This window comes from Carettochelys insculpta, chromosome 15, assembly GCF_033958435.1.
Source record: "Carettochelys insculpta isolate YL-2023 chromosome 15, ASM3395843v1, whole genome shotgun sequence".
Lineage (NCBI taxonomy): Eukaryota > Metazoa > Chordata > Testudines > Carettochelyidae > Carettochelys > Carettochelys insculpta.
This window is the reverse complement of record NC_134151.1, coordinates 38,437,419-38,508,117: the sequence shown is the minus strand read 5'-3', so window position 1 is coordinate 38,508,117 and position 70,699 is coordinate 38,437,419. Positions and strand designations below refer to the sequence as shown.

The 70,699-nt window shown below is 52.8% G+C and overlaps 1 protein-coding gene across 1 annotated transcript; it reads right to left on the bottom strand.

Moving 5' to 3' along the window:
• Nucleotides 1-33,568: 33,568 nt before the first annotated feature.
• Nucleotides 33,569-38,945, bottom strand: SPINK1 (serine peptidase inhibitor Kazal type 1). The gene is made up of 4 exons (XM_075009366.1): nt 38,867-38,945; nt 37,613-37,653; nt 36,895-37,004; nt 33,569-33,650 (listed from the first exon to the last, which is right to left on the bottom strand). The coding sequence occupies exons 1-4, from the start codon at nt 38,919-38,921 to the stop codon at nt 33,605-33,607; spliced, it is 252 nt and encodes an 83-aa protein (XP_074865467.1). The 5' UTR covers nt 38,922-38,945; the 3' UTR covers nt 33,569-33,604.
• Between the last annotated feature and the right edge of the window lie 31,754 nt (nt 38,946-70,699).

Sequence of the window (70,699 nt, the reverse complement as noted above, 5' to 3'; positions counted from 1 at the left end):
GATGTTGCGGGACGCGGATCGTCTACACGTCCCTACTTCGATGTTGAACGTCGAAGTAGGGCGCTATTCCCATCCGCTCATGGGGTTAGCGACTTCGACGTCTCGCCGCCTAACGTCGATTTCAACTTCGAAATAGCGCCCAACACGTGTAGACGTGACGGGCGCTATTTCGAAGTTACTGCCGCTACTTCGAAGTAGCGTGCACGTGTAGACGCAGCCCTAGAGTTTCTGCTCAGCACATGAGCTCCAAGCCAATACAGGTTTTCATTGCCTCTAATGATGATTAGACGGCAGCTGCTGTTGGTGTCACGCCTCAAACTTCCACAACACAACTAGGCTGCGTCTACACGTGCACGCTACTTCGAAGTAGCGGCACCAACTTCGAAATAGCGCCCGTCACGTCTACACACGTCGGGCGCTATTTCGAAGTTAACTTCGACGTTAGGCGGCGAGACGTCGAAGTTGCTAACCTCATGAGGAGATAGGAATAGCGCCCTACTTCGACTTTCAACGTCAAAGTAGGGACCGTGTAGACGATCCGTGTCCCGCAACGTCGAAATTGCTGGGTCCTCCATGGCGGCCATCAGCTGGGGGGTTGAGAGATGCTCTCTCTCCAGCCCCTGCGGGGCTCTATGGTCACCGTGGGCAGCAGCCCTTAGCCCAGGGCTTCTGGCTGCTTCTGCGGCAGCTGGGGATCTATGCTGCAGACACAGGGTCTGCAACCAGTTGTCAGCTCTGTGGATCTTGCGTTGTTTAGTGCAACTGTGTCTGGGAGGGGCCCTTTAAGGGAGCGGCTTGCTGTTGAGTCCGCCCCGTGACCCTGTCTGCAGCTGTGCCTGGCATCCCTATTTCGATGTGTGCTACTTTGACGTGTAGACGTTCCCTCGCTGCGCCTATTTCGATGTTGGGCTGAGCAACGTCGAAGTTGAACATCGACGTTGCCGGCCCTGGAGGACGTGTAGACGTTATTCATCGAAATAGACTATTTCGATGTTGGCTGCACGTGTAGACGTAGCCCTAGTATGTTAAACAACCTTTCAGGTTGAATTTCTGCCAATGTTGCAATGCCGAAAAGCTGGGAGCTTCAACTCATTAGTGGTAATTGACGAGCCATTTGAAGAGAAATCCTGATGGGTATGGAACACAGCCACTGAACAGCAGTAAGTGAGAAAACCAGACAAAATAAAACAAAGACACCAAAAGGAGTAGCAGGGTGCAGGTTGATCTGTTACCAGCATTTCTACACGCCCTTGTCAGGCACCCTTCTGTCTGTTTCTGCAGCGAGCACACCCTGCACGGGCAGCCAGTGTGAAACGAGGGGTCTCTTACTGATGAGACTTGCAGCTGGTAGATGAATTCAGGGCAAGTACCAGGTACAGCTCTGGGGAACGCCCTGAGGGAAGCTGCAGCTGCTCAAAGCATATTCCTCTGCCGGAGGCTGTTGACTTCACGCTGGATTGTACGCTGCACATAGGGATATTTGTCACCACCTGCACCAAGGATGGGAGTGTGGCTATCCTGCTCTCTCCACGTGCGGGGAGAAAGGAAAGGACCACATGAAAGCAGTTCCCCCATTCCGGCTAACATCAAGACAAGATGAAACTTTGGAGTCAGCAATGAGGGAAGCCACTTGCAGAGCCAAGAACAGCAGGGGATCGCTGACACTCTTAAGACTAACACCAGTGCTAACGATACCAGAGCTGGCCTGGCTTCTGATTTACAAGTACAAAGTCTTAGAAACAGACTGCAGTGCCAGCAAGAAGTCCTGTGACACCTTATAGATTAGCAGATATTTTGGAGCAGAAGCTTTTGTGGGCAAAGATGCACTTCATCACGAAGCAGGTCTCTGCCCACGAACTCTTCTGCTCCAAAATATCTGTTAGTCTATAAGATGCCACAAGATCTCATGTTGTTTCTGAAGATACAGACTCCCACAGCTACCTCTCTGATACTTGTCAGACTGCAGTGAGAAATTGCTGAGCTGGATTCATATGCAAACCTGACACCCTGAATGTAGGGCTAAGCAGAAACTTGGAGCAGTGTTCACCTTACAATAGGTAATTCCCCGCCCAGGATCTCCCGCCTTCTTATCTGTGTTGGGGGTGAGTCATGTGCACTCAGTTTCTCTTAGCAGTGGTGTCACACTTACATCTCTAGCCCTGTTTTGCTTCTGCATCCGAGGAAGTGAGTTGTATCTTATGCCGTGACACCCAAGTAAACTTGTTAGTGCCTGAACTGAACACAAAACTAGGGGGAGAGGTAGACACATTGGAGGGGACAGAGAGAATCCAGAGTGATAAATTGGAGGATTGGGCCAAAAGAAATCTGACGCAGTTCAACAAGGAGAAATGTAGACTCCTGCACTTGGGATGGAAGAACCCCAAGCATTGTTACAGGCTGGGGACCGACTGGCTCAGCAGCAGTATGATGGAAAGGGACCTAGTGGCTGTGGTGGGTGAAAGGCTGGATATGAGTAAACAGTGTGCCCTTGTAGCTAAGGAGGTCAATGGCACACTAGGGTGCATTGGGAGGAGCATTTCGAGCAGATCTAGAGAAGTGTTTGTTCTCCTCTATTCGGCACTGGTGAGGCCACATCTGGAATACTGTGTCCAGTTTTGGGCCCCCCAGTATAAAAATGATCTGGATTTGCTGGAGCAGGTTCAGTGGTGGGCAACAAAAAAGATCAAGGGGCTGGAGCACAAGACCTACGAGGATAGTTTGAGGGATTTGGGTTTTTTCAGTTTACAGAAGAGGAGACTGAGGGGTGATTTAATAGGAGCCTTCAACTTCCTGAAGGGGAGCTCTGAAGAGGAGGGTGAGAAACTCTTCTCAGTGGTGTCAGACGGCAGAACAAGGAGCAATGGTCTGAAGTTACAGAGGGGGAGATGTAGGTTCGATATTAGCAAAAACTACTTCTCCAGGAGGTTGGTGAAGCACTGGAATGTGTTGCCTACAGAGGTGGTGGAACCTCCAACCCTAGAGGTTTTTAAGTCCCGGCTTGACAAGGTCCTGGCTGGGATGACTTAGTGGGGGTTGATGCTGCTTGAAGCAGGGGGCTGGACTAGATGACCTCCTCAGATCCCTTCCAGCCCTATGATTCTTCGATTCTAAGCAGTGGGGAAACCCTCTGTATATGACAGTGCCACCGGACTTCTTGGTTTTGCTGAAACAGACTAACGTGGCTGCCGCTCTGAGAGCTAAGAATGTAACTTGGGGGTCCGGGAGCAGCCCAGGGCCATTCCCAGACCTGAACCCAGACTGACAGGGGTCGGAGTCGGAGACATCTGCACAGAGCCAGAGCTCTTTTGCCATAGCTTTCAATAACCCCAGCCAGAAATGGGTGACTGGCTGGCTGGCAATAATCAGCCAGGCTGTGGGGACAGGCAAAGAATTTCCTGGAGCAGTGTGGAGATGGCCAGGGGTGGGGTGGAAATTCCAGCCCCTCCCAGGCCTGCTTTCCAGGCTGGGCTGTGAATCTGCAGCTCCTGTAACACAGGAAAGTCTTTTCTCTTCCTAAGAGTACAGCCCCTCCTCCATGATATTCCAAGGCCTGAAAGGGTCACTGGGATCATGAGCTTCTGTACAGGTCCACAATGGTTCCCACAGCAGAACTGGTAGAAAACAAACCAAAGCAGCAGGAATGTGGCACTTTAAAGACTAACAAAATGATTGTTGGGTGATGAGCTTTCGTGGGACAGACCCACTCCTTCAGATCAATTTCATTTCCAATACAGCCTGACATTTATAAGTACAGAGGACCAAAAAGAAGAAAAACTCGCAAGAAAAACTGACAAATCAAAGAGGATTGAAGGAAGGGGATGAGAGACGGAAGGATGTTAATTGTCCTGTCTGAGATGATTACAAGCATCAGAAAAAGGGAAGCAGTCCTATCCCCACATAAATCATTTTCTTAGTCTTTAAAGTGCTCCATTTCTGCTGCTTTGTTTTGTTGGAGTACAGACTAACACGGCCACCTCTCTGTTACTGTTAGAAAACAGTTCACTCTTGATTTAAAAATGGTCAATGATGGGAAATCAGCCATCGCCCTGGGCTGGTTGTTCCTGTGCTGAATTACCCTCAGGCTGCGTCTACACGTGCATGCTACTTCGAAGTAGCGGCAGTAACTTCGAAATAGCGCCCGTCACGTCTACACCTGTTGGGCGCTATTTCGAAGTTGAAATCGACGTTAGGCGGCGAGACGTCGAAGTCGCTAACCCCATGAGCGGATGGGAATAGCGCCCTACTTCGACGTTCAACATCGAAGTAGGGACGTGTAGACGATCCGCGTCCCGCAACATCGAAATAGCGGGGTCCTCCATGGCGGCCATCAGCTGGGGGGTTGAGAGATACTCTCTCTCCAGCCCTTGTGGGGCTCTGTGGTCACCGTGGGCAGCAGCCCTTAGCCCAGGGCTTCTGGCTGCTGCTGCTGCAGCTGGGGGTCCGTGCTGCATATACAGGGTCTGCAACTAGTTGTTGGCTCTGTGTATCTTGCACTGTTTAATGAAAGTGTGTCTGGGAGGGGCCCTTTAAGGGAGCGACTTGCTGTTGAGTCCGCCCCGTTACCCTGTCTGCAGCTGTGCCTGGCTCCCTTATTTCGATGTGTGCTACTTTGCCGTGTAGACGTTCCCTCGCTGTGCCTATTTCGATGTTGGGCTGAGCAACGTCGAAGTTGAACATCGACGTTGCCAGCCCTGGAGGACGTGTAGACGTTATTCATCGAAATAGCCTATTTCGATGTCGCAACATCGAAATAAGCTATTTCGAAATTGGGTGCACGTGTAGACGTAGCCTCAGTGTTCAAAACTTACACCGTATTTCTGGTCTGAATTTGTCTAGCTGCAACTGAGAGTCAGTGGACATGATAGGCCTTTCTTAACGAGACTGAAGAGCCTGTTACTAAATATTTGTTTCCCTTGTTAGTTGTGGCTACACATTCATTTAATCACATTAAATCACAGATCAGGCGCTTGAACATAACATAAGAACATAAGAACGGCCATACTGGGTCAGACCAAAGGTCCATCTAGCCCAGCATCCTGTCTGCTGACCTTAGCCAATGCCTGGTGCCCCAGAGGAGGTGAACCAAACACAATGATCAAGCGATTTGTCTCCCGCCATCCATCTCCCGCCTTCGACAAAAGGCTCGGCACCATACCTTACCCCTTGCTAATAGCCATCTATGGACCTAACCTCCTAATATTTATTGAGCTCTTTTTTAAACTCTCTTAGGTTACGTCTACACATGAAGCCTACTTCGAAGTAGCTTATTTCGATGTAGCGACATCGAAATAGTCGAATAACATCTACACTTCCTCCAGGGCTGGCAATGTCGATGTTCAACTTCGACATTGGGCAGCACCACATCGAAATAGGCGCAGCAAGGGAACGTCTACACGCCCAAGTAGCACACATCGAAATAGGGATGCCAGGCACAGCTGCAGACAGGGTCACAGGGCGGACTAGCGCTTCCGGGGCAACAGCTAGCCGCTCCCTTAAAGGGCCCCTCCCAGACACACTCAGCCTGCACAGCACGCGGTCTGCAGAGCCATAGGCACGCAGACCTCGGGCGACGCAGTCATGGACCCCCAGCAGCAGCAGCAGCAGCAGCAGCCAGAGGTCCACCCAGCCCTCCCGGCAGGAGCAGGGCTCGCCCTGATCCATGCCATGCGGGAGGCAGCTGAGCACCTCCTTGCTACACCGGAGGAGGAGCTGCACCCAGGGCAGCAGGGCTCAACCCCCAACCCTGCAGCACCCCGCACCGCCCCCACCTCCTCACATGCCGGCGGCTGTGGAGCTACCCCACCAGCACCAACTGGTGGGAGCGGCTGGTGCTTGGGGAGTGGGACGACGACCGCTGGCTCAGGAACTTCAGGATGAGCCAGCAGACATTTATGGAGCTGTGCCAGTGGCTCACCCCCGCACTCAGGCACCAGGACACCGCCATGCGGCATGCCCTCCCTGTGGAGAAACGGGTCGGCATCGCTGTCTGGAAGCTGGCCACTCCCGACAGCTACCGATCCGTGGGACAGCAGTTTGGCGTCGGCAAGGCCACCGTCGGGGCTGTCCTTATGGAGGTAAGAAGACCCACGGGGGTGGGGAGGGCAGGGGGTCCCTGGCAGGGCAGGGCAGGGCAGGGCAGGGCTGGGCCACGCACACCCTGCTCACCCCTCATTGGTGCTCTCCCATGTGCTTTCCCTGCAGGTCGTGCGCGCCATCAACGCCATGCTCCTCCACAGGCTCGTGAGGCTGGGGGACCCAGATGCCACCATCACGGGCTTTGCCACGCTGGGCTTCCCCAATTGCTTCGGGCCTCTGGATGGGACTCACATCCCCATCCGCGCCCCGCAACACAGTGGAGGACGGTACATCAACCGCAAGGGCTACCACTCAGTGGTCCTCCAGGCCTTGGTGGACAGCTGGGGCCGTTTCCAGGACATTTATGTGGGCTGGCCTGGCAGCACCCACGATGCCCGGGTTTTCCGGAACTCGGGCCTGTGCCGCCGGCTGGAGGAGGGGACCTACATCCCCCAGCGGGAGATCCCTGTGGGGGACACCACCATGCCCCTCTGTGTCATCGCAGATGCAGCGTACCCCCTCCGGCCCTGGCTCATGCACCCGTACACGGGCCATCTCTCCGCCAGCCAGGAGCACTTCAACCAGAGCCTGAACCACGCGCGCCAGGTGGTGGAGCGCTCATTTGGCCGCCTCAAAGGGTGCTGGAGATGTCTCCTGACCCGCCTGGATGCGGGCCCCAACAACATCCCCCAGATTGTGGGTGCCTGCTGCGCCCTGCACAATCTGGTGGAGAGCAAGGGGGAGGCCTTTTTTCAGGGCTGGGCTGTGGAAGCCGGCAGGGGTGATGTGCAGCCACCCGCTGCCCCCAGTCGCCAGGTGGACCCCGAAGGGACCCGTGTCCGGGAGGCCCTGCGGGCCCACTTCAAGGAGGCCGCGGGGTGAACTCTGCCAGGCCCCCCACTCCCCCCCACTTCCTCCACAACACTCCCTGCCCCTACGCCCACACCACGGAGCTCCCAACAGCACACCCCCCCCACTTCTCCTGTACAAATGACAGCACACACTTGTGGCTAAAATTAAACTGGTTTTTCTTTTAGAACTGTTTTTTTGTAACTATAATTAAAACAAGAACAAACTATATACAAGACGTCTTTAACAAAAGTGATCTGTACAAATGAAACAGTAATAATAAAAAAGTTTGCATATAATAATATGGGTCTGTTGTTCAATAAAAAGAAAACCAGGGATGATAAGGAAGGGGAGAACTATTTACATGGGGGGGACGGGGCAAAGGGGGGCACAAATATAAATGAAACTGTCCATCATAGTCCTTTTGTGGAAATTAACTATATACGGGGGGGGGGCACGTCCTGGGCCCCACGCCCCTATAGTCCGGCACTGGGGGTGGGCGGCGGGAGCCCCGCCTCGGCCGCAGCCCTGTCCGGGGCTGGCTGGGGGCCGGGCGGACCGGCAGATACGTCCGGCGAGTCTCAGCTGGCCCCAGGTGTCCCTCGGCGGTCCGGCCCTCGGTGGCGGGTGGCGGGGCGACGGCAGACGGCGCGGCGATGAACGGAGCAGCGGGTGGCGCGGCGGGTGGAGCGGGCAGGGCGGGCACTGCGGCGGCCGGTGCAGCACGGGGGGCCAGGTAGTCCACGAGGCGGTTGAATGTCTCTATGTAGGCCCCCCATGCCTCTTGGCGCCAGGCCAGCGCCCGCTCCTGGAGGTGGAGGCGGTATTGCTCCACCCACAGATGCTGCTCCGCGACCTCCAGCTGCCGACGATGGATGGCCAGCAGCTGGGGGTCCGTCGCTGCCGTGTGGTGGTGCTGGGTCCGCCGTCTTGCCCGCCGTGGGGCCGGTCGGTCCTCCGCCGAGGGGCTGGCCTGGAGCGATGGCCCCAGAGGGGATTCCAGGACCACTGAAGCCTCGCCGGCGCTCTCCGGTCCTTCCGATGGTGCAGCTGCGGAACACAGGAGGGGGGGAAGAAGAGTGGAGACAGGCATTAGTGTGGGCCCCGAGCTGTGGCCCTTGTCCCCCCACCCCTGTGCTGCAGGTTCCCCATCCCCGTCCCCGGGAGATGCTGCTGTGATGGGGTTCACAGGTCCCCCTGCACTGCACCCCGTCCCCTGGCAGGAGTAACTCTCACTTCACTCAGCAGGGTCTGACAAGGAGAGGTTTCTTAGGCCACAGATGCCCAGTTTCTCCCAGGAGTGACAGTACAGCAGTCAGAGACAGTCCTTCCAACCCGTCCTGGGGAGAAGACCCCAAGGGGTGCCCCTCTGGGGTGTAGCTTTCCCCCTCCTCAGGCTGGCTGCCTTCCGGCTCTCCCTTCTTCTAGCCTCTACCTGCGGCCCCCGCCCCGATTCAAAGCCAGCTCGGCTCCTCCCCCCTCTTTGTTCAGGGCAGGGGTGTCACCTGCCAGTTGTAGCCCCAGGATCATCCTTTGCCCCTGGGATATATTCAGGTTGCTGCTCATATCTAGCCTGAGTCTCGCATTTGCACTCCCCCCACTCCATCACATGCTGCTGCGGCTGCTGCTGCTGCGGGGTGTCCCATCCCCTCCTCCCGGGGGACCCTAGAGGTTCCGCTCCCCCCTGCCCCGGGGATGGGGCATGGCACTGTCGTGCTGGGTGTGGGGGGAAGGGGCTGATGCCCTCCTGTGAGGGACATTGTACTGCTGTCCTTGGGGCCATGGCCATCTGGGCATGTGGAGGGCCCTGGCCACATATCTATTACCCCCGCCCCTCAACCCCAGGGGTGTACACCAGAGGGGGGTACATACCTGTAGGTCCACTACCACGGTCCGGGGACACCCGGGGGGTGGACACCTGGCTGCTGCTCCGGGAGGGGAGGACGATGTGCAGCCCCGTCTCAGCGGAGGAGGAGTCCCCCTCCTCCTCCTCCTTCTCCTGCTGCTGCGATGGCCTGGGGGTGGGCTCCAGGGGGGGCCCCCGGGGTGTGGGGCTTACCTCCGGGGTGGACTCCGGCTCCGGGGCCTGCTGGGGCTCCTCAGCCGAGGTGTCAAGAGTGGCTGGAGGGGAGGAGGTGTGCAAGGGGCCCAGGATGTCCCTGAGCTCCCTGTAAAAGGGGCAAGTGATGGGGGCGGCCCCAGATCAGCCGGCCGCATCCCGGGCCCGGGCGTAACCCTGCCGCAGCTCTTTCACTTTACTCCGGACATGGTCCAGAGTGCGGGCAGGGTGACCCCGGGCGGCCAGGCCCTCGGCCAGCTGAGCGAACGCATCCGCGTTCCGCCTCTCGCTCCCCATTACCTGGAGCACCTCCTCCTCGCTCCAGAGCCCCAGCAGGTCCCGCAGCTCGGCCTCCGTCCAGGAGGGGCCCCGCTGCCGCTTCCCAGCCTGGCTGCCCGCCTGGCTGGCCTGGCTGCCCTGGGTCCCCTTGGGGGGAGTCCCCTGGGAGCGCTGGGGGGGCTGCCGTGCGGCCATGAGGTTGGTTGGGGGTTGTTGGGGCTGCTCAAGAGCGTGCAGGCTGGCCGCGTGTCTGGGCTGCCGCCTGCACGCTCTCTCAGCTTCCTGCACAGAAAGGGAGGGGGAGGGGACCTTTAAGGGGCCACTCCATGCGGCCACCATTGAGCTGAGGGGCTGGAGAGAGCGTCTCTCAACCCCTCAGCTGATGGCCGCCATGGAGGACCCCGCAATTTTGATGTTGCGGGACGCGCAACGACTACACGGTCCCTACTTCAACGTTGAACGTCGGAGTAGGGCGCTATTCCCATCCCCTCATGGGGTTAGCGGCTTCGATGTCTCGCCGCCTAACGTCGATGTTAACTTCGAAATAGCGCCCGACACGTGTAGCTGTGACGGGCGCTATTTCGAAGTTGGCGCCGCTACTTTGAAGTAGCGTGCACGTGTAGACACGGCTTTAGAGTCCTGGCCTTCACAGCCTCCTCTGGCAAGGAGTTCCACAGGTTGACTGTGCGCTGCGTGAAGAAAAACTTTCTTTTATTAGTTTTGAACCTGCTACCCATTAATCTCATTTGGTGTCCTCTAGTTCTTGTATTATGGGAACAAGTAAATAACTTTTCTGTATTCACTTTCCCCACACCATTCATGATTTTATATACCTCTATCATATCGCCCCTCAATCGCCTCTTTTCTAGACTGAGAAGTCCCAGTCTCTCTAGCCTCTCCTCATACGGGACCTGTTCCAAACCCTTAATCATTTTAGTTGCCCTTTTCTGAAGCTTTTCTAATGCCAATATATCTTTTTTGAGGTGAGGAGACCACATCTGCACACAGTACTCAAGATGTGGGCGTACCAGAGTTTTATATAGGGGAAGTACGATATTCTTTGTCTTATTTTCTATCCCTTTTCTAATTATTCCTAACATCCTATTTGCTTTCCTGAGTGCCCCTGCACACTGCGTGGATGTTTTCAGAGAACTATCCACCATAATTCCAAGATCGCTTTCCTGATCTGTTGTAGCTAAATTTGCCCCCATCGTATTGTATGTATAATCTGCACTCAGCTCATCCAGCGATTCAGGGACCGCCCTGTAGCCAGAGCCAGTCCTCTGTATTATTTACCAGTCTCCCATTTTTGTGTCACTGGCACACTTTTTCAGCGATGGTTTTGTGTTTCCTTCCAAGTCACTGAGAGGAATCTTGAATAACGCAGAGCCATGAATCAAACCCTGCAGGGCCCCACCTGGACCCAGGATGACTCCCCAGTTACAGTTGCATTTTGTGATAAAATCAGAATCAAAGTAGGAAAGTTGGCAAGAAAGATTAAACAGCTGCCGGCAGAAGAGAGCACCAGCAATGAGCCTCTAACATCTTATCTTTATTACCTCCCCAGGCTGCATTAAGGCACAAACAACGCTTGCTCTGACAGCCAAAAGTGCTGTGGAATAATTCATGCCTGTGTGCTATTCCATCAAGTATGTATTTCTGTTGGTCTCATTTATATTTATGGGAGGAAGCCCAAAGGAGGGTCTTTTTGTGCACAATGAACCTGAGCAGGCCTTGCATGCACTCATTGGGTGCCACCCCCCACCCCCACAAGCCAGCAGTTTGGGGCTGTGACTCATTTTACCCAGGGTGAAGGTGAGACGAGAGCAGAGTGGGGTGAAAACTCGGAGACTGAGTGCCAGGCCCGTATGTGGAGCATGGGGCCACGTGCTTCTCTCAGGCAAATGTTCCCACTCACATTTTTCAACAGGCATGTAGGTTTTCAGACTCTGGTAGAGCTTCTTGCTGTAAAACAAGTTGGAGATGCGCCTGCTTCTCTCTATGATGCATCACCCTCTGGGGCTCACCTCTCCTTCCCCTTAGGGAAACATGAAGGCTGATTGCTTCATTTGGCAGGGATGTGATTAGCGTGATAGGTAAAACTGACACCATTACTCAGCGTTATCTGTCTCTGTGAGGCCAGGAATAAGCCATATTTAAAAGCCCCCCTGTAATGCTGAGGGTTGGATACTCTGACCAGGGTGGGAGAACATCTACAGTTGAATCACCCAGCAGCTCAGCCTTAGAATCATAGAATCCTAGAACACTAGGACTAGAAGGGACCTCAAAAGGCCATTGAGTCCAGCCCCCTGCCCCAATGGCAGGACCAAGTACTGTCTAGACCATCCCTGATGGACATCTGTCTAACCTGTTCTTAAATATCTCCAGAGATGGAAATTCCACAACCTCCCTTGGCAATTTATTCCACTGTTTGACCACCCTGACAGTTAGGAACTTTTTCCTCATGTCCAACCTAAACCTCCCTTGCTGCAGTTTAAGTCCGTTGCCTCTTGTTCTATTAAAGCCTTGCTTCTGTAGGAGGAAGACGGACACTAGGCGAGTGGCATTTGCAAAGAGGAACTTTCATTGTAAAAGGTCCAAGGGGCTGCGAGGCTAATAAACCAGACATCCAACTTCAAGGTGTGATGGGGTTCAGGGGTCCCCCTGCACTGCACCCTGTCCGCTGGCAGGAGTGACTCTCACTCAGCAGGTACAACAGTAGGTTTATTAGGCAACAGATGCCCAGTTTCTCACAGAAGTGACAGCACAGCAGTCACAGACAATCCTTCCAACCTGTCCTGGGGAGAGGAGCCCGAGGGGGGCCCCTCTGGGGTGTAGCTTCCCCCTCCTCAGGCTGGCTGCCTTCCAGCTCCCTCTTCCCCTAGCCTCTAACTGCCGCCCCCGATTCAAAAACCCAGCTCGGCTCCTCCCTCCTCTTTGTTCAGGGCAGAGGTGTTACCTGCCAGTTGTAGCCCCAGGGTCATCCTTAGCCACTGGGAGCTGCTCTGCTTGTCTCTTACAACCAGCCTGACTCACACATGCCCTCCCCCCACCCCATCACACAAGGTCATCCGGGGGCAGCTCAGGGATTCTGCATCTCAAAATAAAACCTCTCGGGGAGCTTAGGCGTCCCAAGTCCAGAAGGGTAGAGAATAAACAGTACCACAGGCCTACTAGGAAACAACTTCCAGTGTTTTTGGGAAAGCTGGCAATTAGCTGAAAAAAATTACCTGGAAATTAAATTAGCACAATTTTTACCAACTAGAGATGACTGTTACAACACTCTGACCTCATTTGCACACACTGCTTAGACACACAGGCAGATCATGTGGACATTGCGGCTGGAATGTCATTTTTAGTCCCCTTGAGGTTTTTAACTTTGTGTAACAGAGAGATGGCCGTGCTCGTCTGTATTCTAACAAAACAAAGCAGCAGTCCAGGAGCACTTTAAAGACTAACAAAATGATTTATTAGGTGATGAGCTTTCATGGGACAGACCCACGTCCTCAGATCCATAGCATTTCCAGTACCAACTGACAGTTATATAGCACAGAGGGCCAAAAATGAAATAAAAACTGACAAATCAGATACCTGGAACTGAAGTGGGGTGAGGGGGAGAGATACTTATTGTCTTGCCTGAGATCATAACAAATACCAGAGTAAGGGAAGCAGTCCTTGTAATGCTTCAAGATCGCTACCAAGCATGCCTAAAGCTTCATTAATCACCAGGAGAATTTAAAAAAAAAAAACAGATTGACAGGGCCAGATGAATACCAAGAAACCAACTACGTTAAGATAGGCCCAAGAAGGTCAATAGCAGAACACCACTTGTCATCTAATAAACCCCATCTTCAGAGGAATCCTTATTCCTAATTTTTTTTTTAGGATTAAGGGTTCTTTTGAAGAAGGCATTTATTTTCAAAAGAGCCCAGTCTACATTGCTTTTTTTTCTTTCGAAAAGAATTTCTTCTGAAAAGAGATTATACAAATGAAGAGTGAGATATGTAAGTCAGTGCCTCATTTCCATTTCTGAGTTTCCTCATTTGCATTCCTCTTTCGAAGGAGGAATGCATGTGTAGACACAGCTAAATTGTTGCATTTTGTTACACACCCACAACGATCTTCATTCATATGTGTACGCACCTGCAGGTACAATTATACAGATACGTTATATGTAACATTTCTGCTGGAACGAGTCGGCAGCAACAGGGCCGGGTTCAACATCTAGGGGTTCCTTTTCATCCATCTCACATAGAACCGGTTCGAGCCCCCACCCCTGGGCGCCTCAGAAAGGCAATGCTTCCCCTCTTGCAAGCACAGAGTCTAAGTGTAGAAAAGAAACTTTTAATGTAAGAGGCAGAAAAGTCATATGGCAAAAGCTTGGGAAAATACCACACCCAGAGTCCATAACCAACCCTCAAGTAACTGTCCCAGCTCAGATGGATTGAGCGCTGTCCTTGGCCTCTCAGGCTCACCAGTCCAACACTGTAAAGATCTAATCCACACACTCAAACTTTCTCTGAATCCCGCTTCAAATGTCCCACTTACAGCTCTGTGCAGTCCGTGCAGTCCCTGACACACCACCCTGATGCACTCCCTCATTGAACCTGAGGCAATGCCACCTCTGTGCTGGTCCGGCATTCCACTTGCCCCTGCCAGGTGCACCACTGGCTGCCCACCAGTCACCCCTGCCAGCTACCTGCTCCTGCCAGCCACTCTGCTGGCCACCCACTGCTTCTCCTACCAGCCACCCGCCAGTCACTCCTACCAGCCGCCTGCCGGTCATGCCTGCCAGCCTCACACTGCTTCTCCCTCTGGCTGCCCACCACACCTGCCAGCCACTTCTCTCACCAGCCACCTGTCTGCTGTCTTGTGGGTTTTTCTGTAGGCAAAACCCTGTGATTCCAGCTCTCCGTGGCTTCGACTCTCAGTGACTTGAGCTCATAGTCACATTCAGCTCTAGGCCTAGCCCCAGCATCCACCAAGATGGATGCTTACAGAATAACTATAGACCCATCTTCAGATATACCTTTGAACAGTGGGGGCGAGGGGAAGGGGAAAGTGTGAAACCAGTCTTATAGCTATATAGCCAAAAGGCTTCCAGCCAGCTGGGTCAACCACTATCCCTCCCCCCACTTTCACCTCACAATGCTCAGGTGTGGGAAACCCTGCGCAATTCATATCTTACACAGCAGCGATGACTGCCCTGTGCCCCCCCACAACTACTTCAAGTATTGGTGAGACTCCACAATTCTTACACTGGCTGATAGCATAAATTGTGGCTTTACAGCAACATGTTGTTTACAACAGACAAACGCTCATCGCTTCACCTGCTACCCATCAAGCTTTGTTTACAAGGCATGACATACACACACCTTTGCATTTTCATGCAAATGATCTCTAGAGGACACATTCCCCAACTCCTTCAACAGAATTGAGCTTCTGCTGGCACATTCCTTACATATATAATGATATATATACTTATATATATGTAATACTTTTTCCTTAGACACACAGATATACATACTACATATGCGTGCCGCGCGCACGCGCACACACACACACACACACACACACACACACAAATGCAACTTCTTTTAAATAGTTTGAGGCAAGCTAATGATTGTTATTAGACTGCCAAGCGCTGCATAAATAGCCTCTGAAACCACAAGACTCATTTAATTAGGGATTAATTTGGAACAGATTGATTTAGGAAAACAGTTAAAAATCTGAAAATTTCCCACGCATCATTATGAAAATCAATGTCAAGGAAACTTGTGTGTTCATTTCATTATGGACATGTCTAAAGAGAAGCTAAAGGCCAGCTCTCGCTCTCCTTTTCCCAACCTGGGGATCTGGAGAAGTCGTTTATTAATAAGCTACTTCAAAGCGTTACGCTTAGAGACACAGAGCTAACGGAGCCTCATTCGGGGAACGAAGCGACATGCTGTGTTTATTGCGCCTGTGGAGGTTGTTTTGGCTACGGTTACACTACAGCGCTCTGTCAACAGAAGTTACAGTCAGAAGCGATTTCCTAACAAAACTGCTGTCAACAGAGTGCGGCCACACACAAAAGTCAATCGGGAGAGTGCTCTGGGCTGCCTGGCTGCTCTTGACAAACCAGGCACCTGGAAGCAGAGCAGACAGGGCTGCCTATTGTTCTGAATGCCCTGCCTCTGATGAGAAGCCCCCGCCGCCCCCGGAGCATCCACACAGCCTTTTTGTTGACCGAATCGGTGGACAGCAGCATTGTGCCTCCCGGCTGAGAGGCAGAGCGCTGCCAGAGAACGTGCCGAGTTTTGTCATCAGACTGTTGGCAAAACACATTTTGTGTGTGGACATTCCACCAGTTTTGCTGACAAAACCACAGTTTTATGGGCAAACTCGCTAATGTAACTGCAGCCTTATTGTCCCCAGCTGCTAAAATTATGCAACACCTACACCCATTTCTGCAGCTGAGATGTAAGTAGGAGCTTCCGTGGCTCAGGCTAGTCTCCTGGCCAGATGATCTAAGCAGGTGAAGGGGAGTGTCGTGGCTCACCGGTGCTCCTGCGGGGTGATCCAACGACCAAAAGACCCAATCCAATAGCTTTACTCCCACCTTTGCATATATTTTAGTCCTTGGATTCTGTCCCATCCCACTGCCCGAAGGTATGACCACGAGTTGTCAGTCGCCAGCAGGTGCAGCTTTGTTCTTTTTCTTGATGGGGGTTTTGTCTCTCTCTTTCTTGGGTGGTGTCTTTGCAGGGCTTGGTGGTGCTGGCAGCTGGTCACCCGTATGGGCTGGCATTGGGGCCTGATCCCATTACACCCCCATAGTCACACTTTCAAAAGAGCTTACATGCATGCATCCAACTTTCAGCAGAGTTAAGACTGTATGAAGCTTATGATTGAATTGCAGTTTCACTTTAGTTATTATGTCTTAGCAATTTAAAATGGAGTTGCAGTTGTGGGATGGAATCACTTTACTTACAATGCATTATAAAGGAGTTATAAGGAGAGATACTTCCAAGGCAATTCTTAACAGGAACATTCATCCTAAAGTGTCAGAGGGATCACCGTGTTAGTCGGCATCTTCACAAAACTAAGCAAGCAGTCTTGTGGCACCTTAAAGACTAACAGCGTGTTGTACAGATGTGAGACAAGGGTGATAACAAAAAATTGAAAGAGAAGGATATTGGCATTCAAAAGGAGGCGTTATAGAAACATCCTGAGAATAGGTTGGATGCAGAAGGTCACCAACGAGGAATTATATGGGAAGATACAGCTGAAAGAGAACCGGCTGCAGAAGGTTATAAAATGGAAGCTACAACTATTTGGGCGTATTTGCAGAATGAACAATGAGCAAAAAGTCAAGATCCTGGTGTTTGGCATAATGGACGGTTCCAATAGCAGAGGCAGACCCCGCAGAGAACGGTGAGATAATAGAGTAGATTGGTGTGGAACTAGTCTACAGAAACTAATCCACTCTGCAGTGGGTGGGGAAAGAAGAAAGGAAATAGTGAGGGAGGCATCAGACTCCCGTGAACACTGAGCCCCTGGTTGTTGATAATGATGAATACTATTTATTAGGCGATGAGCGTTCATGGGACAGACCCACTTCTTCAGATCTGGAGTATTACTGAGAGAATAAAAAACGGAGAGAAAACTGATGACTCAGCTAAATGGGGGTGGAGCGGGAGGAAGGAGGGGGCGAGGGAAAAAAAACCCTCTGCGACGTGTCACTTAAGTGGGCTGTCTGCCATTTCCCCATCAAAGGGGGTGGGGAAATTGTCCTTGTAATGCATAAGATAATTGAGATCCTTTTTGAGTCCCCCATGAAAGGTATCAGACTTGCAAATGAATTCCATTTCAGATGTCTCCCTTAGTAATCTGGTATTAAAATCTCTTTGTTGTAATACACAGACCATCATCAACAGTGTGTCCTGCCAAGTTAAAATGCTCGCTTACCCGTTTATGCATATTTGGATTTCTAATGCCTGATTTATATCCATTCATTCTTTGGCAAAGGGTTTGTTCAGTTTGTCCAATGCACGTGGCAGAGGGGCATTGCTGACACATGATGGTGTATATCACATTAATGGAGGTGCAGGAATATGAGCTCCTGATCGTGTAACTGACAGGTTTAGGTCCGGTGATGGTGTCTCCAGTGTAAATACGTGAACAGAGCTGGCAGTGGGGTTTGTTGCAAGGATATGATCCGGGGTGAGTAATTCTGTGGTGGGGCACGCAGCTGGTAGCGAGAATTTTCCTGAGGCTGGACAGCTGTCTATAGGAAAGAACAGGCCAGTCACCAAAGCGATTAACACTGTTCCATTCATAAAAACTGGTCTGCAATTCATGAGGTTGCATATTGTCACATTGGTTGATATAATTCATTCAAATGCAATTTCCTTCTCAGCCCCACAAAAGAATCCGTCTTCATTAATAGCCGGCCTGGTTCTTCCTTCTCGAATGCAGGCCTGCTTGTCCAGCAGCCATGCGCTCTAGTCTAGGACAGAATGGCAAACCACATACATAAATAAAAAACAGCCGTTGAAAAGGGAAGGAGGCCAAACACCCTTGTTCTATTAAAGCTTGTTTGTTCCCCTAATCACCTGCTAAGTGCATTGCTAATGCTAATCTACACGTGGCCGCCAGCCGAGACCACAAGCTCCCTTTAGTATCCAGTTCCAATAGCACCACATTCCTTGGGTGACTCTTTGCCCTGTGGACTGGTCCCACTTTGACTTCGCTTGGAAAATGATTATGTGAGAAACTGTTGGCTATTTATATAGGGCTTAATTCCCACTGCAGGGCAGAAGCTCCATAATAGAACCAACACAGAGAGGGCATCTTTAAATAAACAGACCCTAGGGAAACAAGTGAGACAGAGATCTAAACCTGAAGATTTATTACTGAGCCAGTCCCCATGTCAATATTTTAGTCATGGAAAAAGCATTCTTGGCCAACAAACTCAAACCAAAGCATGCTGCTTCAGAAAGAACTAACCATGTATTCTCTGAACCAGGAATTCATGATTGCGGCTCAGCTCAACAAGCAAGCGAAAGCGCAGAAATTTCATGGGGACATCAGAATGGTGGTGTCTGATCAGACCTGTCATCCTTCAAGGCCAACCTTGACTAGCATGGTCATGAGTTTCCCAGGAAGTCGGCAAGAGAACCTTTGGCTGCCCCAAAATGAAGAGTAATTAAGGAGGATGAGGACACCGCAGAGAAACTGACTCTTGTGTATGACTTTTTTGAGTAATAACAATCAGACATCACCAGTGACGGAGGTGTCAATGCAGAGGGGCTGGACTGGACCAAACTGAGAACCTAGAGAAAACAGGGAGTCACCAGCACTAGCCATTGCATACAGGAGCTAGGAGCTGCTAACAAAAAAATGCAACTTCTCCCTAAAGCCAGCGACTCTCACAGAGGACTGGAGTGAGGCGCAGGCAGGAATGAGCTTACCAGGAGGCTGTCAGGGTGTTGCTGGACACTCCAAACCTGTCAGCTGTGCCAGGCATATAGCCTGAAATGATAATGGAATCACGGAAGGGTCATCCTGATAGGGGAAAACCAGTTCGGCTTCTATAAAACCAAAGCAGGGTGGTGGGGCTCTCTGCTGAAGTTTGGGGAGCAATCTGAGTAAACAGAGCCCAGGGGAGAATCAAATGACATCAGCTATTTTCATTTTCAAAGCAAAAAAGCAGTCCAGTAGCACTTTAAAGACTAACAAAACAATTCATTAGATGATGAGCTTTCATGGGACAGACCCACTTCTTCAGACCATAGCCAGACCAGAACAGACTCAATATTTAGGGCACAGAGAACCAAAAATGGTAATCAAGGTTGACAATCAGAAAAATATTATCAAGGTGAGCAAATCAGAGAGTAGAGGGGCAGAAGTGGGGGGAGCCAAGAATTAGATTAAGCCAAGTATGCAGAAAAGCCCCTATAATGACCCAGAAAATTCACATCCCGGTTCAAACCACATGTTAATGTGTCCAATTTGAATATAAAAGAGAGTTCAGCAGCCTCTCTGTCCAAAGTGTTGTGAAAATTCCTCTTCAGTAAGATGCAGACCTTCAGTTCATGAACAGAATGGACCACTCCATTAAAGTGTTGACCGACAGATTTGTGGATTAGGAGTGTTTTTATGTCTGTTTTGTGCCCATTAATTCTTTGTCTAAGGGAGTTTGAAGTCTGTCCAACACAGAAAGCATCTGGGCATTGTTGGCGCATGATGGCATATATGACGTTAGTTGAGGAACATGAGAATGTGCCCGTGATTCTGTGAATAACCTGGTTAGGTCCAGTGATGGTATTTCCAGAATAGATATGTGGACAAAGTTGGCAACGGGCTTTGTTGTAAGGAAAAGTTCCAGGACTGGTGTTCCTGGGGTATAGACTGTGATTGTTGGTGAGAATCCTCATAAGGTTGGGAGGGTGTCTGTAGGAGGGAACAGGCCTGTCACCCAGGGCCTTCTGGCGTGTGGCATCCTGATTAAGGATAGGTTGTAGGTCTTTAATAATGCGTTGCAGTGGTCTGAGTTGGGGGCTATAGGTAATGACCAGTGGTGTTCTGTTCTTGGCTTTTTTGGGCCTTTCTTGACTCCCCCGCTCCCTTCTGCCCCTCTGCTCTCTGATTTGCTCACCTTGATAATATTTTCCTGATTTGTCCACCTTGACTACTATTTTTGGTTCTCTGTACCTTAAATATTGAGTCTGGTCTGGTCTGGCGATGGTCTGAAGAAGTGGGTCTGTCCCACGAAAGCTCACCTAATAAATTATTTTGTTCATCTTTAAAGTGCTACTGGACTGCTGGTTTGTTTTGATAGCACATAGACTAGCACGGCTTTCTCTCTGTTACTATTTTCATTTTCAAAGTGCTTTTGATCAAGTGCCTCAGAAGCCATTGGACTAAGGCAGGACTGGTCAGGGAAGGGTAAAGGTCAGGCATGGATTAGAAATGGCCTGACTTGGAAAACAGAATTCATAATAAACAGTCCAAGTTTCACGCAGACAGAAAGAGGCCAGTGGAAGGTTTCCCAGGCTTCCCGGCTGGAACCCAGCTCAGGCCAGCACTTGAGCGTATGGTTAAAGTGAAGCAGCTGCTCAAGGGCTGTTCTGAATTGAAGGCCTCGGACCAGAGTGTGGACTGCATTTGCATTGGTCTTAAAAGAGACCCAAGTAGGGAATTCACAACAGCTGAGTGACTCAGGTCTCTTCAATCTGGCTGCCTGCACAGACTGCCTCAGCCTCAGATTTGAGGGCATGCAGTGCAGAAAGGCACTAATAAGTTCTGGTCCCTCGTGTTTGGAGCAAGGCCTTCCCCGGGGTGCTGGAAGAGAAGGCTCTGAGGTGTTACAGAAGCATGCCGAACACAGCTTTCCTTCTGAAATTCCCTTTGCAGCTTCCCTGGGTCCACTTGCAAATGCTCAGAAGCTGCATTCACCTTCTCCCGAGGTATCAGAGAGGTAGCCGTGCTCGAGAGCAACGAGGAGTCCTGGGGCACCTTAGAGACTAACAGATATTTTGGAGCAGAAGCTTTCGTGGGCAAAGAGCCGCTTCGTCAGATGCGTGAGTTGGGGGGGGGTAGTTTCAGAGGGGTATTTAAAGAGTGGGGTCCCAGAAAAAGGAAGGGCCAGAGCTGACAAGGTCTATTCAGTCAGGGTGGAAAAGGCCCATTATCAGTAGTATGTATGAAGAGAAGGAAAACAGGTTAGATAAGAACAAAAAGCAGTCAAGTAGCACTTTAAAGACTAGCAAAATAGTTTATTAGGTGAGCTTCCGTGGGACAGACCCACTTCTTCGGACCATAGCCAGACCAGACCAGACTCAATATTTAAGGCACAGTCTGGCTATGGTCTGAAGAAGTGGGTCTGTCCCACGGAAGCTCACCTAATAAACTATTTTGCTAGTCTTTACAGTGCTACTTGACTGCTTTTTGTTTTGATAGTGTATAGACTAGCACGGCTTCCTCTAGGTTAGATAAGACAGGGGATATGGCTCATTGGCAGTTTAATGTGGAGCTGTTAACACCTAACACAGAGAAGCTCCTTTTGTAAGCTGCGAGCCACTCCCAGTCTCTGTTTAATCCTTGGTTAATGGAGTCAAATTTGCAAATAAATTGCAGCTCAGAGATTTCTCTCTCCATTTGATTTTTGAAATTTCTTTGTTTCAGGACTGCCACCCTTAAATCTGCCACTGAGCGTCCAGGGAGATTGAAGTGTTCCCCCACAGGCTTCTGTACGTTACCCTTCCAAATGTCGTCTCCTGAGGGTGGAGGAGCTTCATTTTTCTTTTAAAGCCTCTCACCCCACCCGTAAGAGTCAAAACCAAAATTCCCAGCCCAGCCTTGGGCCCAGCTCCAGAGGGTGCACCGGCTGAAGAGAGATTTTTCACACACTAGTTGAACGTTTACAAGATATTCCTTAGTCCCAGTGTTTTGTACCACATGCCATTTGCAGTTACATTTCCCCCCTACTTTTCTGTGGGCATGCATTTCTCTGAAAGCTCATTTACATAAAAGCACTGATAGGACTCTTGCCAAGAAACTAGCCATTTACAGGAATGTGCTTGCAGTAGCTAGAGGCGATGCCTAATTAGGAATACAAGTTTGCGGAGATATTTTTAATCTTTTGCCAGATGTTCTCCTCGTCTCTGTAGCGACATCTTGGCTGAAATAAAGCTGTTGTTACTGGTTTGTGATGCACTATTGTTTCAAATGGATTTTTAATTAATTTCTCAGTCCCCTCAGATCCGGAGCTGGATGGAAAATGCACAAAGTGATTAACAAGTATTTCGACAAATACACATAGCAGGCTCGCTCCGGCACTCTTCTCTGACTTGTTGAAAACGATTTTTCAACACTCTGCCAGTTCACAGGTCAGATGATCCCGGCGTGGTGCTGTAAAACCACTGGCCATTTGGGAGGGCTCAGCTTACACTATACAACTTTAGACGCTTTAAACCAGCTTGATTTTCAGCCAGCAACGAGCACTCGCCCCCTGCAAACGAGGCCCCTTTGGGCTCCTTTTAGAAACCCACCTCTGAAATCCAAGGGGAGCAGAATCTTCCCTTTCCTGAAAGCTCTGATGCCTGCCAGGATGGGCTGGAAGCATCGGGAGAAGAGACTCCTTCCCCCGCTTCCATGGTGTGTTCGGCCTCTGGCCAACCTGGAGAGCCCACATGGACTATCCACTACGGACAGCTGCGGGTGTCACTTTCTAGAGTTAACCCTTCGTTGTGGTATCAGACCTTACCAACTGTGAAGGGCAATGCATCAAGTTTCCCATCCCTTTCTCTCCGTCTTCCAGGTGGCAGGAGCACGTGAGCTTCTGCCCAACTGGCAAGACGTGTCAGGTTTGCCTGCCTGCACTGCCACGAAAGACCCATGGTACAGCCGTGGCATATGTGGACGCAGGCTGCAGTCCAAACTCACGGACCCTCCCCCTTGCCAGGTTCCAGCGTCAGGCTCCAGGCCCGGCCCAAGTGTCTACACAGCAATTTCTATCTCCGCAGCCTGGCAAGACCAAGTCAGCTGCTCGGCTCTGCGACTTGCTGCTGCAGGTATCGTACAGCAGCATAGACGTTCCCCTGTATGGCCCCATCACAACATCCTCACAGGACCGTCACCATCCCCAGCTTACGCCAGGGGAACTGGACAGAGCAGGTGGCTTGCCAGAGGCCAGGCAGGAGGCTTGAACCAAGATCCCTGGAGTGCTGGTTAATGCCTCAATGACACCAGCCTTCTTCCCAGCATGAGGGTGCAGGGTTCACCTTTCCTTCTGCAGGTGCGGAGTTGCTGGGCACCCCGATGGAGATGAGAGCCACAGTCCCCGGCCAGCTGATGAGAAAGTTCTGCGTCGGCTGCGTTCACGACTCCCTCTCTCAATAGTGACAGCTCCGTTTACGTAACTCTAAATATATCCGTCCTGTGCCCACGTGCTTCTCTGGATGTCTTCCTCATTCTGATTCCAGCACTTCCCCCAGAGCTCACAGGACAATCCTGGAGCTGTACTCACCGCTAATTAATGCTCCAGAAAGAGGTGCTTTCTTTAGAGCGAGCATGCCAGTGATCACAGACAGCACCCACAGCCAGGGCGGATGCACCTGTGCCCCATTGCCTAGCCAGTGAAAGTTAGTTAGTAGGCATCCTTCAGTCTGCATAGACTGTGGATCGCGCACTTTATGGTTTCAATTGAGGGCTTCATTTACAGCGTCTACTGTCACTATGAAGACCCACACGAGAGTGACAGTCCTTGCTGCATCTCTTGCAGATGTGGTTGGTGTCTGGCAAGTCCTTATTGTGCTTTCTGTGCGCTCGCTTCTCCTCTGCTAGCTGTCTGATCTTCATCTCGCCCTTCTGAAGGCCCTTGTGTAACCCCTGCCTCCATCTGCTGCGGTCATCTGCTAGTTCTTCCCAGTTGTCCAGCTCGATGTCTACCTCTCCGAGGTCTCTCTCTTGCAGACATCTTTGGAGCGCAACTGGGGGCATCCGGGAGGTCTCTTGCCAGAGGCTAGCTCACCATACAGGATGTCTTTTGGAATCCTTCCATCATTCACCCTGTGGACGTGGCCAAGCCAGCGGAGCCGACGCTGCCTGAGGAGGGTGTGCATGGTTGGGATTCCAGCTTGCTCCAGGACGGCGGTGTTGGTCACTCTGTCCTTCCATGATATTCCAAGGATGCGCCTGAGGCAGCGCAAGTGGAAGACGTTCAGCCTCTTTTCCTGGCGGGCATACAGGGTCCAAGTCTCCCTGCCATAAAGGAGGGTGCTGAGGATGCAGGCTCTGTAGACTTGCATTTTGGTGTGAGTGTACAGCTTGTTGTTATTCCACACTCTCTTGCTGAGTCCGGACAGAGTTGTGGCTGCTTTTCCGATCCTCCTATTTAGCTCAGTGTCCAACGACAGGGTGTCAGTGATGGTAGACCCGAGGTAAATGAACTCGTGGACGACCTCTAACGTATAGTTGTCAATGCTGATTGATGGGGATTCAGCAACATCCTGACCGAGTACACTTGTCTTCTTTAGGCTGATGGTAAGCCCAAAGTCCTTTGCACGCTTTGGAGAACTGATCCAGCAGTTTTTGAAGCTGGTCTTCTGTGTGAGACACTACAGCAGCATCGTCTGCGAACAGCATGTCTCTGATGAGGACTTCCCGCACCTTAGACTTAGCTTTCACCCTTGCAAGGTTAAACAGTTTCCCATCAGATCTTGTGTGCAGCAAGATGCCCTCTGTTGAAGATCCAAAGGCATGCTTCAGGAGGAGTGCGAAGAAGATCCCGAACAATGTCGGAGCAAGCACGCATCCTTGTTTGACGCCGCTCCTGATTCTGAAAGCATCCGATAAAGCGCCGTCATATTGGATGGTTCATCTCATGTCTTCGTGGAACGACTGGATCATCTTGAGTAACCGTGGAGGACAGCCTATCTTGTGGAGCAGTTTGAACAGACCATCCCTGCTGACCAAGTCAAAGGCCTTGGTCAAGTCGATGAAGGCTATGTAGAGTGGCTTCCTCTGCTCCCTGCACTTCTCCTGCAGCTGCCTTAGAGAGAAGACCATGTCAACGGTAGACCTCTCTGCGTGGAATCCGCACTGCGATTCGGGGTACACCCTCTCAGCAATCTTCTGGAGTCTGCCAAGGATGACACGAGCGAACCGTTTACCAGTGACGCTTAGGAGGGAGATTCCACGGTAGTTGTTGCAGTCGCTTCTGTCTGCTTGTTCTTACACAACGTTACAATGTTAGCGTCACGCATATCCGCCTCGCTATTTCCAGTTGCTGCTTGGAAGTGATTCAGACACAGAATATAAGTCACCGTCCGTGTTGGCTGAGAATGTGGAAGCACTTCAAACTCTGCAACGGGAGGCGGGAGGAGAAGCAAGGGGGATTTCACGGAGGCTGGCAGAAGACGAGGAGACCTTGCTCGGTTTTCCAAGGAGACCTTGCTCGGTTACACGAGCTGCTCTCCCCGCTTCCCCTGTTTGGCTGGTGCACACCTCGCTGGCCCCTCACCAGCAAGCCAAGGGGGGGGCGTGGCTGCTTGGGGCCCGGGCAAATCAGCCTCTCTGGGGATTAAAATGGAGGCTTTCGGAATTCCAGCCCACCTTCGTCGAGGTGACTGGATCAAGATTACCACTTCTTGTCCCAGGCTGCCTAAGCGCCCCCGGGAACCTCTGACAAAGCTGTTCTAACAGGACTCTCTGGCTCTGAAGTCGGCTTTGACCCACTAATTACCCTGAGGTTTGGCTCCTCTGCTCTTCCATTGGCTGAGCTTCCCCCGTCAGCCATCGTTAGCACTGGAAGGAACCAACGGGCTCTAGTCCACCAGCTTCCTGATGGGCCCAGGGGCAAACGGGCCATGTGCCCCACCGAGAAAGGCCAGCCACGCGGTGGAAATGGATGGCCTGGAAGCAGGCAGTGGCCTGCCTCTTGGTCTCACTAATACCAGCCTGGAGGGAGACTTAGGGCCCAGAGCCATTAGCTGCCTGTGGCTAATGGAGCAGACACACTCCTGCCGGGAATGGCGAGGGATGTTTACGTTCGGGAAGTGCGTCTCTAAACACGGCGGCTCGCACAGGTCTGCTCGCTGTGTGGCTCTCAGATGCATTAGCTGCATTCACTAACAAACTCGGGCCCCTTCGGCAGCAGCAGATGTCCAGTCTCTGGCTGGAGAGGCCACATTCCGTCCTGCTAGGGCTGGCCTTAAAAGAGCTCTTAGGCACCTGCCTAGGGTCAAACAGCCGCTCTCCAGGTTCTGTGTTGTGTCTTGCAGGGAAGCAGAGTCATGCTTCATTTGTGCTATTCGTTCAAAGCACGCACTGACTCGCTCTCCCTCTCACTGACTGCAGTCCAGCCCTGCTGCTCATCCTGATGCTAACCAATGATTGCTTGTGTTTGGATGGAGGAAATGATCTCCAATTATACACATCCCAGGAGTTCTGCTCATCAGGGAGGGAAGGAAATGGGGTTTTCAGCATGAAATGTATCTGTGGCTGCTGAATTCGGACCCCAGGATGCTCAGGGTCCTTGGCAATGTACAAACCAGAAAGACTCCGGCTTTGTTTGCCAGCCCCACGTCGAGCTGACAAGTCCCGGCGCTTCCCTAGGCACTTGTTTTGTCTGCATGCCAGATGTGCCTGACATTGGAGTGGTGGACATGCCGCAGAGTTGGCAGAGCTGATTTTATGTCTGGCCCGGCTTCAGAGCTGTCAGGAGGCTCCAGACTCCCAGAGAAGGTTACTTCTTTTTTGGAGAGAGAAATGGAGTGGTCAGGGACGTACCCAAGCCTCTCTGGCAACCCGAGGCAGCTGTGCTCTTGAGCAGAGATTAGCTAGCCATTGCCAAAACCCAGCTTGGCTCTCACACCACTTCAGAGAGCAGCCCTGCCCTGCCTTCACCCAAAATGTCAATTCTCTTCAATTGCTCTGTGACTCTGTGTGTAAGCCAGGCCTCCAACCCCCTGGAGAATGCCAGCTGCTGAAAAAATTGCACTCGAGTCCAATGCAAGGAGTCAGTAAAAACTGTTCATAGACTGGAGTCCATGGGCCAGATTCCTTGCTCATGTAAACTCACACAAAGTTAGAGAGGTAGCCGGGTTAGTCTGTATCTTCAAAATCAACAAGAAGTCCGAACAGACGTTGTCAACTCTGGCCCTCCCCTTGACCGAGACTCCCTGTTTAAATCCTCCTCTGAAACCCCACCACTCGTGCATCTGACGACGCGGGTCTTTGCCCACGAAAGCTGATGCTCCGAAATATCTGTCAGTCTGTAAGGTGCCCCAGGACTTCTTGTTGTTTCACTCAAGGTTGGCCACAGATTTTCTGACGCTATGATGCTATCAACACAAAATGGACATTCTATGCTGCTGTAATGGTAATTACATTGTAATTTATTCCCTCGCTTTTTCCGGAGATGCATTTTGCACAAGATGTTTTCATCAGTGGTTAGCTAAACAGGAACTACTGGCAATTTAAATAAAACATTTCTAACTCCGTCCTCTTGCTTTTCAAATGGACTCTGCCTGTGAGACAATGGGTATTGTAACCTCCCAGTCCTGTGAGATGAGTGGATATTTCCTTCTAAGGTCTGAGGGAAATTTGCATTGATTTAGCTGTGGAAGGACAGACTGACCACAGACCTGCCCTTGTTCAACTTATCAGGATAAGGTATTGCAATCTCCAGACTGGCTCTAAGCAGGCTTAGGTGATCATAGAATCATGGGACCCTAGAACTGGAAGTGACCTCGAGAAGTCATCAGATTCAGTCCCCTGTCCTCATGGCAGGACCAAGCACCATCTGGACCATCCCTGACAGGTGTGTGTCTAACCTGCTCTTAAATATCTTCAATGCTGGAGATTCCAAAACCTCGCTAGGCAATTTCATAGAATTCTAGGGTTGAAAGAGAGCTCAGGAGGTCATTGAGTGCAAATCAGGCCCAAATCAGGATTAACCCCAACTAAATCATCCCCGCCAGGACCATGTCAAGCTGGGACTCAAAAACCTCTAGGGATGGAGATTCCACCACCTCTCTAGGCAACACATTCCAGTGCTTCACCACCTGCCTGTGGAAATAGTTTTTCCTAATATTCAACCTACATCTCTCCCTCTGTAACTTCAGACCATTGCTCCTTGTTCTGTCATCTGCCACCACTGAGAACAGTTTCTCACCCTCCTCTTTAGAGCTCCCCTTCAGGAAGTTGAAGGCTGATATTAAATCACCCCTCAGTCTTCTCTTCTGTAAACTAAACAAGTCCAAATCTCTCAGTCTCTCCTCATAGGTCATGTGCTCCAGCCCCTTAATCATTAAGGAGCGATGGGCTGAAGTTACAGAGGGGGAGGTGTAGGTTAAATATTAGGAAAAAACTAGTTCACCAGGTGGGTGGTGAAGCACTGGAATCCGTTGCCCAGAGAGGTGGTGGATTCTCCATCCTTAGAGGTTTTTAAGTCCCGGCTTGACAAGGTCCTGGCTGGGATGACTTAGTGAGGGTTGATCCTGCTTGAAGCAGGGGGCTGGACTAGATGACCTCCTGAGGTCCCTTCCAGCCCTGTGATTCTGTGATTCTGGACCACTGCTTTCTACCAATTTTAACTAAGGGAGCCACGACTGATGTCATGTCCACAAGATTAAATTGAGCAAAGACAAGTGCAAAGTACTACTCTCAGGAAGGCAAAATCTAATGTACACAGGCAAAACTGGGGGAAGCTGGCTGGGTTCTGATATGGCGAAGGGTGAGACAGCGGATCACAAAGGAACAGTATCGACAATACGGGGTGTGTTCACCGGAAGGCTGTACGGGAGCCAGGGATGGTGATAGCTCTGCCCTGCTTGTTGCTGGCAAGGCCTCAGCAGAAACACTGCTTCTTTCGAAATGGGCTTTTTTTTCAGCTGCTCAGGAAGCAGACTCGACGCTCTGCAGGAGATGCTGAGGGCTCAGACCTTTCTGTCGCTCTGCGTCAGAACGCAAAGCGGCCACTGCACGTTGACCTGTGAAATGAAAACTGAAAACACTTCAGTGCAGGACCACAGAGCAGCTTTGTTCCACAATGTCAAAAAGTTGCGTTCTGATAATGGCAAAGCTTTGCCCATTGGCATGCGTTATATGCGGCTCTTACAGCGTTATACTTTGACAGGGAGCACAAGGCCATAGGAAATGAATCAGAATGGGGCCATGGAAACGGTCTGTTTAGACTTCCCTGGAGACAACTTCATCAGTCTCCCACCAAACAGACTGATTGTGACAAAGCTGATCTCCCCATCACGTGGGGTTTCGACCAGCTCCAGATTTGGTTGAATGGCCTGCAGCAAATTGAAGGGACATTTCACATGGGTGCAGGACCCGGCCTGGGATGGCTGCTGAAATATCAGGGGCAGGGCCTGTTGACTCTCAGGGTAGGAAAAGGAGCGCCTCGCACTGGGTGACACGGCTCGTGGTGCATGAGAGAGACGGTTGCCCACTGTGAGCCAGGGTCTTCCACCCTGGCTCAGGCTGAGAAGAGTTCCATGCTATTTACAGGACCGGTGGTGCTGGGTGCCCGGCACCCACAGTCGCAGCCGCCAGGAGCCCTTAGTCTAAAGAGACAAGGAGGCGCCGATCTCCGCAGTTCACAGACGAGGCACTGAGGGAGTAACCGAGCTGCTGAGGAGCTGGCGACACCGCCAGGATGGGAACCCAGGGCTCTGATCGAGGAACCCTCCAATGGAACCACGAGGTGATACTGCTGCCTTTGGCGCATCCTAGTCCTGGCACTGCATCCCCTGGCGTTGCTGTCCCTGCCTATCGGACGGACTCAGGTGGGGCTCCTCCGCAGAGTCTCGGCCCTCTGTTCAGACCCTGCTGTGTCCTGTGTCGCACTTTACTGGGATGAATGAACCAGCTTCACCCGGGCAGGTTAGGAGGGACTAGCCTGCGAATGAGTCTCATCAGAACAGGCTTTTGCCAGCCACGCTGCCCACCCTGAAAGGCAACAGCCGTTTAACAGCCCAGCAGCCGTCAGGGTGCGCAGAGACGGGGAGGCCTGCGCCCAAAGGACGGCACGGGGAGAATTCAGTGCTGCTCCCTGCTGCGCCCTAGACCTAGCAGCAGTGTGGCACAGCTGGGGCTCACTTACGGAGCAAAGCTCCCTGCACGGGTGCACATTGTCGCGGCATGCAGGCAGGGCTGCCCTGGCTGTCTGCTGCTCCTCCCCTACCCACAGGGTGCACAGGGGGTGCAAAGGGCAGGGCGCAGGCCGTGCGGATCTGGGAGGAACCAGCAGAGCCTGGCGCTGGCAGAGCTCAGGGAGGAGTCACTGCAGCACCTCGGCCCCACCCTGCACACCCTGGAGCTAGCTCCAGCAGCCAGCTCCACCAGCCCTTCCTCTGGTTGCTGCTTGGCCCCTGGAGGGGTGGCCCGGCCTTCTCCAACCCCCGCAGCCTTTCTTCCCCCATGCCTTGGTTCCCTCCGCCCAGCCAGTGGCAGGAGCGAGTCGGCCCCGATTTCTGGGCCAGGGAGGAAGATGCTGCACCAGCCTTCTCCTTTGCGCCACTTGCGTTCAGCTCTGGTCCGGCCTGAGCTCTTCGGACCCCGGAGCAGGGGCTGCACCTCTTTGAGCAGGCTCTTCCCGGCAGACCCCATGTGAGGCCATGCAGCCCAGCCCAGAGCCCTCGGCCTGCCAGCTCCTCCAGAGTGCTTAATTACACTGCCTGGCTTACGGCGAGCCACAGCCCCTCACCTCTCTTACTCAGCAGAAGGGCTGACCAATGGGCAAAGCCTGGGAGGGGAGCTGTGACCGAGGCTGGTGACTGGACAGCGTTTCTTCTCGAGCACTACCAGGTCCTGTGCCCCCAGCTGGGTCATTTGTCCTGCATCCAGTGCCCTCTACCCGCCAGTGGGTTTGGAAGCGTTACCCTTGGTGGGCCAGAGGGAAGCCTGCAGCTCGTCAGAGAAAACCAGGCACTTTTGCCACCTTCCTTCAATTCTGGGTTTGTTCCTTCCCCCCCATTGAATGTGTCAGCCTGTGGGTGATCAGAACAGCGTTACAGCGACCCAGAGAAAGTCACTGATGGCTCAGAGAGGCGAGCCTGGCTTCCCGCAGGACGCGGACATGGAAGGAATTACTAAGGAGCTCTTACCCAACCTCCTAGGCAGGGGACAGGTGGGAAAGAGCCCATCATGTCTAGCTCAGGCTGGAGGGGCGCCTTCGGCCGTGGCAGTGATGTGCTTTGGCCAAGGACTGGATTACGGTGTAAGTCACAAGGCTGCCTAGCTGGAAATATCCACGTAAAATAGTCCCCTCTTCATCAAAGGTAAATTTCCTTTTGGTCAGGAGCAGGGTTCCCTGCAAGCCGAGCACTTGGGCAGCTGCCCAGGAGAGATTCAGGAGCTGCCCAGCTGATTAACTGAGCGCCCACAGCCGGCAGTGTGTGTGGTTCTATGGGTGGTGCACATACACACGTCTCAGTGCACGGAACAAAATTTATTCCACACACGGGCGGAAAAAGTGAGCGGGAGCCCTGGAGGGAGTCCTGTTCTAAAGCCACCCCTGGTTTGTGTGGGCCTGCAACTGCCCCCCCCCGCCTTCCCCCACTGAAAGTGCACACTGCAGCTCCCCTGGACGCTGGACTGCTCTGCCTTAAAGTGACCTTCTGTCAGGTGCCTCGCTTGGCCCATTTCCAGATTGCCAGTGCAGCCTGGGATGCTAGCACTGCTTAATAGCAGCAAGAAAGAGCAATCCTTCTTCCTCTGGCCAGTCACACCCGGGTGCGACTTCTCCCGGACCACAGGGCAATCTACGGCACGTACCCGTACCCGGCCTCTCTTACCAGCTCCTCTGACCCTTCCGGCATTCATCCTCTGGGAGCTAGGGCAGCGCTTGGCTGATGCACAGAGCTGGAAATGACGTTGGCCAAGGTCATACTGGCCGTGTGTGGCAGGGAACTGAACTCACCTCTTGCACGTTCTGGGCCAGTGCTTTTACCACAGGATTTCCTGCCTCCGTGGGCCAGGGATTTGGAGGGGGATGCTGGGGGAGGTCTGGCCACTGCTGTGCTTTTACCAGAATATGTTATTGATTTTATGTACGGCTGCGTGACCTTGGTGTGATGTCCCTCTCCAGGCAGCCCTGGCTTCCCTGGGGGGGCGGGCGGCAGTGGGATGTGATTTGGGAAGGCGAGGCAGGCTCTCTGCTCAGGATTCGCTTGGCGAGGACTCGCCTTGGCACGTCGCAGAACCAGCCCGACCCCAGCCCCCTGCCTTCCTGTTCCTAAGAACACGGATCACTTGTTCCGTTTTCTGCTGCACACTAGACCTCGCTGGGCTCTCCTAACCCCCGCGCAGCCCTTCTAAGATGCTGACCCGGCTCCCCACAGTGCTAGGCCCTGACACCTCCACATTCAGCACCAGGCTCCAGCCCAACATCAGATCCTCATGCCTGACATCAGTGGGGCTGGGCGTGCACTCGTTTGCCTGGGAGGAACTGAAGGTCCCTGTGGGCACAAGGCCCTGCCCAGAAGGCTGCAGCTGGGGGCCTGGCCCTGCCCATGTAGCTCACAGGCACCGCAGGCTGGGAGGGGGCACGGGGGATGCAGTTAAGCCTTGTGCTTAGCCAGGGAGTGGCACAGAAAGAGGCAGCTGGTTCGGTGGTCAGTCAGGGGGTGAGACGCTGCTCTCAGGAGACACAGGAATCAGGGGCTGTTAGCAGAGGCACCCAATTTCATGGCATCTGGACAACAGTAAGACCCCTGCAGGTTGCTTCTGGGTTCCATCCTCCCTCCATTTCTACGTAAATTACTGGGGTCCGGATCCTTGACTGTGTCCCTGTTAGTGTGAACGTCTCCAAGCCCCAGCTCCTGGACTGGTACCAGCACACAGCCAACTGATGGCTGTAAAACACACCTTCAAAGGTTGGCCATCAAAACGTCATGGTCTAACAGCAGCCCCTAGTGGCCAGCCACGGCCCAGGTCCTCTCTCAGTGCCTCCAATGCCCTCAGGTCTTTGGAAGGCAAAGCAGAGGCATCTGGGGGTGGTGATGGGCTTTGTCCTTAGGCTGGGTACCAGCCCAAAGACTATGCACTGTCCAAGGCCTGAGCTTAGCAGTGTCGCAGTGCCAGGGTGAAGATCAGGGCTTACCAGGCAGGACAAGGCTGCCTTTCAGAGGTACCAGCCACCCCGAGCAGCCTTTCCTGTCAGCTGAGCACTGGGGTGGCCAGGCCGGAGAGACTCAGGTGCTGCCCGGCTGATTGGCAGAGCACCCACAGCCGGCAGCCTGTGTTCTATGGGTGGTGCACATCCACACATGTCTCAGTGTGCAGAACAAAATTTATTCCACCCCGATGGAAATAATTTGAGGGAACCCTTCCCACGAGCTGCGCTGGTGTTATAGGAACTGCAGGGGACCAGTCAGGCTCTTAGCCTGGGCCCAGATGGCCTGGCAGTGCCTATGTGCAGCACAGAAGCTGATTCATTACAGAGCAGCTCACTTTCATCTCTGCCCAGGCGAGCACACTGGGGCGAGTCTGCGGGCCTGATCCCACTCTTCAGCCCACCAGTGTAAAATCAGGGACGCACTCACCCACATTAGGCTGCTACGTCTGCCCTGCCCGTGGTGGGGGGCGGGGGGAAGCTCCTCTAATAATTTTGCTGACGCCTCATTAGATTTCCCCAGAGTCCCAAACCGAAGGTCCCTCGGTGCCTTTCATCTGGGAAAACACAGGCCGTGCGAGTGGCTGCAATGCAGTGGGGTTTATTGCCCAGCAAAACAGGTCAGCAGAGCAGCAGCTGCGTACATCTTCACCAGGACTTGTCACGTGCCACCTCCTGCTCCTCTCAGCCCGGGTCTGAGCAGAGCCAGGAAGTGCGGGAGGCTCTCAGCACATCCCTCTCTTCTTTATGCGAACACTAGCTTGCTTCTTCCTGTAAAGACAGGTGACACGTCCTGGGGGCGGCTTGGAACCCCCCAGGCAGGGAAAGCGCTGGGCAGCCAGGGAGAAACATCAGGTGGGAAATAACAACTAAAGCGTCACTTTAAAATTACCCACAGTTACAGGCTGATGCTGGGTCTTCTTGTTGGGCCATTCCGGGGGAAGGGGACAGGGTCACTAGGGACATGAGCTAGTTAATTCCTGACCCCTTGGAGCTGATGCTTTCTGACGTCTCGGGATTTCAGCTGGCAACGCACAAAGCTGTGGCTCCTTCGCATTTGCACTGGGCCGCAGGCAACAATTTTACCGGCTCAAGCGGGGACCAATGCAACTGGGCCCCCCGGAAACAGTAAGAGCTCTGCTCAGTCGTGGGCCCAGTGTCTCAGTTGAAATATGAATGTTTGTAGCCTCGAGAGACCCAACCAAGCTTTCAGGCGCGCAGAGATACGAAAGCTCCAAGGCATCGTGTGTTGTTAGGAATATTGCATCCCCTTAATAAGTGCAAGGGAACAAAATTACAGCAGCCTGTCACCAGTAGGAGGGAGATCAGAATCAGGCCCTTGGCCAGTGTTTTCCTGCTAACCAGCTCCGCTCCCTCCCCAGCTGCTCCCCACTCACAGCCCAGTCCTGGCTTTCAGGGCTCCTGCTGTGTCACTGCAGGACATGTACACTGTCTGGCCGTGCTCCACAGCCCTGACTTGCAGCCCTGGGCCCCCTGCCCCAGGCACAGAGCTCTGCCAGCGCTCCTCAATCCGGACTCTCAACTCCCACCAGTACTTCCTGCCAGCTATGAGAAGCTGCAGAGCCCAAGGCCGTGAGTCTTATCTCTGCCGAATGCTGATAAGGAGGCATTCTGCCAGGGCTTTGAGGTCTAGATCAACAACCCTGACAAGCTGTGAGAGTGAAACCACATGGTGTTTCCTTTCCACTGGGGCTCCGGAGGCTCACAGGCGCATGGAGGGTGGAAACTTCACTCATTGCCCTTTTTTAAAGACAATCCACCCACCCCTGGGGGGCTCTGTGGCGGTGTAAGTTCATGGGCCTCTGAAGAGAGACCCCGGAGCCCCCAGCAGTGCCAGAAGCAGGCCAGAGTCAGCTTGGTTCCCATTAACTTCTCCATCCTCCCTGACTCCCCCAGACCCTCCCCCCATTCAAGCCCCACGGCCGGCGGTCACCCTGCTCCCTGGGGGCCTCACCCCAGCCCCTTGAAGCCAGCGGACAGACTCCTGAAGTTCAGAGGGACCAGGCGCTCTGTTCCTCTGACCGTCACCGCCCCTTTTCCAGCAGCTCTCCCTGGGGAGAGAGCCCCTTGTCCTCAGGCTCCACCAGAAACCACTGTCACTTCACCCGCTGAATCGCAGTGCAAAAGCCTCCTCCTCTCACCTCGGGAGCCCAGCTGGGCCTGGTCAGCGGGAGCGGCTAAAGGCAGCATGCAGACAGCAGGGCCTATAGCCAGTGGGAGTGTGGGGCCCAAGGCAACCCCCGGCTCGCCTTGTCCTGGGGCTGAGCCTGTCTGGAACTAGCTCTTGGCCCAGGCGTGGGTGAGGCTGTGGATTAAGGACTCCACGTGACACCCTCCCCTAGGCGTAGCCTCTCAGCTAGTGCAGCCCTACCAAAGTGAGATGGGCCTTGGCTTTGGAAAGCGCTGTGCTCAAGCAGACCCCGTGCCAGGTGGACACAGCCATGTAGGTCATCAGGGCTCGGGCAGCTGCTCCCCCATCTCAGAGGGATGTGCTGGGGGCCCCATGTTACTGACCCAGCTGGTTCCACCCACTGACATGCCCTTGAAACTATTTTGTATCCCTGTCTCCTTAGGAGCCCTCCTCTTCAGCCTTCAGCTGTGAGGCTGTCCCCGGAGGGAGCACAGATTACGGGGGATGGACAAAGTCACTGAGGTCTTTTCCATCTCACTTTTCGGTGGGACCAACGCTGCCCCGAGCTGCACCAGCGGAAATCAGGCGGAACGCTGACGGCGGGCCCAGGTGTGCTCTTGTTGAATCACGGACTTAAGAACAGGAGGCCACCCCGCTGCCAGCACTGCCTGGCTTCTCCGACACCTGGGGGCTTATGGAGGGACTAGCAACGGGCATCCCCAGGAGTGCCTGCACCGGTCTCTCCCGTACCACTGGTGCGAACTGCAGGTACCTGGGGTCAGATGCGACTTATGTGCCTTGCCGCAGATGTCTTAGAACAGCTGGGCTCCAGGCCCTTCCCGCATCTCCCGACATGCTCTGAATCACGATGCACAGCTTCTGAGCCAACCCCCGGCATAGGGAGTGTGTGAGGATTTCATTCCCGGGTTAGGTTACATGTGGTTCCTACTGTCCTGCAGTAACACCAGGTGGGTGCCTCAGTTTCCCTAGGCACAGCCTCACTGCATAGTGCTGATGGGAGGTTCGGTGTGACGACTTCTCACACGTAGGCAGTGGCCCTCCCTGCCATTGGTAACCTAGGCAGCCAGGTGACACCGTTCCTTCCCTGGGCAAGGGGACGAAGGCGGAGGAGGGGCCCTGCAGTTTGGATTTGGAACTGGGCTGTGGAGTGGGGCAGGCTGGGCTGGCTGGAGAGGGAGGAAGGGGCCAGGGCCTGGCTCAGGGACCCCGTCTGGGCCCCTTTCCCCAAAGTGGATCCTACTGATGCCTTCTGGTTCCTGTGCTGACGAGTCTGTTCTACACTGTGTCCCTGTCGCCGAACGACCCTCCTGTTCTCCCTGCAGAATGAAGAGTCAGTTGCCTGCAGCTGGGGACAGGGGCTGGGGACCCCTCACTCCCTGACACCCCTAAGCCCACTGAAACCAAGGGAACTCTCGCTACTGACTTGGGCAGGCTTTGGATCCGACCCTAATACCCTATGCGTCCCGGTTCCATTGGTCCAACATTGTATCACTGCATCCCCCCCATCAGTCTGCCCATCTCTTATGTCTTCAGGGCAGAGGCTGTTGCTCCGTGTTTGTACAGCACCTTGCGCAGTGTGGTCCTGGTTCACCACTGGGACTCCCAGGTGCTATGGTAATGCTACAGCTCACAGTCAGCCTGGAAGAAGTTACCCTGGGCCAGTGGAAGACAGCAGCTGCCTGAGGAAGGGCTGGCAAATAGTTATCCCTGAAAATTGCACCAAGCCAAAAGTCCTGACTTGCCACCTAACCCAGGGCCATAAAGCAGTGCTGTGCTGGAGAAGGCCCACGTGAAAACAGCAGCCTTTAAAACATCGGTACTCACAAGCGCCCAGATACTCACAGGTTGGCAGCACACAACTCACACTCATTGGGGTATGAGATATTGTCGGTGCCACACACTGGATCCAAGATCTTGGGGCAGCCTGGCTGTATGTGGGTGCGACAGTCTGGCTGGATAAGCAAAGGGAAAGGTGAACGTCCCTGTCAGTCACACACGGCTGTGCGCAAAGGAGCCTCCAGCCGAGGGGATGTCTCATTTGGCGGGGCCCCCGGGATGAGACTGAAAGGGCCGGGCCGGGGAGGTGGCCTGATGGCAGCTGTATCACGCATTCAGCTCCCGCCCACTGACGCCTTTGTCACCAGGCGTAGCTTGCCAAGAGCTCTGCTCGAAGAGATCAGAAGCAGCTGCGTGGGCAGCTGCCTGGGCATGGCCTCGTTCTAACTTCCGCTCTGGGAAGCGGGATCTGAACTGCGCTTTTAGCTTGGCGTTTCAGATGCCTAATCAGTTCAGATCACCAGAGAACTCATTGCACGGGGAGGTCGGCACGGCAACCCTGATTGGATAGTAAGGCGGGGAAGTGACTGGCCCAAGGTCACCCAGCAGGTCTGTGGCAGAGCTGGGGTGGCCTCCAGGTCTCCTGACTCCCACACCAGGGCATTACCGCCGGGCAGTGCTGCCCCCTGGCTTCACCACTGTTGGTTGGCTAGCGCACGGGTACAGAGCGCTCCCGCCCGCCAGGGAAGGGAACACGCTTCAGTTGCACAGGTGGAATTGTTACCTCTTTCCCTTGGTCGGGGGCGCCCTCCGGTTCGGCATTGCCTAGAGGACACGGGGGGGGGGGGGGGCGCCTTAGCTCAGACGGGCGCTGGCTGCTCCCACTCGGCTCCTCAGGCCGGTCAGACAGAAACTCGCCCGCTGCCTCCCCGCCCCAATCCCGCTCGACTTCCCTCTCCGCTCCCCTCCCAAGCTACCGTCCTCCACTGGCCCTGGCCCTCCCCACTAACTGCCACCAGCCCTGGGCCGGCCTGCAGAGCCCCCCACCCCCTCCCGCCCTTCTCCTCTGACCGAACCCCTCCTCCCACTGAACCCCTCCCCCACCCACCTTTTGCCCCCGACCGAACCCCTCCCCCACCCCCCGGCTTTCTCGCCGGACTGAACTCCTCTCCCATCCCCCGGCTCCCCCCCCCACGACTGAACCGCTCCACCCCTTGACCGAACCCCTCCCCACCCCTCCCACGCAGGCTCCCGTCGGTGACCCAGCCCAGGGCTGCGTCCATTCCCTGCAGTGTCTTGGAGAGCCACGTGTGGCTGCCGAGGGGCCCGGGGCCTTTGGCCGCCCCAAGGGGCAGTGCGGGGTCACTGATCCCGCTGCCGAGGGCGGTTTACGAGTCTGATTGCGACACGCTGTGCTGCCGGGTGGACGGCGCTGCGAGAGCAGAATCGGGCCCCGGGCCACCGAGCTGCTGCAGCTGTGGGAGCAGAATCGGGCCCCGGGAGCAGGCCAGGGGAGCGCTCCCCCTCGCAGCTGTGAAGGGACGCAGCGTGGCACCGAGCCCCGGGTTCTCCCTGGGCCTAAATCTTCATTGGCTTCGTCAGAGCCACCTCGATCCCCCCACCCCGGCCTGGTGCTGAGTCCCTGCGGGTCCGTGGCGGAGCCCAGCTCTCCAGCGGAGCTGGTGCAGGCAGCAAAGGGGGCGAAGCGGCCCCGGGGTGGGGTCACGGGAGTGTAATTCGGCACAGCTTGGCCAGCCTGCAGGCGGCACCACTCTGTCCCGAGGCTGCCCTGCTCTCTGGCAGCAGGCGTCTGGCACTGAACAGAGAGAGACCCGCCAGCCACCTGCTGCCTTTGCAAGCAGGTGTCCGGGCTCTTTGCCCCGTGGTGCTCGCTGCACATTGAACGGGTGTCTCTTGCCCAGGGAAGAAATGGGCCCCCCCGCAGCCAGCCGGCAGCTTTCCCAGGCCCCGCAGGCTGCAGGTCGGAAAGTTTAGAGACAGCAAGAAGAGCGGGTTCGGAAGAACCCGTCCCACTCACCCGAGCAGCAGCAGAGCGCCAGGCCGAGAAGCAGGAAGAGGCCAGCCACCCTCATTGCTGTCGGTGCAGACGGAGTCAGAACCAGCCTCTCTCCGCGAGACCAGCCCTCAAGAAGCCCATGCAGGAAGCTTCGCACCTACCCAATATATGGCTCCCCAGACTCCGCCCACTCAGAGCTGGACCCACCCTAGCCAGCCTGTGGCTCGACGGGACTTGGCACATGATCCTTTGCGGGGATCAGAGCAAAGAGCCAGTGCAAGCCCCGGGGAGCCTCTGAGCTCACAGGCGGTGGCTGTGGGTGGGGGACCGGCCGGGGGTCCTTGTTCCTCCTGCAAAGCCAGAGGCGAAGGAGCCCACTGCGAGGGGTGCGCGAAGCGGATTCCTGCCCCAGCACCAGCGTGGAGGCAGACTGCACTCACCCGGGGCAGCAGCCGAGCGGGGCTTGGGACCAGCTTATGGGTTACACTTGCCTGTGGGGGAGAGCTGCATTAGCACAGCCTGGGCACTGGCCTGCCTGGCCTCCAGGCGCATCACTGGGTCCCACCGAGTTGCGGTAGGTGCCTGGCTGGCAGAGGGAGCCAGCAGGCCTCTGGGTAAAGCTCAGCAGCAAGCAACACCGAGGCTGTCACCCCTTGGCTGTCTCCCCCTCCCTGCCCCACCAGTGCTGTTCTCATCCTGCTTGCTCCCAACTCAGGCTCTGACCCTGGCGCACGACTCCTGCTCCAACCACTAGGCATGACCATCACCGCCACGTCGTGCAAATGACAACGGGAAGAAGAGGGAACAGCTCAGCCCTTGTGCGTCGGAGTGCACTTAGCCCAGCGCCCAGCAGAGTTGAAACCATGGTGCCGGTCCTGCTGCCGGGTGGTAAGCTGTGAATGAATGGCGAAGCTAAGAACGCCGGCTATAGGATCTTTATTTTGCTGAGAGGTGGCTGGAGCCAGCAAATACATTTATATAACAGCATCAATGGTTTGCGCTGCGGCAGCACCGAGGAGGCCAAGCACTAGGCACGGTGCAAATACAGAACAAAAAACAGTCCCTGCCCCAAAGATCTTCCCCCTGCAGCCGACCTGGAGCCTCAGGGCTGACTTCATCCCCAGACTGAGTCCTGGAGGCCCAGGTGAGTGAGTGGCTTGCACAGAATGGTGCATTTGTCCAACTGTTTAGAGGGTCAAAGCCCAACCCGCCCTCACGGCGGCTTTAAAAGCCCTGCGCCGCTGCTCTGGCCCCAGCCTCCGAGAAGAGGTGGCCCTGACCATGAACACCTGCACTGTGGAGAAGGAACTGAAGGGAAGCCGTTGTGTCAGACCGCCCCTTCCACCGTGCTGTTGGAGAGGCTGGCTGGAGGAGCAGTTTTCAGGCCCCATGTGTATTATAACAGAGGCTGATGGACAGGTACCGAGCCCGGCTTGAACCCAGAAAGAGCCTGCCGCAGCTCGCTCAGTCAGTTGTTTCTGTACCCAGACACTCACCATCTTTCCTCCTCCTTGGTACTGCAGCCGCCCATTAGGAACAAACTCTGAACCTCTGGGAGGAGCCTCAGACCCAATTCCCTGGCAGAGCAAGGACTGTGCACCTGCCACCTGACTCCTGATAAGGAAGTTAGGAAAGGCAGGCAAGTCAATTCCAGGCAAAGAAGGGCCAAACCCAGCCCAGGTGTAGAGCCCCGGCTCTGAAGGAGTCACATCAGGGACGGGGCTGGCCCCTGGGTTCGTCTGCTATTCAAAGGCAATCGTTTGGTTGTTGAGAGAAATCCCTGGAACCGTCCCCCTTCGCTCGCTGCACAGCTGCTCAGTGCCCAGCGGGGTCAGCAAATGGGCTGGGTCTGGAGGGCAGGGCAAGAAGTAAGCAAAAGATGGTTTGCCTGGGAGGTTGAGGGGAGCATCTCCTCCCCTTTCATCAACAACTCACTCAGGCACCCCGCCCACCCAGGGCCATTTCGCACAGCAGGCCAAAGCTTGCCGCTCATTGAAATTACACCGGGGCGAGCTAGGCCCTGTCTGGTTTGTGGCAAAGGGTCAAATGCTGCTTCCAGTCCCAGCCGTTAGGCCTCTGCCACGTACGGAGTCCCTAGAAATAAAGGCACCGTTTCCAAGTGCCGCATCCCAGAACACTCCTCCGCAAGTCCCCTCCACAGCCCCCGCCGCCAGCTTTGTACGCACCCCCAAGGTTTCTAAGTCACCCTCAAGTTCAGTAGCAACCTCAGATTTCTGAAACACATGAAGCCAGGTTGCCAGCTCGCTCAGACTGGACACCATCTGGACTGGACACCAAGTCCGACCCACCTGGCAATCGTAGGAGGAGCAGACTGTTGAAACAGAAGCAAGGATAAATCTGCAGCTTGCCAGAGCTTTTGCATCTGAATATGACAGGGAGGAGCGGGATGTGGAGGGGGGATTAGGATCATGTGACTATTGGGTGATTATGAATCTGCTACATGTTCTAATAGCCACTGGTTCCAGGAACAGTCCCGCCAGTAACTATTAGCAGAGAGGAAATAAGCACACATGCAAATCTATGGAAATTCGGGCAGCATTTGTGAAATATTTACTCTGATATTTGCCCCATTCTAGTGCATAATGCAGCACATCAGCTTAATGGTGGCTGCATGTCCGTCCTCTTCCCACGAGGTGGCACCACACAATTGACACGAGTGAATCGTGTTTTGCACAATTATTCATAGGTTTAGAGATTCCGTGGCCTGCTCTGACCCTCTCTAGTTGCTCCCTGTGAAACACAGGTCAGAGATCAACCCCAAGGTTATTCCCTTTGAACTACAGGAGACTTGGTAAAACTTTCCACAGTTGGCCTAGTTGGTAAGTTCTTCACATCTGGAACCGTTTGGTGATGCCTCTTGTCTAAGTTTTGAAGGTTTTAAAACTTCAGTCAGACAGACAGACAGAGCCACATCCGGCCGGGGGAAAACCACGGAGCAGTTAAGGACCAATTTCCCCCTTGCTGGAGCTGCCCGGCTCTGAGGCAAGAATTCCCTATGGAGCAAGCGCCATGCCCTGGTACACAGCGCTGCCTCCGGCGCCTCCTTGCAGCATTTGTTCATACCCCCTCCGAGAGCGGCCCGGAGAATCAGAATTTTGCAACACGTTAAAGACACGTATTAGACAATAACCTCGCACCGAGGTTACGAGTGGCCTTAGCAGTCTGCAGCAGGACCTGTTGACCCCAAGGGCTTTTAAAATGGACAGACCCCTGTGCTCCACCTGAAGGAGTAGAGTAAAGCTTGAGACGACCTTTGCATGAATTAAGGGCAGTGTAAACACTGTGGCCGGGGGGGGGCTACACTACAGAGTTTTGTCGACACAAGGAGCCATCTGTCGACAAAATCTCGACGCCCTCTGCATTTTCCTCGACGGTATTATCCCTCAAAAATTTGAGGCACAACAATCTCTCCAGAGAGCACTGTCGAGAAAAATGCGGTGTAGACACCTCTCTCGACAGAGAGGACTTCTGGTTGCCAGGCAGCCCTCTTTGCGGAGCTGCCATTCCGCTTTCTGGCACCAGGGATCAGTGCAGCCTGGCAGGTCTCTGTCGACAGAGCAAGTTGTGTGTCGATGCAATCTGTTGCCAGATGTTGTATCAAGATTGCTCTGTCGACAGATGCTTCTGGTGTAGACATAGCCTGTGTGTTGGAATTTGGAGTGACTGTCCTCTAGGGGGTGACCCAGAGTACCCTATGGGGATGGCTCTGGAGAGCCCTTTGCACTCCAGTGGGCTGCAGCCCTGGAAGTTGTGACCGGTCACGTCCTGCGGGCGCAGCGTGGAGAACTCACGGCACAGCAGCGAATGCCCAGCATGGAGCACTCAGGAGACACTGTGTCTGATTGCGGAGGTGTGGTGGGAGGGGAGTCTGTGCAGCAGAGCTCTCAGCCAACTGAACAAAGGCTGATATCTTGGCTGAAATGGCACGAGGCTTGGTGGACACGGGCTAGCCCAGGGCCTCACAGCAAGGCCGTGTGAGAGCGCAGGAGCTCAGACGAGTGCTCCATGGGACAGGGCTGGTTCTGAGCCACAGCCGCAGGCTCCTGACGACAGGCACCCAGCACCGCTCACAGCTAAGTTTTCCATTCATCCCGCGAGGTCTGGGGAACCACCCCAGATTTCCAAGCTGCTGCAGGGGCCGTGGGACAGCTCCCCATGCTGCAGCGCTCCTGGCGTCCGGGCAGGCCCTGGCGGCGAGGGTGTCCTCCGCTGAGCACAGCCACCTCGTGGGCATGTGCGAAATCCCCTCGGGGTCCCACTGGCTGCTCAAAGCCAAATTACGTGAACTCAAGCTAATTCTGCAGCATAGACACCCCCTTATTCTAGGCCTCCGCCACCCCCAGCCTCCTGCCTTGGTCATGCCCAACACAAGGGCTTCACCTACCACTGGAGTGGGGCCACAGACCTTAAGCATCTCAGGGCAGACGCATCATTTCTCACCTCACGGACTGTCCCACACACCTACTGCCCTGGCTACACAGACCCAGCGAACTGTTGCTTGGTACGCTCGTTACCTGGTAACCGCCGTACAGGCAGGCCAGGCAGCTCTTTGTGCACCCCTGTGGAGATTCCTTCTTTGCACCCCCACAACTCAGTCCTGTTAGTCCAGGCAGGTAAGAGGAACACCTGAGCTAACCCCCCTGCTGAGTCCGTGGGCCCCCGGGTGGACGTGGCTGGGGTTTATGCCAAATCGATGACATCAAGAAGCCGCCTTTGTTTCACTCTTCACTCAAAGGGGTTGTGGTGCCCAGATCGTTGTCACAATTGCAGCTAGCGCAACTCAGGGGCAGGAGCCCAGGCAGGGATGGAAAAGACCAGTGTAAGGAATTCTGACCTCGGTTAGACATGGACGAGCAATCAGGGCCTGACAAAACTCCCTGGAGGGCACCTAAGGAACCGGCTGAAGCATTCTTGGCTGTCGGCGAGTTATCTTTGAGAGTGACCCGGGCGGCTGAGGTCCCGGAGGATGGGGGGAGGGCAAACACGGGGCTTCTCTGCGAAAGGCCTGGGGAATTACAGCCCCGTCAGTCTCACGCCGGTACCTGGGAAGATATGGAGAAACAGACAAGCAGCCTGTAAGCCTGGGAGGAGAGGACAGTCCCGAGGAATGGCCCGCATGGAACCCAGCCCTGGGCGCCAGCTTCCTCTTCCCGCTTGACGACAGAGCTGTCGACAGGATGGATCTAGATTTACATATCCCTTTTGGCCCTGTCCACTGTGACAGGCCGTATCTTTGCCTCTAATGTGCCCCACGGAGCCGAGGCATGGGAAGGCAAAGGGCCTCGCGTACCTCGGGGGGCCGCACTGGTCAGTCCCAGCTGATGATTTCTCCTCACTGCCTCTTTGGGTTCTCCGTCAGGCCCAGCCTGCTCGGGCAAAGAAGAGGACACTCCCCTTCCAGGTCACTCCGAGCCCGGCCAAGGTGCACAGAAGGCCCTGTGCCCTGCTCTGGTTAGAGCTTCGACTCCCCCAGTGTTTCCTGATCGGGGCTACAAACATCACATCCCTGTATCTTCCCCGGCCCCACCCTGTGGCATCTCATCTCCCCTCGCTGTTGGGCCCTGGCCCAGGGCTCTCCCAGGGGAGTGTGCTCTGGCTCCCGGGGATGCTCCTTCCCCAGTTGCTGCCTCTGACCCAGCACTGACCCTAACTGGTGTGTCAGCCAGACTTCTCCAGCCTTTGCCCAGCGGTGGGAGTGGGGTAGGGGGAGGGTTCCCCTCTGGGGCCTTCAGCTCTCCACTGGGCTCCCAGCTCCCCTGAAGTTCTGCTCATCCAGCATCCATCCCCAGCTGGGCTCAGCCTTTCCAATTAAGCCCCATCACACCCATCCCTGTCACTCATTTCCTGTGCGTTACCGGCCGCTGAGCCCACCAGTGACACCCGCGGGCTAGCAAACTGGAGGAACGGATAAGAGTCCTGGAAGAGGGGCGCACAGCTAGTTGAAAAAGCCTGCTCGAGGGGGAGGTGTCAGCGGTTCACTGTCCCACTGGGAAGGTGCAGCTGTGCAGGGGTTTGGCCTGGGTCACCATTTGCATGAACAGTGACAGAGAGGTGGCCGTGTTCGTACAAAACAGACCAGCGGTCCTCTCGCACTTTAAAGATGAACAAAGCAAGTGCTTAGGTGATGAGCTTTCGTGGGACAGACCCATGGAAGCTCATCACCTAATAAATCATTTTGTTCGTCTTTGAAGTGCTACAGGACTGTTGGTTTGTGTTATCTTCATGAATGACTTAGATACAGGAGTGGAGAAGATGCTTATGACATTTGCAGACAGCGCCAGCCTGGGAGGGGTTGCTAGCATTTTGGGAGACAGGCAGAGCTGTGGACAGATTTCCCAGGCTCCTGGGCAAGGCTGGGGGGCTGGCTTTGGAGGCCCAGAGGTGAGGCTTCAGGCAGAAAGGGCTGGGCTGGGGCTAGCCTGCAACAGCCAGCTCTTCAGCATTGCCCAGACTAAACCACTGGGGCTTCTGGTGTGATTCAGAGGGCTCAGGGCTCCCAGCCACTGCCACTGCTGCAAGGACAGTGGAAGAGGCTGGAGTCCCAGGATTTTTTCAGTCACTGATCCCCAGGGTGGCTATTCCTTTTGTTTCTCCCCCTGCTCCGTCAGCCTCCCTCGGGACAGGGTTGGAATTCAAAATGGCATTTCAGAGGGGAGAATTGGTCTGAAATAATAATAAAAGGTTTCATAAAGACAAGTGGAAAGTACTTCACCTGGGAAGGGAAAAGCAAACACAGCTCTCGACTGTGGGGAAGAACAGGCGAGGTAGTGTATGTAGAGCTGCTGAAAATAACCTGAGGGCTAAGGTGGGTCACAAATTGACCCTGAGTCACCCATACGAGGCAGCTATGTAAAAGGTGAATATCATGAGGAGGGCTATGAACAGGCAGGTTGCAGGACGTTGTCCTGCTCTACTCGGCCCTGAGGCCTCATCTGGAGCCCCGTGTCCAGCTTTGGACCCCACGCTTTAGGAGAGACGCTGACAAACTGGAGAGAGTCCAGCGGAGAGCAGCAAAAACGCTACACGGCTGAGAAAACCAGACCTTGGAGGGAAGGTTCAAAAGGTGAAATATCAGGGAAGTGTCATTCGTTCATTCATCCGTGCCACGCTGATCAGCGTAGGCGATCGTGGCCCTCCGCCCCGTCTATTACGAGTACTCTGGAATATCGCCACAATACTGTGGCAATGCAACCCTGAAGTAACACTATCCGATATTTTCTCACGTTATCTACCTCGTCCTCACGTTCCATTATACTGTCCTGTTGTCACTACATTTTCACGTGCAGCCTTTCAAATTATATGGCCTATATATTTTGCCTGCCTTGATCTTATCCTATTTAACAGTGTTCTTTTGCTGTTGGCTTCATTTAAGACAGACTCATTTGTCCTTTTGGTCGTCCATGAAGTGTAGTCTCGAGAAAAGAAGCGTGAAAACAATCTTCAGGGAGGTTTAGCGCTGTTACCAGTGTTTGGAAGCCCCCATTACAGAAAGGATGTGGACGCACCAGAGAGAGTCCAGTGGAAGGTGACAAAAATGATGAGAGGGCTGGAGCACATGGCTTAGGAGGAGAGGCTGAGGGATTTGGATCTATTTGATCTACAGAGGAGAAGAGCGAGGGAGGATTTGATAGCAGCCTTCAACTTCCTGAAAGGGGTTCCCAAGAGGTTGAAGACAGGCTGTTCTCAGTGGTGACGGGACAGAACAAGGAACAATGGTCTGAAGTTACAGAAGGGGAGGTATAGGTTGGATGTAAGGAAAAATTATGTCATCAGGAGTGTGGTGAAGCACTATAATGGGTTATCTATGGAGGTGGTGGATCTCCTTCCCTAGAGGTCTGGAAAGCTTGGCTTGACAAAGCTCTGGCTGGGATGATTTACTTGGAATTGGTCCTGCTTTGAGCAGGGGGTTGGGCTCAATGACCTCCTGAGGTCTCTTCCAACCCTGGGATTCTACGAAACTCCACATCCATTGACGGTAGGACCAGATGCAATGGGCCTAATCTGGAGCAAGGAAATTTAGATTAGGTCTCAGGAAAAACTTTCTAACTTGGAGGATAAGTGAGCTCTGGAACGGGCTTCCGGGGAAGGCTGTGGATCCCCTAGAATCTTAGAATCCGAGAACACTAGAACTGGAAGGGACCTCGAGAGGTCATTGAGTCCAGTCCGCTGCCCTCCTGGTAGAACCATCGCTGGAGGTTTTTAAGAACAGTTGGAGAAGCACTGTCATGGATAGTTTAGATTTGCCTGCCTCAGCCATGGCCCTGATGGCTTCTTGAGGTCCCTTCTGGCCCTTCATTCCTATGATTCTGTGGGCCTCTTGCAATGGGGAGCAGATATGCCCCGCTGAGTTTTAGAAGAATTCATTAATATTTCTGAAGCACTTTGATATCTCAGCCAGAAATCGCCAGAGAAGAGCAGAGCAAAACATTACTAATAGGTAATTATGAATACAAGGAAGTTTTAATTAGTTGAACGCAGAAGAGTAGATGCCAAAATCAATTAGAGGCAGTGATTGCTGTACAGTAACTTGAGCCAAGATAGGAACAGTCAACTGTAGCAATGTCGCTGAAAAGGAAGATTCCACTCCAAACGCCGTTGTTAATTTAACCTTGGGCTCACAGTCCTTTAAGCTAATGAGTCTTTAAGTATTTGTATTAATGCGTATTTATCATGCAATGAAATGAAACAATGAAATTCCGGCAGAAGAGTGTAAACCCCAGATATTTACAGTACACTGTTAAATGTCAGTGCAAACTAACTGTCTGTGAGGAAGGATTAATTTCTGAGGCAGTGTCCCTGGAGATGCCAGGCACTCTGTTTACAATAAGGCCTGAATTAGAAAGGGAATTAGGACCGAGAGAGGCTGCCATGTCCCCTGGCTTGACATGGCTTCCATCGTATCTGGGGGTTACAGTTTGGTTCCAGGGCTCCCAGCCCTGCACAGTCCACATCACTCCAGCTCCGGCTGCATGGAAGAGCTGCACGTGTCTGTTGGATTGTTCCAATTGATATGAGGGCAGTTATTGGAAAAGCCTCTGGTTCGGCGTGCAGGCGGCCCAACTCTCTGCTGAGCTAGACGGCTGCAGCGCTAATACCTGGAACTGAGCCCCATGTTGATATGAGGGCGGTTATTGGAAAAGCCTCTGGTTCGGCGTGCAGGCGGCCCAACTCTCTGCTGAGCTACACGGCTGCAGCGCTAATACCTGGAACTGAGCCCCATGGAGCCGCACCAATGACACCGACAGCATTTGTCCAAGGCACGGAGTGCTGACAAGCGTCACCTCCATCAGAATCCCTGCCCCACAGCCCAGCCCCTTACGCAGGGTCAGCTCCAGGGCCCAGGGCGGGGGCCCTATAGGCACACGGCCTTGGCCTGTAATTGACCATGCTGGGCTGCTGCGCCAAGGACTTGCCCTGGGGCTCCACCCTGGCTGTTCCCTGGAGTTCCAGCCCAGGATGGTGCCCAGGGGCATCCGAGCTGTGCAAGATGAGGGGAGAGGGACTCTGATGCCCGTGGGAGCCGGCGGTAGCTCAGCAGCTTGAATGCTTGGGGCCTTGCAGCATCCAGGGCGTTACAGGTCCTCTCAGCACCCTGGGGGCAGCATTCCCGGCAAGACGAGCTCTTGGGCAGTCGCCCAGCTGATTAGCAGAGCGCCTCCCACCTCCCACAGTCTATTGGGGGTGCACATCTGCATACAGCTTGGTGCACATACCCAAATTTATTCCACCCCGAAAAGGGCCATATTGGAGGGAACACAACCAAGGGAGGCGGAGGAGGCGGAGGCACCGCTCGCCATTGGACGCGCACTGTGCATTAAGCAGGCAGCCGCAGCATGTGCTGCGTGGCGTTCTGGTCTAGGTTCAAACGGCAGTCGAAGAAGTGACCCAGTGTGGAGCGCACGAGGGCCCAAATCAGAGCAGAATGGCCACGAACCTCTGGCCAACTGAAGCAGGAGAAATCTGCCCCTGGCTGTCCCCAGGAAGACCCACGGAGCTCCCATGAACAGCATGAGAAAGGCCAGGTTGCAAAGCAGGGAGGAAAGTGAGCTCTCGGCTGTACAGCGTGGTGCGTATGGAACCTCTGCCATGCCGCCACCTCACTGAACGCAGAAATTCTTCCTGCTGTGGAAATAGTCACTTAGCTCCTGTCTGCCCCCCGCCGCCCTTTGATTTACATGGAGACCCTCCTGAACCTAATGGTGTCTGGACTGGTCCCTCACTCAGAAGCTGTGTGATACATGCTCCTTACAAAGCAGCTTTTAACGTAACTTATAAATATTTCAAAGTAGCCAGTGACCTGTGTGCACCGTCACAGTTCCGGTAACAGCAACAGTCCTGGAATCAGAGGTGCAGCTACGGACTGAAGCTTTGCGCAGAAATACCCACATACCCCGACGGGAGCAGGCTCCTCCGAGGAACTCAGGTCAGACCTACGTGATCGGAACTGCAGAATGTACTGAATCAATCGTGTGCGACCATCTACTGCTGCCGCCGAGCAGCTTGGACCTTCCTATCACGGGGCATGTTGATAGATCAAGGGCGCGGCTTCTTCTTGAGTCATTAGCTCTAATGGGGAAAGATCAGGCTCAGTTTTACTCACACGTTAGCGTAGCTGCTCCACATTACCCAGGTACAAGTAGGAGCACGAGCTGGTGCATATGTTTAAAGTGAATAACCAACTGTCACCCACCATTCAGGGATGATTTGCCCTGAACTGGGCCGTGGTGGTCCAATCTATCCTTACCCTGAGGAAGGACCACAGCCTGGGAGCAAAGCATTGCTTTTCTCCATGTTACTCTGTAAGCTCTTGAATAGCTTTGGCCATTGCTTTTGTAAGGGTCTTGCCCCTCCGATCACTGAGAAACAGCCCTGAAGGCTTTAGCACTGAAGGACATTCAGAACGTTTGTTCTTTCTCCAATTGACTCTCTTTGATGACTTTCCCTTGCAGCTTGTGCTTTCCTGGCCGTGGGTGCCAATCTTCTGCCAGGCTTCACAAAACATCGGCTTCCTGACGCTGGCAGCATTCTTAACGGCTGAGCCTGTTGGGAATCAGCACACGCCCAAAGGATGAGTGAGTGTACTGGTAATTCTACCTGTCTCTCCCAATGCCAGGTCATTGCATCAGCTTCCTATTAACCTGGGTTTTCTGTTCATTATAAATATTACCACATGAAAATGCAAGAGGGGAAAATTAACCAAACTGATACCAGTCTGAATACGAGAAGTGATTGGGCCAAAAGTGAGGCTGTGTCAAACAGACACCTAACTCAGAAAGTTCCCCACTTTCTCTATGCAGGGCCATATTCAGTATTGTTTTGCAGGAGGTGGCTCTCTGGCCTGTATTTGAGAGGAAGAGATGTAAATCTAGATGGCATTTTCCTTGCTAACATCTCATGCTCTTGAACCTTTTCTGGTAGTGAGGGACAGTTAGGCCCCAGGGCTTTCCTGTGTGAGCACCATCTAAGGGCTTGTGTTGTTCCTTGCCACATGGCCGCTCCAGCTGACACAGAGGGACAGTGACAGGGGCTCCCTGTGAAGCCAGGCTGAGGAGCTGAGCAGGGACCCTCCCAGCCCAGCACAGACAAGGGTTGGCTTCCAGCAACTAACATAAATGGAGAAAATGGTAGAAAGCGCTGCCTCGTTTCCTAGCCGCGCTGCGGGGACAGGCCCAGCCCTCTCCTGGCTCACAGCCCATCCTGCACTATTGCCCGTCTGGACGCCAGACTCACTCCCCGTTTCATTTCTTGGGCCATGTGCAGCTGAGGGAAAACCACAGAGCCTGGGGACAGCCACAGCACCACGGAGCCCAGAGAGCAACGTGCCCCCAGCGCGAAAGGCCGTGGCACAGGTCCTGCTTCCCCCGGCCTGCCACGGACACGCTGCCCTGCCCGCGGGCACTGCTGGGCAGTCTGACTGGCCGAGGAACAGCTCCTCAGCTCCCCGCTTACTGTCACCAGAGGATTTTCTCCCTCACGCCCCAGCCCTGGGCACTCCGGCAGTGCTGGCTCCTGTGGCTAACGCTGACCGACCAGGTCTCCCTCCGCCCTGGGCCAGGGCCCCATATGAGCCCCGGTCGGGTGCTCTGATGCAGCAGGGGTGCTCTGGCCCTGCTCCCTGTTGAGGGGCTGGTGTCGGCCTGGGAGAGCCCCACACCCCAGAACCTGACAGGCATTTCGTTCGAGCTGCTGCCACCCCTCGTGCTTTATCCCTAACTAACTGCAGCCTCAGTCCCTTCCCAGCCTGTTCCTGGGCAACCCGCGACTGAGGTGGGGAAGTCCCAGCTGGGGAGCCCCAGAGCTCTCCAGAGCCCAGAGGAACCACGTGTCACCGGTACACGTGGGCCTGCTCTCCACCACAGGGCAGCTGTTTATTGAAGGCTCTGAGTTGTTTCTTAATCTGTCGCGTGCAATGTAACCCCTGGCCAGGAGCTCCGCTCAGCATTCGCTGCTCTGGCTCTTTCTTTGAGAGCAGACTGGAGATCTTGCAAATCCAGTCCTGGAAAGAAACAGGCAAGAATCCCAGCAGGAGGAATACTAGAAACTTCATTCGTCTTTGATCTGAGTTTTGCTCCTGTCTCTGCATGCAGCCTAGACTTCCTGCTCTTTTGGTCCCCAGTGACAGCTCAGAATCCTTCTAATCATTTGCTCAGTACATAAACTACAATGGAGTCCTTCGTTTGTCTGCGTTGCTCAGAGTTACGCAGAGCCTGTGGCTGGTTTGGCTCTGAGGGATGCTCTAGGGGGACAGCTGGAGTTTTATGCAGGTTTGTGGGTTCCCGGAGGGCCCAGGATTAGCGGGGGTGTAAGGTGCTCAGTGATCTCTTTGGGAGGCGATGGGTTGGTGTGACGCAGTCATTCCTCCAGTCCCCCTTCCCTGCAGAACACTGACTCAGGCTGGCTCCCTGATGCCAACAGAATGCACCTCCGTCGTTAACCCTTTAGCTCCAGCAGCCGTGTGTCAGAGTGTGTTACAGCAATTAGGGAAAGGGAGTGAGGTTTTCTTCCGTCTCTCTCCACAGCTTTTACTCCAGAAAGAAATCGATCGGGCTCTGATATTCCAACCCCTCCAGAACGGCTTCCCTGCTTCCCACGGAGGGGCAGATCGACTCTCCATCTTGACTCCCTTCTCTGCTGGCTGAAAGTCTCAGTATTTTCAAGACGCAGCCGACGACTCTCTCTCTAGGCACCAAGGAAGCTGTAATATTTCTACTGTCTGCGAGCCTCAGATGGCCTGGAAAGGCTTGAGCACAAACGGAAGGGGAAAGGAATACCCAGAACACCTACAACAAAACCAGTGGGGTCCCCTGGGGCCCATCAAAGCCTAGGTGGTGCACAGCTGAGCTATTTCCCCCCACTGCTCCCTTTTGGGGTCTTAAAAGGAGAAAAGTTGTGGGGAACATAAGAAAGAACAAAAGAAACACGGATGCAAAGAGCAGGCAGAGGCTTCTGGCGTGAGCTTCCCTGTCATTCCTGATCCAGAAGAGCGCCCTGTGCAGAGCAGCCTTGACCAAGGGACCCAGAGGACATTTCCATCCCTAGCAACTCCAGCTGGCTCCCATCCATCACCTTTAATGGTTCCACTGGTTTTCCTTTTAGGTATGAGAACATTAGCACACACCAGAACGGCCATGTTGAGTCAGATCTGGTCTATCCTCCAACAGTGGCCAAAGCCAGGTGCCCTAGAGGGGATGAACAGAACAGGGAATCATCAGGTGCTTTATCCAGTTCCGTCATTCCCAGCTTCTGACAAATGGAGGCCAGGGGCACCATCCCTGCCCATTCTAGCTAATAGCCACTCATGGACCTGTCCTCTATGAACTTACCCAGCTTTTTTGGGTCCCTGTTAACGCTTTGGCCTTCACAACATCCCCGGGCAAAGGGTTCCTCAGGTCGACTCTGCGTTGTGTGAAGAATCCCAACCACCACCTTTCAGGCTCCAGCTCCAGAGCACCCACACAGTTTGCCTCTGTGCTCAGAGGCAGCGGAAAGCCCTTGAACATAAAAGGAAAGGGAAACCAGCATAACGCACACCTCCAGCAACCATCCTCCAGCTCCTTGCCCTGTGCATTATGCATGTGCTGACGGTCTATGCCTAGAACGCTTGGCCTGGTTCATGGCATAAAGGGGCATCACCTGCTACGAGAGCCCCAGGTAAGGTCTGCGAGGGGCCCTTTTAGCTCATTCTGCATCGGGGTTTGTTCCAGAACTTCTCAGGGTTTGCTCCAGATGGGTAGAGGCCGTGCAAAGCTCAGGGGAGTTCCCGGCCATTCCAACAGGTGCAACCAGCAATCCTTTGCACTGCCTTCAGCACATGCGGGAGCCCAGCAAACATGCTCCCTTCCTGCCCTTCTGGGGAATGAGGCCAGTTTCTATAAGCTCTAGCAGCTTGCCCCTTGTGCACCTCAGTGTGTTGTCATGTCTTTGGAGTCAATGTGTTTGAGCTAGAACAAAGCAGCTGCTGGGGAAGGCTGGAGTCAAAAGGGTACAATCCTCCGCACATTGGTATCAGACCATCCAAGCCACGCGGGTGCAAAATACCTGACACTCGGCTAGCAAATCGTTCACGCACGGCTCTTTCCGCTCAGCACCCTTCAGGCCCCTTCTCAATGCACGTCACATGCGTCATGCAGGAAAAAAGGCCCACGTGGTGGTTTCTCAGGCACAGAAAGGATTTCTGGGGTTCAGCAGAGCAGGGGTGAGAGCTTGGAAATATTCGAGCGTCTCCAGGGGAGATCAGGAGAATCACTGAGCTGCTGTCCGCTAGGAGCTTTCCTGCCCTGCTGTGGGAATGGATATCTGCTGGGGATATGCTGGTTGCAAGGCTATTGGAACAGCCAGAGGTGGGGCATCTTTCACCATCCCTCTGCCATCCCCTGCTGTATCGTATCGTAGGTAGTCCATCGTGTCCGACGATGATGTCTTGAGCTTGCACAGGCTCATCGGTTGTGGACTCGCACGTGGCTGAGGAGTCCAAGCTTTGAACGGCATGGGCGTCCACAGTGGGGGCAAGGGAATTGTCCCGGCCCCGTTGGTGCGGCTGCTGCTGTTGCTTTCTTCCTCTCACAAGCGTCAATGAGGCGTACGTGTCGCTGCTCTTCAGAGTTGTCATACGCGTGTGGTACGAGAGCACGCCAGCCTGTTTGGGCTTTTGCATGCTGCTGTAGCTGATCCGGTTTTAAACCAGCATGAGCAATGTTGGCCTTCACGCAGTCTTTATACCTCCTGCGAGGCCTACCTTGACTCCTGTTGCCCTGGGAGAGTTCACCGTAGAGGAGTTGCTTAGGGATTCTTGACTCCTCCATTCGTATGACGTGCCCTGTCCAGCGAAGCTGGGCTTTCAGAATCATGGCTTCGGTGCTCGTGGCTCCTGCTCTCTCCAGGACTTCCAGGATCGTAACTGTCCTGCCATCGAATGTAGCACAGGACAAACAGCCACACTGGCTGCAAGCCCAGGAGAGGAGACAGACAAGCTGCCATTCTGCCTGCTGGGGGATGGAGAGCAGCGTGTGCTGCCCTTGAACCCGCCACTTCTGAGGCGGGTGCCAGCACTGGCAGGGGTTGATTTTGGGTGCTCTGCTCCTCCAGACATTTCAGCCTTAGGGTATACTTGTATACCAGTGACAGGCTGAAGTTTATGCTTGTGCCCAGGGCTGTGTCTACAATACTCCTGTTGCTGCACTCAGGGTGGAGCAGTTTGGGGCTGAACCCAGACAGATGCAAAAATGCAGCTTCGGGTCAAACACGAAAGGTTTGGTTGATTGAAAATGAAATAGTTCTTTGTGCTGGTGTTGGGGGCGCAGTGCGTTAGCCCTTTCACTGTACTTTGTTAAAGAAAAGTGAAGTATACGTGGGAAGCGATGGGGGAATCCTTGCATCTCTTGGTACCATGCACCAGTCATTAATTACCATCACTTATGATTGCCAGTTAGGATATGGCTAGCTTCCATTTCCAGCCCCTTGTTCTTGCTGAACTATCAACTGTAGATTAAAGTTTTCCACTGCCAGACTTCTTCTGCCTGGTCAGGCACCCAGTGCACAGGGAAGAAGCAGATTCCCATGAGCAAAGCCCTCGGAAGCCAGGCTGAATGCTGATGTCGGCGGAAGCCAGAAACGCATTTGGCCCTGATTTAGGGAAACATTGATGCAAATGCTTCAGTCAGTCTTTATCCAGGACAGCACTTTGGCAGGTGGTTAAGCTCTTTCCTAAATGCTGGAGCAAAGAGGGAATTACTCAGCCCCATAGCAGGGAAAAGCTTAGCTTTGCTAAGTACAGCCCAAGTCAATGTCGTGTTTATTAGCTAGAGCTGGTCAGGGATTTTTGCGGTTTTCAAATTTTTATAAAAAAAAATTAAGAATCTTTTATCCTTTTAAAAATATTTGATACCCCCCCCAGCCAAAGCAGCTTGCCAGCTGCCTGGTGAGCAGGTGAAAGATTTCCAACATGTCCAGAAGCAGATTTTTTGAAAAGCGTATAAAAATGTTTGGTGAAAATTGTGCTGCCTTGTTTTGATTCATTATAAACAGCCTCACCAGAGCCATCCATTTAAGGGGCTGTTTACCAGAGCCCAGATGGGCCAGGGGATTGCAGGCTATGAATGCCTGGGAAAGCTTGTGGACTAAAGGCCACTGTATTTAGATTTGCCATTATATGAGCAGCGTGGGCTTCTCCGTTTCTTTTTCAAATTATTCATCAGCTTGAAAATCCTTTTGCTGATGGGCTTCACCCGCCACTGAGTGAGGGCTGGAACCGCAGAAAGTTACTGTTAAGAGGAAGTTCTTTTGGCTTTGCTGACTCCTAGCACTGAGGTCCTCACCACCTATCTCAGCTTAGCCATTTTCCCCTGGTGAATTGCCAGTCCTCAGTAACACTGCCTTGTGCTCTCAGCCATCTCTTTGTTTGATGCAAGGAGGTTGCACAGTGTGTGAAAAGAGCCCATCAGCCATTGGCCCATTTCAGCTCCCCCCAGCGCTGGGTTTTCAGACATTCTTCCCGTGTGTGTGTGAGTCTGCCGGGGGAGTCTGCCGTAGCGTCTCCGGCCCAGCAGCCTGGCCAGGGGAACGTTCCGCATGTCTGCAGTGAGGCAGCAAAGTGCAGTATGGTGGTCAATGGCCTTCCTGTACCACAGCCAAAGGGCCCTTAAAAGTTTAGCTTCGATGCTCAAATCCAGAGGTGAAGCAAGGGAGATTCGGAGCGCTGGTCTGACTGCTCACTGGGCAAGGCACATTAAACCTGCACCTGGGAATGGGCCAGGAGGAACAGGTCCACAAACCGTGCCTACCACATAAAAGAGAGAGTACTGAGTGAGGCGATTTAAAGCTCAGGCTCAGTACATGTCCTTCTTGGGCACAAAACTCACCGCGCCAGAGGAGCAGGAAAGCACCAAAGTGACAAGCAGGGAGGCAAGTGACTTTTACGTGGCAGAACAAGAGGTGGGGTCAACTTCTTGGGGCCAGATTCAAACTCGGTTCAGGAAGGGTCACCAGCACTGGAGCTGAGGACTCTGATGTTTGATGGAGTAGCACCCCTTACACTGGGGCGAACCTGGCGCCTGAAGTCCCAGCTATCACCCAGCTGAAGTCAATGTGAGGAAGACCAGATGAAGAGGTGAAGGAGCTGCTCATTCGGGAGTGGGACCTGCCTTATGTAGCCCTCTCAGGCAGCCTAACCTTACCCGGAAGAGCCTTCCGGACAGTCACTTACCAACACAGACTAGCACCTGCAGTAGTCTGGGGGAGCCAAGACCCAGTGGAAGCAGATGTCACGCCAGCAGTGGGCGAGAGTACTCAGGCCAGGATCAAGAAGATTGGTAGATGTGCATGCGTAATCCTGATCAGCGGTTCCAACTCAGCCAGTGAAAGTCACTGCTAGGTTCAGAGCAGGTGGGAGGCCAAGTGATATGCTGATGAAGCAGCTGTTGAGAGGCCCAGGTGGGAGAGAGTTCTGTAACCCATTGCTGAGCTGGGTCACAGCTGCCCTGCTGTCCTGATCCAGGAGGGTCAGAGCTGCTACAGCCCCTATCTGCAGGGCTTTGGTTCTCTGTCTCAGGTTATGGCGACTCTGGCTTTTACCTCTGCTGGCCTCTGGTTCAGGCCACAGTGTGTTGTCCAACCACGAGGATGGTCATCACAGTTCCATTGGCCTTTCCACCCAATCCAGTCACCGCTCTCCCCGAAGCTGTTTCCCTGAACTCACAGTAAACGTCACCATCTCAGCGCTCCTCGTGAATGTGCGTTCACGTCCCACCACAATGGCTCACCTCCTGGGTGCATTGGACTCACGCTGGAAAGCTTTTCTCCACAACCACAAGGGTTATGTAGTGGGGTACCTGCCCCACTCTGGCCAAGAGGGGTTACAGCAGGTTGGAGGGATGCACAGAGCCCCAGCCAGTTAGGAAAGTGCTTGTAAGAAGACAATGGGAGGCAGCTTCTTGAGGCAGCCCTACTATAAGGAGCTGCTCAGCTGAGCCGTGCGGGATTGGCTCCTGAATGTCCCTGGCGCAAGACCCAGAATAGTGGACAGGCCTGGGTCCCCCCACATACAACCTCTTGCTCCAGACCTTGCCCCACTGGAGTGTGGACTATACAGACTGTGACTTGCTGCTGAGGGGACAGACTTTGGGGCTACAGTTGGCCCCAGTGGCAGGTGGGACTGAGGACAGCTGATAACCCCCAGCAGAGGGGGAGAGTACAGAGTAGTGGGCACTGCTGAAGGGCAGTATCCCAAAGAGGACATCGTGGTCCAGGGAGTAATGTGTGTCCAGAGCCAGATGGCGGACAGCAGAGAGCGGCAATGGAGGAGACACCAGCTGGAAGAAAGTGCCCTGCTGAGGGTCAGACCTAATTCCTGGAGCGACCAGCGGGAAGCGTCACGGCACTGAGTCCAACCCCATTACAGGCTAGAAACTTGCTTCTGTTTAAACAGAGTCTTACACTTCGAAGCCCCGATCCTGCAAAGACCTGTACATCCTTAACTTTCACAACCCAAATACCCCCTTGATTTCAACGGAGCTCCAGCACTGGGCCGCTCGTGGTAGTAAAGTGAAGCACCTGCGTGTTTACAGCGTTGGTGCCTGGGAAAGCATTTCTGCAAAGCCTGACCCTCTTCCAAAGGGTTTCACGGCGTTGGCGTGAAATGGTTCTTTAGGGGGGGACGTGTTCGCTTCAAATATTCCTGGAGTTCCACTTCCACATAACTTCAACTCTCCATCCAAAATGACTCACTGACAGATTAAATTAATTCCCCCACAGCAGTGCCGGGGAGCAAATGCCTTTTGTTGAGCTATGTTGGTGGGTGAAGAAAAATGAAACAGCAACACGCTGCGCCACTGAATTAATTACACCAGAGCTGCTGAAAGTGCGTGCTGTCTATAAAGGGACAGGGAGGCAAGCTGGATTATTAGTTTAATTAATTTATCAGAATCAATGTGGAGTTGGTGGGGGGGAGGACGTAGGAGAGAGAAAAAAAGTCGATTGCGAGAGTTTGCCATCAGAAGCCTCAGTCCGGGTGCTTTATGGAAGGGCAGAGAGCCCAATCTCTCTAAATTAGTACGACAGCGGCACAGACTGCGCTCGGTTCTTTGTGGGCCTCCTTCTTTGTCATATATTGTGCTGGAAATGCACCAAGTGGGGGGTGTGTGTGTGGAGGCAGCTCGCATTTTTCATTCCGTGCAAGACACAAGCATCTATTTTGCTGATAAATTGCCGTGTGAGCCTCAGGCCCCCCGCTGCTATTAACATCAAATTGCAGAGCAGAGCCATCCAGTGGCCATAGCCGATCCTTGAAATCTGCTTCAACTCTACCCAGCACCTCTCCTGTCCTAAAACCTCGTGCTTAGTGCATGGCACAGCTCCCAAGCAGGGCGGGCGTGAATGTGCTCAGGGCTCTGTTCATTTCCGGAGGTTGGTGATTACCACGGTGCTGGTGGTTTTCCATTCTGTTGGCACGGCCGCCATCAGAGCCCGTCCACCTCCTGCCCCCTGTTGCGTGCTCCACATTCACAGAGGGCAGAGCCTCAGCTGGTGTGAATCAGCAGAGTTCCACTGGGTTCCACAGAGCTGCTCCCAGTTACGCTAGCGGGGGCTGTGGCTCACAGCCAGCCACCTCCTCTTCTGCCTTGACCAGATCCATGCCCATTCGCTTGGCTCGCAGGAATCTTTCTTACCATACCTGGGGCTACCTAGCGCCTTATCGCATTTACTTGGCATCCCTTGGATGGACAGTTTACTATAAAACCAAGCAAACAAAAAAAAAAACCACAAGTCCAGCTACTGATTAAAACTCCAGGCAAAAAACTTAGGCACAGGCGCTATGATTAATCAACACCAACAAGGAAGTCACAGTGCGCCAGTGGGTTCAAGCTCTGGGTAGAGACATCCGCCCCCAGGCATTTTCTAGCTCTCTGTCTATGAGCCTCATTGCTCTAAAGGGGAGAGAATTGTCATACAACCAGCTGCTGTTCTTACCACTTGCACTTCAAACTGCAAACGCAGAGCACTAGCCCGCCCGAAATGGCCCCTGGTAGCGGCCCACATTGGCACCGAAGGTGACGGAAAGCCACGTGGGCTGATTTAAACCTCAGGCTGAAGCTGCACCTCCCCGCCGCAGACTGCGCTGGTGTGCTGACGGGTCAGGCTCTGCTCCACGTGGCAGCAGAGGGGCGAGGGTGAGAGCCTCTCCCACAGGCATTTGCCATCCTCTTACACCACAGGAGCGCTTGTTAAGAAACCCCCCTGCAAGGGCTGGTGAGGGGGATTGGGCACCTTGCTCTGCACCCTGCGCATCTGCGCTAGACGGGGCCATATCGGAGACGATTAGACCCCTGCAGTCAGTGGGCCCCAGAGAGTGGCCGCTGTGTGCTTGTGTGGGAGGGGCCACGCCAGACACTTACCAGCCCTCTGTAAGGTCTCTTGGCCGAGGGAAGGAAAATGTTCGGCTCGGTAAAGATCGCCCCAGGGAAAGGCAGGACCTTCCCAGGAGGCTTGCAAATAGCTTGGGCCCCATTGGAGAGGTCCCAGATTCTTTCCCATTGCTATTAATGGAGCCTGAGGAGGAGACACCCAGGATAAACCCCTAGCGCTGTTACCAATCTATGGTAAATCTCCCTGGCGCTTTCCCGGGGGCGAGTGGGAACAGTCACTGGCACGTGCTAGTTCACCTTTACTCCGCTAGCTAAGCCTGCAGCAGCAGAGGCCAGAACCCCAGGCTTGTAAGTCGCCACCGAAGCCCCACACAGGCCAGTCTGTGGGGTGCTGAGGGCGGGGGCAGGGGGGAAGGCCAGCTCCAGCCCTGCTCCTTTGGCCTGAGGCCCTGCCCCTTCCAGAGGGCCCAAAGCTGAGCCCCTCCCCACCAGCTTGCCAGGACCTGGCCAAGTCTGGCACCAGCCATAACAGTAAGGCAGCTTTGTCAGAGTGACTTCAACCATGTACTGGGATGTGCCGAGACTAGAATGGGCCCTTCTGGTCATGCAGCTGTTTGCTGTCCAAAGGGACTCCCGCTAGCTCCACCCAGTAGAGCCGGAAGAGCGGCCGGTTCAGTGCAAGCACCTAACCGCTCCAGCAGTGCAGCTGGCAGCTGGCTCTCGGTAAAGCCTGCTGCTGTGCGACGCTCCAGACGATATACTCTGTGGTGCTCTTTTATTACAGGGCACTTTAGCACTGAAAGGGAAATTGACAAGAGCCTTCAAGGTGGGTGGCCAAAATTCTGTTCTCATTTAGGATGAAAACGAGTTAAAAGACAGGAATGTTTGCAGGAAGCGATTTCCATTTCCTGGCTGGGTCTAGTCACCCCAGGTACCCAGCACGCTACGTCCATTGGCACCGGTGTCAGAACCTTTCTGAAAAGTCCTGGGACCTTTATTATATTGTCTATGGTCACCTGAGGACCCACAGACTATGTCTAAGGGGTCTGTGAAAGGTTGTCGTTCCCATAGAAGTAGTTTTCAATCCTGGGGATTTGCTGACTATGTGAAAGATTTTCAGAGGATTTTGCACCTTCATTGGAAAGGTTTAGGGGTCTGCAAATGAAAAAAGGTGGAAGACCACTAGACTAAATGATCGCTATGGACCATTGTGGTTTTAAAACGTATGAATCTATTCAGTAATTGTAGAGAACTTAGGAGCCAGGAGTCCTAGAAACAATATGAAAGAAGAAAGAACATAAGGACATAAGAACAGCCAGACTGGGTCAGACCAAAGGTCCATCGAGCCCAGTGTCTTGTCTTGCAGCAGTGGCCAGTGCCAGCTACCCCAGAGGGAGCGAACAGAACAAGTCACCTTCAAGTGATCCTCCTCTTGTCACCAACAGAGGCTAGGGACAGCGTTCCCACCCACCCTAGCTATTAGCCATCGATGGACCTAATCTCCATGGCTTTATCTAGTCCTTTCTTAAACCCCATTAAAATCCTGGTCTTTACAACATCCTCTGGCAAGGAGTTCCACAGGCCGAGCACGTGCTGCACGAAAAGAAACCAACCAACCAACCCCCACCTTCCTTTTGTTAGTTTTAAACCTGCTACCCATGAATTTCATTTGGTGAGCCCTGGTTCTTATGTTATGGTGGAAGCAGCTTGTGCTGCAGAGGGAGTTCAGCTAGTGTAAACTGTGCCTGGAGATCCCAAACATTTTGCTTCTAATTACTACCCCATTTTGTTTCTGAACCATTCACGCTGGTGGTGATGGATGGGACTGCGAAAGGCTCAGCAAAAAAAGGAATTAATTTGATCGCTAATTTACAACTAGCAGAGCATCTCCAGTCACGACAACCAGCAGATGGCAGAGCAAGTCAGCCAGAGGTAGCCTGCAGGAGAACAGTCTTCCTGAAAAGCATTCAACCACCACGGGAATAACCTGCAAAGCAGATTGCAGAAAACAAGAACTAGTCTTCACATCTGTCTATCCCTCAAGCTACTTACAGAGCAGGCTGAAACCTGGGCGAACAACTGCAAAGAACAATTCCAAATACTGGCCTTGATTTTGTATCACAGGCTTCAAAATAGGAACAAAGAGGTATCCGTGTTAGTCTGTATTCTAACAAAATAAGCCAGCAGTCCAGTAGCACTTTAAAAACTAACAAAATGATGTATTAGGTGATGAGCTTTCGTGGGACAGACCCACTTCTTCAGATCAATAGCATTTCCAGTACCGACTGGAAGCTACTTACAGAATGTTATTGATCTGAAGAAGTGGATCTGTCCCATGAAAGCTCATCACCTAAGACACCATTTTATTAGTCTTTAGGGCTCAAAATAGACTATTTTGGGAGTGGGGGGGAGGAATTCCCCCTACAATGTTTCAGAGAGACAAGATGGGTGAGGCCAAATCTTTTATTGGTCCTCTTTCCATTGCTGAAAGGGACGGGCTTTCACGTAGCTGGAATTCCATGGAAGCTCTGCCTAGTTCAAAAGCTTGTCTATTTCACCAACAGAAATTGCTCCGATAAAAGATATTCACCTTATTCGCCTTGTCCCACTAATGTTGTGAGACCAACACAACTACAACAACCCATCAGTCCATGTTTTAACATTTTAAAACAGTTATTGATCAAAAACCTGGCTTTCCAGACATGAAAGAATTCTCAGCAGGAATTTTGGTCACGCTGTCTTGTTGCATTTTCCCAAGGAAACTGGCACAAAAAAATGTAGTGAAAATGAAAAATTTAGAAAAATTGTATAAATTTTCATGAAAAAAAATTCACATTATAGAAAAAGGTAATTTTGTACCTAAAAACTTGTTCCAAAAATTTCACTCAGGGCTGCAAACTGACCCAGCGTCTACTAGAAGGGTCATGTCTGTCTTGATATGTTCTGCCACCCTCAGTTTAGTCTTAACCCTGAAGCCATGTTAACGCCACAATGCCCTGGACCCAGTCAAGTTCCCCAGCCATCTCCACTTCACAACTGTTCCAGTGCAGGCTATGACTCTCCGCTTCCCCACCTCACTGTTGCATCACAGGGTTCAAAATGGATTGTTTCCTTTTTTTGGAGACATTAACTCAGTCTTGACTATCTGAGGGGACAAGTTCGCCTGCCATTGTCTCTGAGGGGTCTTAGGCTGCAGCTGAGTGTGTTATAATGCAGGTGGAGGGGGAATGCCTGGGAAAGAGGAATTCCCGGAAAGCTTAGACACCGACAAAGAGAGGTATTGGGTTCTGTCTCTGAGGCTGAAATCTGCCAGGGAACTTAAGATGTTTTCCAGAATCAACTGCTTTGTCCTTGTTCTAATAATACGTCACATTAATGAAACTGGTGTCAGGAAGTGATCTGCTTTTAATTCAGTTTTCAAATGTCTGGTTTTCATGAGTGCAAAGGAATCACTTTATAGTTGTCAGCTTCAGAGAGGGCCAATACGAACAATAAAGGCAGACATACATCATGTTCTGTTGATCTAGGACATGACAGTAGAGACCTGGGGTTCTTATCGATAAGTGACAGAGAGATTATTGATAAAATGCCTGTTTGTTTAACCACTCCACCCTGGCTTGCTATCATGCACAAACCCTTTCTCGTGTAGCAACTGCATTTCCCCTTACTGGGATTCCCTTCTAGCTGGGATCTAAGCTGTACTTACCTCCCAGGTAACACTGTGGGGAGCGGAGTGGGGAGCGGAGTGTCTTGATCCCCAGTCACATCTCGGGGGTCACAGAGGCATAGATGTTAAAGCCAGGGGAGCCATTTGATAGGTTGTTTGACTAGTTATAAGACTGGTTATTTCTGGTGCCACTGATGAGACCTCTAAGATCTTCCCTATCTCCCGATCCTAAACCCAGTGAGGTCAATAAAAATTCCAAAGGATTTCAGTGAACTGTGGTTCAGAACCTTTGGTACCAGAAAACTGGATTTTCCAGTCCATATTCTATTGCCAGTTATTGTGCATGGTGGAAATTCCAGCACTAGACTAGATGGTTCCTTGGCAGGATATTTTCCTTTGTGACTCTCTTTTGGCCACCTGATAAGACACGGGACACAACCTTCTGTGGTCTTCTTTGGCCACAATGTCACAGTCAGCTTTGTGTCATACAATTCTAGTGTTTCCATCTTTAGAAACAGTAACTAGAACAAATGTGGAGATGCCCTAACCAGAGAGCTGGTAGGGGAAGTTTCCTCTGAAGCCAATCTAATGCAAAATGGCATCCAAGAGGGCTGAGAGTTTCTTAAAGAGACAACATTAAAGGCACAATAGCAAACTATACGGATGCAAAGAAAAGATAGGATGAAAGGTAAGCGGCCAAAATGTCTCCACTGGGAGCCCTTTAATGACCTGAAAAATCACAGAGGAACCCTGTAAAAATGACAATGTCGTACTCTGCTAAGGAGGAGAACAAGAGCATCCCATTACGTGCAGGGATAAAGTCAGAAAGGCTGAGGCACAAAATGAATTACACCGAGAACAGGCAATGAAATGATAAGAGGTTCTATGTGGACATTAGAAGCAAGAGAAAAATGAAGGAAAATATGGATCCTCTGTTGAGGGGCAGGGGAGGTGAGCTAATAATGGATGACTTCAAGAAGGCTCAGGTGTTGAAAAGGTTAATTGTGACCAGGTATTTAACACTATTAATATTACTTTCAGGGAGGGAGAAAGCAAACTAAAACAGAGAAAGAACAGGCGACAAAATATTTTGGTAAGTTAGAGGTATTGAAGTCAGCCGGACAAAATTTACTCTAGGGTAGCTGAAGAACCAGCTCAAGTTATCTCAGAACCATTAGCACTTATCTTTGAGAACTCCTTTAGAACAACTGAGGCCCCAGGGAGTGGAAAGGGAACACACAGAATAATTTTTGAAAAATGGGAATAAAGAGGAATTATAGACCAGTCAGCCTCACTCAGATATATGGAAAGACACTGGCAGAAATTATTAAACAATCAAGCCTAAGCATGAAAAGGGTAATAGGGCGATTAGGAATAGCCAGCTTGGATTTGGCATGAAGCAGTTGCGTCAAACCAACCTAATTTCCTTCTCAGAAAGGGTTACTGGCTTAGTGGATACATGGGGAAGCAGCAGATGTGATATTTTGAAGTTTTTTGATATAGTCATAAGCAACCTAAGGAAGCACAGTCGAGATGAAGTTATTACGAGGCATGCGCTCAACTGGATTAAAGACCATTCTCAAAGAGTAGTTATCACTGGTTCACTGTGAAAGTAGGAGGGTGTTTCAGGTTGCATCTCCTCGGAATCTGCCCAGAGTTGGGGGGTACTGTTTAATGTTTTTATTAATGACTTAGGTAATGGAATGGAGAGGATGCTTCAGAAATGTGCAGAAGACACCAAGCTGAGAGGGGTTGCTAGCCCTCAGGAGGGCAGGCGTAGAACTCAAAACCACCTTGACAAGTTGGAGAATTGGTTTGTAAGAAACAAGCTGAAATCCAGTAAAGACAAATGCAACGCATTTCACTTAGGAATCAAAAATCAAGCTTATTGCCACAAAATGGGGAATCCCTGTTACTGTTGAAGAAGATCTGGGGGTCCGGGTGGATCCCGTACTGAATACGAGTCAGCAGTGAGCTGCAGTTGTGAAAACGCTAATATATCTCTGGGTGCTTTTACAAGATAGCTGTATGTAAGATACAGGAGATAATAGCCTTGCTCTGCCTGGCACTAGTGAGACCCCAGCAGGAGTCCTGGGCCCAGTTCGGGGCACTGTGCTTTAGGGATGATGTGGACAAGTTGGAGCGAGGCCAGAGGATGCAACAAACCTGGTACAAGGTTGAGGAAAAGTGATCTATGAGTAAAGGTTCGAAAGGTTAAAACCACTGGGCATGTTTCAGCGTGAGAAGAGAAGACTTGGGAGTGGGTGTTTAAGAGCTACTACACAGAGGCCGGGGACCAATTATTCTCCATGGCCTCTCAAGCTAGGACAAGAAATAATAGGCTTAATCTACAGGCAGAGAGATTTTGGCCATTTTAGATGCAAAACACTTCCTAGTGATAGGGATAGTTAGTCATTAAGCGACGCTTCTGAAGGAGGTTGTGAAAATCTTTTTTATTGGAGGGCGCTTAAGAACAGATTAGACCGGGGTCTGCAACCGGTGGCCCTGGAATTGTATGCAGCTCTTTAAGGACTTCTTTGTGGCTCCTAGTGCCATAATTGCAAAGGAAAAAAAGCCCTCCTGATTATTTTTGTGAATGTCTAAAAGCCCAACAGTGAATAACTCACATCTAAATAGCAAATGTTATGTGACCTCAAAACACTGGCTAACTCCCCCTTTAATATGTGCAGTGCATTGTGGGATATGATACCGTATCTGTGTTTTGAGCGTGTTGCTAATAAAGTCTTGATTTTGGAAAGGAGAAGGAAACTTGTGACATTCCTGCTGAGAAAGGCAGCACGCATCGGGAGAAAGAAAACTGAAATTAAACGTGAAGTAAAATTGGTATAATTAAAATAGGTTCAGGAGCGAAAGTCAACAGACAGTGGTACAACCACACACACGTAAAGCGTGAGGAAATAGAATATGTAAGAAGTTTGTGAACGTTCCGCAGTAATCATGTATTGCATTACAAGCCATTGTGTGTGCACTGTTCTTAAAATAGGGGTTACAAAAAGTATGGTTTGATGTTATTTATTAAAGACTGTCTCCCATTCGCATGCATTGTGGCTCTTGAATTACTGCGCTTTTCACTGAATTTGAAAAAAAATGGCTCTTCTTGTTATTTAGGTTGCTGACCCCTGGCTTAGACAAACCCATGGCAGGGATCAACTGGGCTGATGCAGCCTTGCCCCAGAAAAGGAGGCTGGACTAGAGGACATCCCACCATCTCTTTCAGCAATTCATGCCTAGCATTCTGCACTACTCTAGCTACGTCTACACGTGAAGCCTACATCAAAGTAGCTTATTTCGACGTAGCGACATCGAAATGGGCTATTTCGATGAATAACGTCTACACATCCTCCAGGGCTGGCAACCTCGACGTTCAACTTTGACGTTGGGCAGCACCACATTGAAATAGGCGCTGCGAGGGAACGTCTACGCACCAAAGTAGCACACATCGAAATAAGGGTGCCAGGCACAGCTGCAGACAGGGTCACAGGGCGGAGTCAACAGTAAGCCGCTCCCTTAAAGGGCCCCCTCCCAGACACAGTTGCACTAAACAACACAAGATCCACAGAGCCGACAACTGCTTGCAGACCCTGTGCCTGCAGCATGGATCCCCAGCTGCAGCAGCAGCGGCCAGAAGCCCTGGGCTAAGGGCTGCTGCACACGGTGACCATAGAGCCCCGCAGGGGCTGGAGAGAGAGCGTCTCTCAACCCCTCAGCTGATGGCCGCCATGGCGGACCCCGCTATTTCGATGTTGCGGGACGCGGATCGTCTACACGTGCCCTACTTCGACGTTCAACTTCGAAGTAGGGCGCTATTCCCATCCCCTCATGGGGTTAGCGGCTTCGACGTCTCGCCGCCTAACGTCGATTTCAACTTCGAAATAGCACCCAACACGTGTAGCCATGACGGGCGCTATTTTGAAGTTAGTGCCGCTACTTCGAAGTAGCCGGCACGTGTAGACGCGGCTTCTGTGTCCCTGGGGTGTCATTAAAACACAAAGGAGAACAAGCCTGAGGTTAGAGCTGAAGGTTTCATTGCAAGCCTCTGCCTCGGGAGAAGTGTGGCTGCTGAAAGGACTGGCTAAAATACAAATGAGTTCCCTTGCTGGGAGACTGAACATACAGTCTCCACCTGAGTCTTACCCACAAAAGTTCGTTACCTAATACATAAATGTGGTAGTCTTAAAGGTGCTGCAGAACTGCTTGTTATTTGTGAAGCTACAGACTAACACAGCTGCCCCTCGGAGTCTATGTTCACAGAAGAAAAAAGTCGCAGAAAAGAACAAGTTATTTCAGTTGGTTGTGTTTGAAAGCTTCTGATGCTTTGTACATCGGCAGAACTCAGATCAGAATCACCTGCCTAGCTGTTGTTCTCAAGTTATCCAGCTAATCTGAGAAGCACTCTGCTGTTCAGTGCCTTTGCTTCGCTACCCTACCGAGCATTGTGCCTTGAGAAAAAGAGTGGTGTGGAATGGCTGGAAAGCTGGCTTTTATGGGAAAGGTCAGCTGACGCAGGTCACGTGACTCATCCAGCCCTTATAAATCGAGGGCTGGGCTGCATGTATGTGTTTGGTGGTGGCTTGGGCTGAGAGTCTGGTGTGTGAGTGGGGTTAGTGTCTGAAATAGCCAAGAGACTGGAGGGAGAAGACTGAATATAGCATAGGAAGGAAGTTCTCAGGGACATGACAATGCAATTTCTAGAGTGAATCTTTTGGACTTTTGGGCATATCAGATCCTGGCATTTAAATTGGATCTTGTTCCCGGGAATTAAACAAGTGTAACGAAGCAAGGTGCTTTCAGAGTAGTACAAGGATGCACTTCCCTGGGGTCTACAGGCTGACAGAGCCCCCTAGCCCACTGTATTTTTCTGCCCCACATCAATGTGCATCAAAATGCCAGTCTGGGCTGTTATAGTCTTATTCTTCCCCGACTGCAGCCTCTGCACCCTGCTTCTGTTCGGCCCCTCTCAGAGCGTGTCGTTCCTCAGCGCAGAGCGTTTCTTCTGCTCGAACGCTTTTCAGATTAAATCCTTAGTTTTTGTGCAGAAAGGAGCACGTGGGGCGAGAAGCATTTCCCACTGAGTGTTTTCAGAAGGCTCAGAGGAGCAAGCGTCATCTCAAAAGTGCTGCCTGTCCCAGGGCCCCTAAGCAGGCAGATCCAGTGGTGGTGGGGAAGGGAGTCGGTTCTCAGACGAGGTCTCCTGTGCTGGTGTTAGCACGCGCTCCCGTTATGTCTGGTAACAGCTAGCTCCGGCTGCAGTTTGAACGTCAGGGGCAGGAGAGAGACATGGTGGGCGAGGTAATGTCGTTTATTAGATCAGCTTCTGCTGGAAGAGCAGAGACAAGCTTACAGGCTCTTCTTCAGGTTGCTAGAAGTCTGTTTTGCTACCCTCTGTCTGCGTTACTCTGCCCAGAGTAACAAAGCAGCAGAAATGGGGCACTTTAAAGACTAACAAAAAGATTTATTCAGTGATGCACTTTCGTGGGACAGACCCACTTCATCAGATCCTTCTTCCAAATCCTTCCGATTCTTCTTCTTCCCAGCGCAGTCCCTCCTTTTCACTAGCCCAGTAGGAGGTTATTCAACAGCGGGAAACCTTGACACTTTTTACACAATGCTGGGAGCCTCGACCTGAGGTTCTTTGGTGTGCTGTGCCTCATGCGTTACTGTGTGTGCACCCGATCAGGCCCTCTCAGACACACCGGGATCAGGCATTAGTCTGGGAAGAACATAGAACAGGATTTCGGTTCAGCAGCGGCTCTGCTTGCAGCCTATGTGCTGGCAGCTCGGTCAGTGCTGAGACCCAGCCGTGGGCGGGCAGGGGGTACAGAGTACAGACGGGCAGGAAGCTCTCCCAACATGCCACCGCTTGTCGGTCACAAGGTGTAGTTCCCAGGGCTGCTCCCGACACACACTGGGTCTTGGGCTACACCAGCATCAGTGGTTTGACTTCATCCCATTTGATCAACTCAGCTGCAAACAAACACTGCAGCCTGCAGTGACTCTCCCTGGGCTGGCTGCAGAAGGCCCAGGTGCAGCAAAGAGACCATGAATACTTCTCAGCTGCTAGTGAGTCTTCGTCTGGGGCCCTGGATGAAGACACCAGCTGTTCTCTGCTCTACTTATTGTCTAAAACAACGGCCATCAAGAACGCTGCATTAGGACCCGGAGGTGATGCTGGGGCAGGACTTCAGCTCTACGGAGGAGCATCAGCAGGTGACTCTGCTGAAGGACACGCATATACGTATCTCATAGAGCTGGAAGGGAACAGCCTGGACCAGAAGTTTGGCAGGTGGGGGCAACGGAGGCTGGGCACACAGGAGCCAGGCCCCACTGCATTGCTACTGGGAGTGAACCTGGGTATGGCTTTCTCCTACCTCTGGCAAGCACATCTACACCGTCCCCTGCCAGGCGGGGGCACGGACCAGCCGCCCAAGTCTGGACCCAGGAAGTGTGGCGGGCTCCCAAGCTATCTGCAGTGCTGTCTCCCTGCGCTAGGCAGCGTGCCACCAGCTCAGTACAGATGTACCCTGGGGCAGATCGAAAATGCAGTCTGCCCTCCAGCTGAGCCGAGAGTGACAACTGAGTCCTGATATGCACATGCCTCACTGTGAGACTGACTCAGACCCCACACTGGCTGCCGCGTCAAACAGCCCGTGCAACAGTGACCTTTATAAAACGGCCTTAGGCAAATCCCTTAATCCCTTTATAAAATGGCCTTAGGCAAGTCCCTTCAGTCACCCTGTGTGTGTCTCATCTCTGCCTATACCACAAGCTCTCCAGGGAGGTCGGAGTCTGTCTTCCCAGCTTTGTGCAGTTCATAGCCTGGCACAGCAGGGCCTGCAGGGGTTACTGTAACTCAAATAATGATTAATAATACACAAGCTTAATATTGACAAAAGATCATTTTTTTGAAAACTTGACAAAGATTAAGCGACTGGCGAAAGCAACTCTGTCAGCCAACCCCTCGGCCTTGCTTCTGGCAGACTACAGCCTGTGGGTAGAGCTTCTGGGCACCAGCAGGGGTGCAGATCAGCAACACTAGTACACAGAGCAGAGTGCTGCAGTTCCAGTTGGTTTTGGCTCAAGCAGTGACGGTATCTGTCCTAGCAACTGGAACTCTGCGGTTGGTTCCATAAGCAGAGACACAAAAAATCGCCTTGTGAGGCTGCAGGAAGAAGAGGTTCTGCAAGTTGGCAAATCAATTTCCATGCGCGTTAGCTGAGAGGAGAGAGAAAGCGAGAGAATGGAAGTCTAGTCAATACCATATAGAATCGGGCTGCTGCTAAGATTCCG

Excerpts from the sequence above, each read along its gene's own strand:
- SPINK1 (XM_075009366.1), bottom strand. The coding sequence starts at position 38,921 with ATGAGGGTGGCTGGCCTCTTCCTGCTTCTCGGCCTGGCGCTCTGCTGC. Across the intron at positions 37,654-38,866 it reads GGCGCTCTGCTGCTGCTCGG|GCAATGCCGAACCGGAGGGC; the intron begins GTGAGTGGGACG and ends CGTGTCCTCTAG. Across the intron at positions 33,651-36,894 it reads GAGTTGTGTGCTGCCAACCT|GAAGAAGCAAGCTAGTGTTC; the intron begins GTGAGTATCTGG and ends CTGTCTTTACAG.